The sequence below is a fragment of the Cannabis sativa genome, chromosome X, assembly GCF_029168945.1.
Source record: "Cannabis sativa cultivar Pink pepper isolate KNU-18-1 chromosome X, ASM2916894v1, whole genome shotgun sequence".
Classification (NCBI taxonomy): domain Eukaryota; kingdom Viridiplantae; phylum Streptophyta; class Magnoliopsida; order Rosales; family Cannabaceae; genus Cannabis; species Cannabis sativa.
In genome coordinates, this window is record NC_083610.1 from 63,874,615 (window position 1) to 63,935,379 (window position 60,765).

A 60,765-nucleotide genomic window follows, 5' to 3' on the forward strand; every position below is an offset into this window, starting at 1 on the left:
TCAGATAGCAATTTATAGAGGTTTTCCCCTTATTTGGCGGGTAATGATCTACTGCCCTTTCAATTGTATTCACTTTTAAGATAATAGCATGCAAATCATAGGTGAAAGCCTTATGATTTCTCGCTATGGCTCTCTTCAGTATAACAATTGTGGGAACAATGTGTTACAGATCAAGAATTGATGAGTTCTTGTGAAGGACTTAAGAATATGCTTTACTTAGTGTCTTCGAGGCATTAATAGAATGTGAGGATTGGGAGAGAGAGAGAGAGAGGCTTGCACGTGTGAAAGGCTTAAAAGAGCATGAGAGAAGACTTTTGTAGCTTGTGGAATGACTTAGGCCCTAAATGAATGATGGAATGCCCTTTATATAGTGTAGGGGTTAGAAAAGATCCTAATTCAAATAGGTAGAGATATCCCTTTAGAATAGAGATATTAACATCTTTTTATCTATTATTTAAGTTACAAAAAAGGATAACAAAATTCCTAGGAAATAGGAACAATATCTAGAGGAAAAATTCCTATTTTCGTGGGCTGTTAGGCCTGTCTCGCAAGTTGCTCTGCTGTTTGGAGTTTTGCACATAAGTTAGCTAGCCAGTCCTATTTCTTAGGGCCTGGCCAGCCTATGCTCTCTTATGGACGGCCAGGTATTGCTCCTACTACCTCGGTATGTGTCTGCCAGCTTTCTATGTCTATGTCAGCCTTTTTATGTGCCTACCATCCTTATTAGATTCTTTGTACATCTTTCCTTGCAAAGATCACGCTTCCTTGGTCGTACAGACCTTTCTTGGTCTGTCAGACACTTCTTCGGCCGACTAGCTTGTGCTCAAACCCTGGCTGGCCTACAAGCTTTCTCTGGCCGGTCTTCACACTTCCCTTGGTCGGCCAGACATGGTTGGTCAGGGTCTTAACGACCTGCTCAACTCCTTTCACTTATTGCTTAACAGTTTTACTTGATTGCTCTAGAACCCTTAACAGTTGACATGTTGTGTAAGGAGACTTCGTCCTCTTATTGACAAGTTGTATTCCATGTGTCCTTAGTCTTGACTATGTGGACATGCCAAGTCAAGTGTATAAAATTTAAAATAATATTTACAATCTCATCATAAATTCTATTATAAAAATTAATATATTATTATTATTCAAAATATCATTATTATTCTTCTTAATATATATATATATTCTTTTAATTTTTAAAAATCTATAAATTTCTTCTTTTAATTTTTAAAATATTATTATTATTTTTTTATACAATTTGAATTTAATTTATTGTTTAAAACTTTTTGAGAGATAAATTGTTCTAAAAACTTTGAGTATTTGTATTTATTCTTTTTAAAAAAAATATATATAAATACTATTATATTTTCTTTTATAGAGTTTTAAAATAAATATTTTTCTACTAAAATAATATTATTTATTTAATTAATTATATATAAGATTTTTATTTTAATCTTCAAAAATCAAAACACTTAAAATAAAGTTTAAACATATTACTAAGTGTACATGTTTTGTTGGTAATATTTATCTGGTATATATATCTATATAATTAGACTCAAGAAAGTAGGAAGAAACGCACACTTTTTTTTTTTTTAAATCACACCAAATATATTTATCCAATTACTAAAATCGAGATTAAAGCTTGGTAGCTACAAAAATATATAATACAACATCTAATGGAAGGGTGTTTCAGCATCACATACCTATTATTTTATAGATATTTTATAATTGGATAAATAATAAATTTTAATTGATGAGGATCCAAAAGTTAAATTTGAAAACATATGGTGAAAACAGAGTGAGTGAATGAATGAGCGAATAAAACAGAGTCAACGTGGATGTAAATAGAAAGAAGTATCCTAGTGTGGATTAGATAGATTATAGAGACAGCATTTTAAGACCAATAGGAAATAGCCAAGATTTAACGACAGCCACATGACTGACATAATAGAGAAGAGGCAGACAGGTAGTGAGATGAGATGGCAGCAACATCTTGGCCAAGTCTCACCTTCACAGGTTGTCTAAACAAACACGCTCCACCCTCTGTCTCATCCAGAATCAAGAATCTTCCTCTCCGCCCTGCCAAATCAAATTCCCTGATCATCAAGGCCTTCTTCCACGCCAGGCCCACCATCTTGGTCACTGAGAAGCTGGGCGAACCGGGCCTTCAACTGCTCAAGAGATTCGCCAACGTTGACTGCTCTTACAACTTGAGTCCCGAGGAGCTCTGCACCAAGATCTCTCTATGCGATGCCCTCATAGTCAGGAGTGGCACCACTGTAAGCCGCGAGGTTTTTGAGTCGTCCGGGGGTCGACTTAAGGTGGTGGGGCGAGCTGGTGTTGGTATTGACAATGTTGACTTGTCTGCCGCCACAGAACACGGCTGCCTTGTTGTCAATGCCCCTAACTCCAATACTATTGCTGCTGCCGAGCATGGGATGGCTCTGCTCATGGCCATGGCGCGTAACATTCCTCAGGCTAATGCTTCTATTAAACAAGGTTAGCTTTTGTTTCTTATTCTCAATAAAATGAACTTAAATATCATACATAAGGAACACTTCTGGGGAGGCCCGCTCATTCATATCATATGTTTTAATTTTATACCTTTAATTCTTTATTTATTTATTCTTTTTTTTTTTTTGTGTGTGATAATGCTCTTTAAATTTACTTTTATTTATAAATGAAAGGTGCTAGTTGAATTTTAAATTCTAATTGAATTGTAATTATGTACACTTGTGTATACATACCATATTTTCATTGGATTTGAAATTTTAATGTTATTTGTATATAAGTGTTTATAGCGGCAATCTTAATTGGCATTTAATGGTAAAATTTAATTAGCGTCTTAAATTTACAAACAAAAATAAACTTAAAAAGGTATGGCCATAAAATAAAATAAAATAAAAATCAGTATATAAAAATTAAAATATAAGTTTTGCTGTTATGTGTCACGGGCTCACCTTTTCAAGCAGCGGAACACCCGTGCAGCACCTTGACTTCTCTAAGCCAAGGTCAGCATTCCAACCATCTGAGTAACAATGGGTTCATTTTTCACGCCACCGTGTAACTCGTACACACTTTCGTCTCTCAAACAACTCCCGCCGAGTCATGCTCGCAAGCATCCATGAGTGCATCCATGCATCGAGGCTCTCAAGCCAAGATACTCGCACTGTCCATAGGTTCCCACTATAATAAGGCAAATTCCAACACTGATGCTCACCTTGTCACTCGTGACCAAGGTAGCATGTGTGGCAAGATGCCAACACCAAGTCAACGTATCAACGCTTCTATCATGCCCCATTCGATACTGTCCGAACAGTTTTCCTCATTGCCCAAGGACTCCCATACGTCCATGGACCAATCCTCAAGGCGCCATGCCTCCACGCATGTTGGCAGGCCCTCGAGACAAGCCACCAAACTAGTTACATACATTAGACCTCTGTCCCTTTCCGGCATGGTGCATCCGTCCCATGTGCGCATGCAAACTAGCCCACGAATGACTACCCGTGTCATCTCGTGTTGAGACTCATGGCCAAGATGCACCACAACGTCTCTTGGAGGTTTAGGCCACGTCCCATGCAAGCGGCATACCGGCAAGCCAATGGAAACGTACCCGTTAACCTTTGGCAGTTTCTTAAACGCACTACCGGGTTGGCCCGATAATGTCCATGAGTACTCCAACCCATGGAGACATGTGAGTCCCCTCGTTGTCCTCATATGCCCGTCCTATTAGTCCCACTGACTAGTAGTAGCTCACTTCAGCACTAAGGTGCCAGGAGGTGGTGGAGAGCTGACACCAGGGTACCCCCCCTTAAAGAGCATTCTGAGCTTTTAGCCTTCTACCAAGAACATACATGATTTTGGCTCTGTAGACATATGGCTGAACCATATACCAAATCACATAGTTTCGCCAATCCGATTACACCATTGTATTTGTAGACCTAAATAAATAACAAATACCAAGTCCTGTCCAGATCTAGACAATATTGAAGATATTTACGAAAATGTCACTGCCATACAAACTAAGCATCAGCATGCACACCACCATGCGCCACCACTTGACCACCACTTAACCAATTTATGAGCATCACCTAGCTTGTAACGTACCATCTTGGCACGCAAGTTACACTATATATAGTATTACATTATGCTTAAAGTAAATAAGTGATGTAAAATTAAAAACTAGCTTACTTAATAAAAAAAAAAAAGTACTCTAATGGTATGTAAAAAATTTAGGGGACTTATATTTTCAACTCAAAAATATATAAAACACCCCATATTTAAGTTTATCCTATTTTATTTTTTAAAAAAATATATATTTTTTATAAAAACATTCTAATTTTATTAGAAAATTAGTTCTGTAAGTTACACCCCTTATCTAGAATACACTCTACACCTCACATTTTTTTAAAATTATCTTATTCCTTCACCTCCTTCTTAATCTTCCTCTTTCTTAATTGAAAAATGTTTAACCTTCCTCCTAATATCTTCCTTTTTATTAACCCTTTTAGAAAAATGCATGTGAAAATGGAAAAAATGCACAATTATTTTTTTTGTCCCCTTACAACCAAAGAGATCTGAATTTGTTGAATTTTAGAAAATATTACACTCACCGGTAATTAGAGAAAAAGGAAAAAGTTGAGTATATAAACTCAATACATTAATATGCTTAATACACTAATAAAACAATGATAACATCACTCACTAAAACAATGATAATATCAGCTATGCATATTTATATACATAATCGTATACAGTAATAAATTTATTAATGAAATTTCAAGTTCCATCTATGAAATCTCTCTTTTCAGGGATTAAAGATTGATAGTGTAAATTTTGGACTAAAATTGGTTCAAAAAATAACTCGATGTTATATTTAGTCTAAATTTTATAATTTTACACAAATATATTAGAGGTAAATTAACTTTATTTTCGATAAAAAAAATATATAAAAAAGTCAACAAATACATTAAATTTTGATTAAAAGTATAAAAATCTAATTAAATATATAAATAAAATGTAAAAAATCATTAAAAATACTAATGACTGGCCAAAGAATAAATAAAAGAGTAACATTTACTATAGTATAAAATTTGACTCATGTTATATTTTGTGCTAAATTTAGCATAACTTTTAGCATGTGTCAAATTTAGACCACATTATATACCACCATTAGAGTTTAATTTTATGAACATGGACTGCAAAATATATGTACACTATTTTTATAGCACTCTATTTGAGATGCTCTAATGAATTTAAAAAATAAAGGTGTACTTGTTGAAAATAAATAATTTTATAAATAAATTAATTTTAAAGATATCTACTTTAATTATTTCACACAAAGATAAAAATATCTTAAAAATTTTGGGGTATACTTATAATACTAGGGGAGTAAATATAATTCAATTAATCCTTCAAAGGGCTCGCCCCTGTTCCTCTGTGTGAATTCCTTCACCTGCTCTGAATCCTTCACCCTTTTGGGTTATGCTCTCGCTCCGTCAAAGAGCCTTCTGGTGCATACTTCTAGAGCGCGACTGAGATAGACAACCTCTTGGAGAAAACAAAGAATCTGAACCTCATGGCAGAAGACGATTAGGAGATTGATGACTCAAGTGCGGCAGAGGTAGGGAAACTCTACTTCCTTGGCCGATTGTGTACCCAGTAGGAATTCTGTAAGTCCCTTCTTAAAACTATTTTCTGTTGAATTGGAAATTGACTAAGAAAGAATGGGATTTTAAGTTCAAAGAGAAAACAAACCAGGCGATATTCCTCGTACATTCTTTCAAGGACCCACAACAATTAGATCATGTGTTAGCTAAAATGTCGTGGGTCATTCAAAATGAGTTCTTGATTCTCAAACGGATGGAACGAATGTCAATATGTTGGGAATCTAAATTGGTGTTGTTCCTATTGGAAGGGCGAGTTTGGAACCTCCCTGTTCCCTCAATGATAAAGAATAATTTGGCTCGGTTACCAAGTATGGTAAGAATTTTTCGGTCAATGAACTTGATGTTCCTAAAATGGCCGACAGTGGATATTTTTTGTTCAAGGTCATGAGCTCCATTCGATCCAAGATTTGTCTCAAATTCTCGTTCCCTTTAATGGTGGTAAAATTTGGCTCTAATTTAAATGTAAATGATTACAATTTATGTGTTTTAATGGTGGGATGATGGGAAAAGAGGGTAAGCAATATTCGAAACAAGTGGCTATGGTTGAGAAAGAAGTGGGCAATTTGACTCAGGCATATGGGACTCAGCTAGAGATAGATCCTCTTCTCGATATACGGGGGATTAGTTCAGTAGGCGGCATTAGCGAACATCATTAAGTTCGCTACAGGGAAATGTGTCTGGGAAGGGAAAGACCTTGATAGTGGATACAAAGCTTCCAGGGAGAATCATTATCTCTTTGGGACTCTCAGTACAAGGGATGGGCATAAGATGGGAGATAAAGTGATGTTTCAAGAGGAATCTTCAGGGACTAAGGTCATCTCGATGACTTCCAGACAATTGATAGAGCTACCAAATTCTGAGTTTCCTGTGGAAGTGTCACGACCCGATCCCTAGGTCGTGGCAGATATGTAATATCCATAACTTGGGTGGTCAAATGTCACAGTTTGACCCTTGTAGGAAGATAAAGATTATAAATGATCCTTTTATTTATATCACAAAATACTAATTTAAAAGTAATGGATTAACTCCTATATTAATAAGAAAATATTAGTAACAAAATTAGGACCACTCATCAATATAAAAGAACAGTAATATCCCAACAGTTATATAATCACCAAATAGATAGATTTAATAAGTCAATAAAATACCAAAATAATACCTAGCATCCATCATTCCTCATTTCTAAGTAGTACATAGCTAATTTAAGTCATCCAGACCATCCATTTTAGCTTAAATACAAAATTAGTTTCATTAGAAGATTTAAGAGTAGAATAAGACTAAATTAATAAAGACTTCTTTTCGCAACGGTACCATCCTCATCCACTAGCATCAAACTGAGTTCCTGGAATAGGAGAAAATAGGGGGTGAGCTTATAAAGCCTAGTAGGAAAACAACTAATATCAAAGGACCCTTGGTTTAATAAAATTCCTGCATGGTTAGCTTTGTAAAAATAAAATATCTCATCACCAGTATCAAAATGTATAAACAAAGTAGAGAGACCACAAATAAAACGTCAAATGCATATCACACTGTCAACCAGACCCCTAGCTCTCAATACCAATCATAGAAAACGACATCCAAAACTTGGTAGTCGCATCTGATACCCACCATAATACCGGGGCTCAGATTTAATTCACTCCCTGTACAGATTCTATGTCTTTCACCTACAGGTGAGTGCACGCCTGATCTACCTATGATGACACAGACACTTGGTCATGAAACAACAATATGCACCGAACATGATCAACATGGCTCTCATCAGTATAACCAAAGCAGGCAAATGATAATCATAACAAAGAACATATTCCTTTTTATTTTCTAGAAAATTCGGCAGCATAACAACTGTATTTTGAATAAACCCAAAATTCATAACCTGCATAAATAATTGCACACAAAATATATTTGGCACTCAGTGCCCCAAAACAGTCCAGAAAAATATGCAGATTAAGTTTTCAATTTTTTAAACAATTTGTAAATCATAAAAATTAGAATATGTCCAATGTTATACAACACATATTAAAATCAAGTCCAATAATCAAGTTGAGTCCCTACCTCTCCCGAGTCGTTAAACTTTTTCCAAAAGACGATCTTAAGCTCTTAAGATCCGAGCTCCAATTGTTTAGTCCAATCTTACATATTACTCTCACCTATACCAACAAATGGTTAAATAATTATCATTATCGCATTCTACATTCAAAACCGAGTCTAACGACATATAATATGACTATATTTAAAATTTAAGGTTCGGAAACCTCACCTAAGCGGTCCACATTAACAATCGGTGGCGGTAAAAATCATTGTACAGGAAATGTCGCCGAAAATAAGGGTAGTGTATATCAAAACGACCACCTCGATGAGTAGATCACACCCATGCAAACCGTTTATCAAAACGGTACACGATGTCACTGGAAAGTCGCCGGAAAGGGGCGGAGCTATAAAAATGTCACCAGAAAAAGTAGCGAACCAGGAAAAATGGTTTAGTGTAGGTTGTTCTCCTCGACGAACTGAGTTTAGTGGTGAAAACGTCTCTTCAAACGGACGCTGGAGGTGACCGGAAAATCCGTTCAAAGTTTGAACTCCCAAACTTTGACTTGGGATGCCAAGCTAACGGCAGCGAGAGAAGCGGCGCAGCTTGAGGGGTGAGATCGTCGACACTTTGGCTTCCAATTTGTCCAGCGCGTGGGGCCGGGCGGTGGCCGGAGGTGGGTCGCCAGAGTGTGGTGGTGATGGTGGTTTGTGGGTTTTCTTGCTTTGTGTTTGAAGAAAGAGAAAAGGACAGATAGATAGAGAGAGAGAGAGTGAGAGAGAGAGAGAGAGGGGGACGAAGGGGTTCAGCTTTATTATATATATTAATTTTTTTTACATATATATTATTATATATATATGATGTGCCAAAGATAAAGGGTCATCCTAAACGAAAGCGATTTGTGGCTCAAAAAGGAGGGAAAAGACAACGAGCAGTTGGGGAACCTGTTTGTTTGTTTACGGCAGATAACGAAAAGGCTGAGGAGAGTGTGAACGGACAATATGTTTAGGGGGATGATTCTTGTTTCATGGATTTGAACTCTCTTGGTGATATGAAAGCGATAAACCTTGATGTGCAGAGTTGTTAGAGCAATGATTGCCCTTTTTTGGAATTCCCAAGAGTTGGGGAACCCTTGGACTATTCATTCCCTCCATTCCCTAGTGCGTGATTATTTTCTGAGTGTGATTTTCATCTCTAAAATGAAGGATTCTTCTTTTCATATGGAGTGGGTTTGAGTTCATCTTGTTTTTACTGGTTGCTTCTGCATGGATTTAGTTGGGAAAAGTGGTGGATTGGCATTACTTTTTCTTGGTCTAATCGATGTGCGGGTTTTGTCTTACAACCGTTGCCATATTGATTTGGTGGTGAGTAATGAGGATGGTCTTTCTTTGCGTTTCACAGGTTATTGTGGAAATCCCGATCTAAATCAGAGAATATGTTCGTGGAATATGTTCTGTCGACTGATAAAAAGTATGATGATCCTTAGATTTGTGGCGGGGACTTAACGACATTATCTGCCCTCATGAGAAGAAATGAGGGGGCAAAAACCTGGGTATTTAATGAGGAACTTCCAATAGGCTATCGATGACTGCGTCTTTCAGGAGATCCCATTTTCGGGCAACAAGTATACTTGGTACAATGGCAGATAAAGCAACCTTATCTTTGAAAGGCTTGACCAGTTCTTGGGTAATATGTGATGGCATAATATGTTTCTGGGAGCAAAAATGCAACATCTCCCGAGATGGAATTCAGATCATTGCCCCCTCTTATTGCAATTTACCTCGTTGAACAAAAGTATGACCTCAAAGATACCATGGAATGCTCGGTTTCATTACGAAAAAGCTTGGCATTAGAATGAGGAATGTCGAAAGCCGGTGGTTGAATGGAGAGCCTCTTTCCTAGAATAGTCAAGTTTTTAATAAGCTTAATAGATGTGGCCAATGTCTAGATAGTTGTAATAAAGTCCAATGAAAAGAGTCTCAAGCGCGCATTGCCTGCCTTAAAGATTAGGTTGTCGTCCTTTCCCTCTCCTCTTAGCCAGAAGATTGGAAAGCTCTTACTCAGGGGGAAAAACCTCTTAATAACCAACTTGTCGAAGAAGAGATCTTTTGGCGCCAGCAAAGTCGAGCCCTTTAGTGTAAAAGTGGAGATTGTAATACCTGTTACTTCCATCAGCAAGCTACAAAAGAAAAGTGGAAAAATGGTATTCAAGGCATTTGTTATGATAATTTAGTGTGGCATGACAGTCTCGAAATGGTAGAAGATATTTTTTACCAAGTACTTTCAATATCTATATACTTCTCATCATGGGGTAGTTATGGAGTTTAATCAACTTCATCGATTTGTCCCTTGTTGGGTGTCTTTTTCAGACAATGAGAAGCTTCTTGAGTCGTTTACTGCTAAAGATATTTAGCAAACCTTGCATCAAATGAATCCCCTAAAATCCCTCGGTGAGGATGGTCACCCCAGCCTTTTCTATCGGGCCCACTAGGATGTTGTGGGGCAAGACATTATTCAGATTTGTTTGGATATTCTAAATAATGATACCGACTGTAGGACTATAAACAAAATCCTTCTTTGTCTTATATCTAAGGAGGACAAGCCTACAAAGGTGACGAAATATAGACCCATAAACCTCTACAATGTGAGTTACAAGATGATTGCTAAAATGCATGTCTCGCTAATCATATAAAAGTCAGCCTCGATAAGGTTATTTTAGAAAATCAAAGTGCTTTCATTGGGATGGCTAATCCAAGATAATGCCATATAAGGCTTTAAAAGTCTTCATTGTTTGAAGAAAAGGTCATTTTCGAAATGGAACAAAAATGGCAATCAAGCTGGACATGTAAAAGGCCTACGATTGGGTGGAGTGGGATTTCCTTCCGACCATGATGCAGTGTTTGGGGTACAAAGCTCGCCGGATTCAAAAAATCATCAATTGCATCTATTTCATTTCCTTTTCGGTGCTCCGTAATAGGAGGGTGTGTAAGGAGTTTCTTCCCTAACGCGGCTTAAGACAAGGTGATCCCCTTTCTCCCTATCTTTTTTTGATTTGTTCGAAAGCTTTCTCTTGTCTAATTCAGGAAACGGAAAGGGTTGGTCTTATTCATGGGATTCTCTTTAGCCAAGATACTCTCAATTTGTCTCATTTAATTTTGGCAGATGATAGCCTTGTATTTCTCAATGCTTCTATGGAGGAAGGTACAATATTTCCCATATTTTGGAGGAATACATGATGCTCTCATGCTAGGAAATTAATATGGAGAAATCTGAAATTTGTATGGGGAAGAAAGTGTTGGAAGAGACCGTGGCTGTCCTTGTAATTCACCTTGGTGTTAAATTAGTTCACTATCAAACTAAATACCTTGGTATGTCGAATTTTGTGGGCAACAAAAAAAAATAAGTCTTTGAATGTATTCAACAAAAAGTGCATGATAAGCTCAAAAGGTGGAAAGCGAGTCTATTTTCTCAAGCTGTCCAAAAAGTGTTGATCAAATCCGTGGTTCAAGCTCTTCCTTGTTATATCATGAGTTTTTTCTTCCTTCCTAAAGGAACTACAAATGTGATTCACACAAGGGAGGCTTAGTTCTGTTGGAGTTCTTCTATTACCAAGAAAAAACTCTATTAGGGCACATGGGAGAAACTTTGTCTTCCAAAAAATACGGGTAGAATGGGGTTTCATAATATAGAGGACTTCAATCAAGCCCTATTAGCTAAACTTTGTTGGAAAGTGCTTACCATTCCCCATTCTTTGCTAGCTAGAATGCTCAAAGCCTACTATTTTGCTAACTCATCCATTATGCAAGCAAAACTCTCAAGTCAAAGTCCTATATTTGGCGTAGTATTATTTGGGGTCAGAATCTCTTGGCTCATGGAATTCAATGAAGAATAATATCAAGCCAGATTGTACGAATAAATGAATATATGCCTTATTCATATCTGTTCTCCCTTCAAACTTCTACTATTGTCCCTAAGAACTCAACGATTAATACTCCTCTTTAGGGAAATGGGAGCTGAAATGAACCATTAATACATAGACTTTTCCACCCAGATGATGTTAACGAGATTCTTAGGTTGGTGTCTAGTCAAACTCAACATGCCGATGACCAACTCTGGCACTTTACCCCCAAGGGAACTACACAATTAAGAGTGGCTACCTAACCTGAGTTATGCTTAACACTAAAGCTGAGTGTGGGTCATACCATGAAATTAAAAGGTGGTGGAAGTTTATTTGGGGTCTGGCTATTAGTCTAATGATCAAAAATTTCTCTCGGAGAATGTGCTTTAATTGGCTACATGTTAACTCAAACTTGAACCATCGAGAAAAGGACATTGAGAAGGCTTGTACCAAATGTGGGGCTATCAATGAAATAATTTGTCATGCCCTTTGGTTCTGCTCTGATATATGTTGGTTTTTAGAGTTTATATTAGAGTCACAGCAAAAGCATATAATTAGATTATAGGTTTTAAAAAAAATTATTAAATTTGATATGAACCTTAAACTCCGAATCTCAATACAATATAACATAAATTAAATCTAACTACTTGGAATAAGGATTTTACTTCTTGATGCCTATCAAAGAAACCTTGTATCTTTTCATATAATTTTTCGTTCATCCAATCTAAAGCTTTATGGGATTGATGAAGAATCCACACCAAATTTTCTAGATTACCCTCAACACTTAGGATAAGAGTGGACTTATAGATTTAACGAGATGAATAAACTTTTCTGATTACATTGTATTCTCAACTCATGAGACACTGTGATGGAGATTGGAACTAATATCAATTCTCTATGACGAGAGAGAGTGGTGTGTGAGGCTAAGAGAGAGAGAGAGAGAGAGAGAGAGAGAGAGAGAGAGAGAGAGAGAGAGAGAGAGAGAGAGAGAGAGAGAGAGAGAGAGAGATAGTAGGCATGAGAGTGAGAAACAAGTTTTTCATTTTCTTATTTTCCACTCCCAAAATTATATCTTAGAGTGTTATGTACTTTTACTCTTATACATATCATTATGTATATTTATTTCTTAATTATAAATTATATATATCATATATATATAAATATAAATATAATAATTGAAACTATTTAATCCTATAAAGTAAAAAGATAATATTATTTAATTTAAAATTTAAAATTTAAATTTAAAATAAATATCATATAACTAAATAACAGAATTCAATCATATCATTTTATTTTATATTATCTTTTAATTTAAATATATTATCCTATAATATATTTAATTCAAATAATTAAAAGATAATTATTATTTATTTTGATTTTATTTTATTAAATAAAATAATCAAAATAAATTAATTGAGCTTTTATATATCACCCTTCATGTGTGGGCTAAGCCCCACACGTATGGGCCATATTTTAAAGCCTGAAATTCATGTATTAATTTTTTCATAAATAAGATTTATTATTTATTTTACAACAAATAATAATTGACTAATTCTCATTAATCTCTTATTTTACTAGGATTAAAATAAATATTATTTTACACTAAAATAATATTTTTCTCTCTTTAAATATTATTTAAAAATATTATTATATTTAACTAGTTAAAATTATTTTATCAAATAAAACTAATTAGTTTAATATTATTTTAATTATTCAATTCATAATTAATATAATTATTCAAAATAATAATTTATACAAAATTATTATTTTGCCCATAAGAATTATTTCTCATAAAAATTAATTCTTTATCAATTCATTCTTCAAATTAAACATTCCCCTACACATTGTTCTATAAAGGTAATATGGCGACCATGTACCTATGTTTCAAACCTTTAAGAAATGCTTGATTATTATTGAACTCTTTAATAGAATAATCAAGTTTATTAATTCTATTATTACTCCATTATAAATATAGAATTGCATTCTTTGATAATATATAATTATATTTATAGAATTCTAACGTGTAGTCTATTGATATGATCAATATAAGTAGTTATCCCTTCAACTATAAATATAGAATTGTACTCTTTGACAATATATAATTATATTTATAAAATTCTTACTTATAGTCTATTGATATGATCAATATAAGTAGTTCTCCCTCCAATTATCAGTTCATAATTAGAGTTGGGCAAAATTATTGTTTTACTCTTCTAATTATCGCTTGAATTCCTTACGTACCATTCATTCAATGTGAACAATTAATCTATAATCCAATTGTAGATTTAGATCCAACTGTTAGCACTCCCAAAATAAACACTATAAGTGAACTAATATTCGATCATCTCAGAAAACTTGGATTCTATTATTGTATTACATGTTCCCATCCACTCATGTTGTCAAGCTCCCAAAACAGAAGTTGTAAGAATCATCTTCTCTGAGAAACTTTAACGAGTGAATTAAAGATCTCAATAAACACAAACAAGAGTTCATGTATACTCAAGATTCAAACAGATCTACTAATGATTATCGTTGTGATGTGAATAACTCTTTCATAATAAACGACATGTTGATGAAAGATGTTATTACATATCAGTCCAGTCATGTATAATTAAATTATACACAGTACTTTTACCACATTAATTAAATAATAATAATAAAAAGATTATATTGTATACATAATATACATATACATAAATATATAAGATGGCGGTGGGGTGGTAGTCTGACCAGCATGGCTAGTAGTGGAGAGGGATGAATGGCGGCTTAAAAGCCACCAGGGTCATCGGAGGAGGGATGGCGTAGAGCAACAACTCTGGGTTTGGCAAAATTAGGCCACTCAGACCCGTGTAACCACAAATGGAGCATTAAAATTCTAAGACCTTTCGGTCCCTTTTTTTTAGCACCATCATCGACCTTGGGACCCTATTTGGTCCGGTCGACCCAACTGGTTGGAGCCATGAGACCACAGAGGTCCCAGGGTGGCTGCTCAAAATCCCAAACTTGATCGGGTCTAGCTCCTTCGTGCTCCGTTCGTCTCCCATGGCGTGTTTGCATGGCCATGCACACGTCCATCTCGTGTGTATTCGATCCTCATGCCTTGCAGCTGCACTCATTAGGGTTGTGGCTCATCGTACGAGGTTCCAAACTTCATCTTAATGAGGTCAGGATTTACTCCTTACACCCAAGTTCACCCGTCAATGGAGGTTTTGAGGATTTTGAGAATTACAATATTTATAACAAAAATTTACAAATAAAATTTTGTATTACATTGAAAAAATCCTACACTAAAATTATGGTGTACATATTTTTCTAATAAAAAATATATAAAAATTTCTAACCCAAATTTGTCATAAAAAATAATGATTCACATTCATACAAAATAACTATCCATTCATAATATATCAACACATACATTAATGCATAATATCCAACATAGTATTTAATTTATGTAATTGTAGAGATGGCTCTAGCACTATTTGTTGGTTTTTAGAGTTCGTATCAATGTCGCAGCAGAAGCATATAATTCGATTATAGGTTTGAAAAAATTTGTTGAATTCGATATGAACTTTAAATCCTTGATTTCAACACAATAAGGATTTTACATCTTGATGCCTATCAAGGGATTCTTGTATCTTTTTCGTATAACTGTTCGTTAATTTATCCAATCCAATGCTTTATGAGCTTGATGAAAAATTCACACTAGATCTTTTAAATCAGCCTCAACACTTAGGATAAGGGTGAGCTTATAGATTTAATGAGATGAATAAACTTTTCTGATTACAATGTATTCTCAACTCATGATATTGTGATAGAGATTGGAAAAAAAAATACTAATTCTCTATGAAGAGAGACAGTGGTGTGTGAGACTAGGAGAGAGAGAGAGAGAGAGAGAGAGAGAGAGAGAGAGAGAGAGAGAGAGAGAGAGAGAGAGAGAGAGAGAGAGAGAGAGAGAGAGTGAGACACAAGTTTTTTATTATCTTATTTTTAAATCCCAAAATTATATCTCACAGTGTTACGTACTTTCACTCTTATATATAGCATTATATATATATTTATTTCTTAGTTATAAATTATATATATATATATATATCATATATAATAATAATTAAAATCTTTTAATCCTATAAAATGAGAAGATAGTATCATTTGAATTTAAAATTTAAAATTTAAATTCAAAATAAATATCATATAACTAAATAACAAAATTTACTTATATCCTTTTATTTTATATTATTTTTTGATTTAAATACCTTATCCTATAATATATTTAATTCAAATAATTAAATTATAATTATCATTTAATTTGATTTATCTTATTAAATCAAATAATCTAAATAAAATAATTAGACTTTTATATGTCACCGGCTAAGTCCTACACACGTGCGCCATATTTTAAAATTCAAAATTGATTTCTCATTTTTTGCATAAATAAGATTTATTATTTCTTTTACAACAAATAATAATAGACTAATTCTCATTAATCTCTTATTTCACTAGGATTAAAATAAATATTATTTTACACTAAATAATATTTTTCTCTCTTTAAATATTATTTAATAATAATATTATATTTAACTAGTTAATATAGTTTTATTAAAAAAAAAAAAACTAAATAGTTAAATATCATTTTAATTATTCAATTCATAGTTAATATAATAATTCTAAAAAATAATTTATACAAAATTACTATTTTCTATAAGAATTATTTCTCATAGAAATTAATTCTTTCTCAATTCATTCTTCAAATTAAACCTTTCCCTATACAATGTTGTATAGAGGTGATCTAGGGACCATGAACATATATTTCAAAGCTCCAATAAATACTTGATTATTATTGAACTCTTCAATAGAAAAATCTCATTTATTAATTCTATTATTACTCCACTTTATATATAGAATTGTACTCTTAATTATAGTTACAGAATTCTTACGTGTAGTCTATTGATATAATCAATATAAGTAGTCCGTCCTCGAATTATTAGTTCATAATTAGAGTTGGTTAAAAGTAATATTTTTCCCTTCTAATTATCTCTTGAATTCCTTATGTACCATTAATTCAATGTGAACAGTTAATCTATAATCCATTTATAGATTTAGATCCAACTGTTAGCACGCGTAAAATTAACACTATAAGAGAACTAATATTTCATCCTCTTTGAAAGCTTGGATTCTATTATTGTATTACATGTTTCCAGCCACTCATGTTATCAAGCTCTCAAAACAAAAGTTGTAAGAATCATCTTCTCTAAAAAAATTTAATGAGTGAATCAAAGAACTCAATAAATACAAATAGGAGTTCGTGTATACTCAAGATTTAGGCATATCTATTAATGATCATCATTGTTATATGAATAATTCTTTCACGATAAACAACATGTTGATGAAAGATGCTATTACATATCGGTTCAATCATGTATAATCAAATTATACACAGTAATTTTACCACATGTCTATCCACATGAATCATATGCACTAGATTATAGTGCATAGTAAACCGTACTAGGTTATTCCATATTAAAGATTCCATATTTTAATACACTACTGACTTATTTTATTCACATTGTATGATCTTAATTGTCTTGTACTACCTTACTACAACATACCATCTCTGTATGAAATATAGAATTTTTAGATATATATTAATTATACTTCTATAATTAACATATTTATTTATCTTATAATTGTATTTCATATATTCTTTAATATATTATCCATTAATTACTTGCTTTTAGGACATAAACCCTAACATTATAAAGGTGGTTTTGAAAAATGTTGGGTTGTACCATATGTTTATATGTTTCCTGATCAAAATTTAGAGCCCTGGGACATGTTTTTTTAAAAACCACCAACAAAAAGTTAGCTTTGATCTCTTTCTTATTTTCTCCTAGTTGGCTTGGTTTTGGAGTAACCGTAAATGTCTGCAACTGTCCATAGCTCCCACTCAGGGGTCGATTCAATGGGAAATGGGCTAAGTTGGTCAGCATCTTGTTCCCCTGACCATTGGTGCTCATACTGTAAACCATCTTCCAAGGGATATTGTCAAGTGGATGAATGGGACCCTACAACATTGTTACTCAGATGTGATGCCACAGTTGATGATTCTAAGTAGGGGTGCGGTCTCAAGGGTCTGGTTTGGGACAATTCTAGTCATGTGTTAGGAGCTAATGTGATTTATCGACATGGATGGGTTTCGGTTCCCTTTGCTGAGTATTTAGCCATTAAAGTTGGGCTTGAGTTGCTCTAACAATTGTAGGTCCAGAATTTCTCTATTGCAACAGATTGCAACCAAATCATTCCTCAAATGTGTCAGTCTTCTTCTAATAGAACTGATTGGAGCACTGTTTTGGAGGAGTTGACCTCTAAAGGTCTACTGTCCAATTGTTACAACATTTCCACACCTCAAAACGCTTCAATCAAGCTGCTCATTACCTGGCCCAGTTAGAAAAGAATAATAATTGTAATTATATTTGGGTTGAGGATGTTCCCTCTGTTGCTTCCTCTATTTTTGAAGATGATTAGCTGAACTTTGTTTGGTTATTTTGTTGGTAATAAAAAGTTTCATTTCAAAAAATAAATATAATTCAGGGCTCGTTTCGAATGTCGTATTAGATCGTATTGTATTGTATTGTATTGTATTGTATTGTATTGAATTGTATTTTATACAATATTTTTATGTAAAACTATATGTGGTATTAACTTTTATGGACACCTAAATATATAATATTTTAGTATAAATTAAAGTTTAACATAGTATTATATAAAAATATGATATATAATCCAATTCAATATAATACAATACGACCTAATACAACGTTCCAAATGAGCCCTTAATGTACTACAAATTTTAATATAAGGAGTGTACTTTTAATAATATTAGGGGTGTACAAATTTTGGTACAAAACATTTTTTTAGGAAAATGTCTTAACTACCAAATCCCAAGAGCAGCAAGCACTCTACTATGGTGGGGTGAGAATTTATTCAAATATAGCATCCGCTATTATTAAGTTCTGAATATAAATAGAATTCTTTGGCCACCAAATTACACTTTTTCCTGTTGTTTAAGCAAGTTTGGCCAAAGAATGGACAACACCATTACAAGATCTCTTACAATACACAAAAATAACATCTTCAAGCCTCTTATAAAAACTCAAAATATCATCTAAAACTAGACCCAAAGAAGTAATAATAGAATTATTATTTTTAAGTTTAAGCACAATATTCAAGTAGTCTGACTCAATAATAATGTTTCTATACCTAAAGGAGATGCATTGAATCAATGCGTTGCGGATAGCCAAAGCTTCAGCCACTTCAGGAACAAAACAACCATCCAAAAGCCAACTAGCTGAAGCTATATCACTTCCCAAATGATCACGAATCACTATACCCAAGCCACTACAATTTTCCAAAGATCTAATAGCAGCATCAGTATTGACTTTGAGAAAGCAAGTGGGGGAGGTTTCAATTTAAGCATCACCTGAAGAGGGGTTGTCCAAGGCACTGACCCGCCAACAGAGACATCCATTGCCAACTGGCCGTTAAGGGAGCCACCATCAAAACTTTTTTGTTATGAAACGTTCCAAGGTAATTGTGGGTCTAATGTATAGTGAGTACAGGAGACAATTTAACGTTATTATGGACCATTTTATTACATCTGAACTAAATCCTCTACTGAATCACCATAACCAATTCAATCACATGTTTTAAAAGGATATCAACAAACCTGTGAATGAAATGAAGAAAATCCACATAAACAAGTGGATCCCCCCTACACAAATTCACAAAGTTTCCCAAAATATGACAATGAAGAACACCCCAAAGAGCATGATGAATAGTTTCTTCTTCCAATCCACACAAAGGACATAACCCATCAGCTAACAGACCATGACGAGTTAGATTAATTTTAGTTGGAAGACAATCATAGGATGCTTGCCAAGCAAAAAGTCTAACCTTTGGAAGAAGATTAAGAGACCAAATATTTTTCCACCAACCAGAAAAACTACCAGACGGTGAAGCACGAGGAGCAACCATATTTTGAAGGCTAAGCCAATAACCATTCTTAATAGAATACCACACCGAATTCTCAAAATTGTAAATTATCTTATCTGACACATCAAATGAAGACCAAGGAATAGAAAGGATAACTTCCGCTTCATGAGGCAAAAAAATGGATCAAATTAATGCATTATTCCAACCACCCGAAGCATCTCTTAATACCAAAACTTTGCTAGATCCAGCAATCCAAACAAGAGACGACAAAACGAAAGACAAAACTGATGGAATCCAATTGTCAAAAAAAATAGCAATGTTTTTCCCATTCCCCACACGCCAACCTACCCTGGAGTCAAAAATTTCATTCCCCCATAAGATATTTTTCCACACAAAAGACCCTCTCTTTGATTTCTTAATCTCAGCAAAAGACCGCTTTCAAAAGTACAAGCCCTTTAACACACAGCCAACCAAAGAGTCGGGAACATTATAAATACGAGAAGCTTGTTTAGCCAAGAGAGCCTGATTAAATAAGCAAAGCCCCTGATCCCCATACCACCATCTTCCTTATGTAAGCAAAGTTTGTCCCAAGTGCACCAATATATCTTTTTTTTACATCATTTACACCCCACAAAAGCGAGCACACATATGATGAATATTTCTGATAAAGACTTTCGAAAGTTTAAAGAGATTCATAGTGTAAGTAGGGATCGATTAAATAATTGCTTTGATGAGGACCTCACGACCCGCCATAGAAAACAACTTGGATTTCCACCCATTAAACCTTTTCCAAATCCTGTCCCTAATGGCATCTAACAAACATGCCTTGCTATGCCACACAAAAAAAGGGAGGCCAAGATAAGTCTCATGGAATTCACCCCTTCACACCCAATAAATCCACCAATTTTTCTTTCTCAGAACTTAGCACATCGAGACTAAACAACACTGCAAACTTATCAAAATTTACTACCTGACTAGAGGCTGCGCCATACTAACTGAACAATTGTCAAAACCTCACACAACACACATCAGTATCCTTAAAAAGGAACAAACTATCATCAGCGAACAACAAAGGAGATATAGCAGGGCCACCACTACTACAAGGAAAACCTACAAAAATTTATTCTCAGAGTCTCTTCTTACCATAAAGTAAAAGAAAAGATAAGGGGACATTGGATCACTTTGTCTAAGTCTACGTTGAGGAGTGATAGAGCCAAGGACCTCACCATTCAACAAAATAGAGTACTCCACAGAAGAAATTTAGTCAAGAATATTTCAAATCCACACTCTATGAAACCCAAGCTCCGTCATAATTTGCTCCAAAAACACCACTCAACACGATCATAAGCTTTGGACATATCAAGCTTAATAGCACAGAAACTATCACCTCCCTATTTTTCTTCAAAGCATTGATACATTCAAAACCAATAAGTGCATTGTCGGTTATAAGATGACTCGGGAGAAAGGCACTTTGCTCATCTGAAATGATGTGACCCAACACCTCACGCAAGCAATTAGTCATAATCTTAGTGAAAATCTTGTAAAAGACATTACAAAGACTAATAGGTCAAAAGTCAACAGCACTACTTGGGTTGTCATTTTTAGGAATCAAACAAATAATAGTTTTGTTGATACCTTTCAAGCTAGAGACCCCATTAAGGAAAGCTAAAGCTGCCGAAATGATGTCTTGCCCAATAATACTCCAATATTTATGATAAAACCCCATTGTGAAACCATCCTCTCTTGGACTTTTAGAGGGATCCAATTGAAACAAAGCTTCTCTAAAATATCTTCCCCACAAAAATCCTGAATCAAATGAGCATTCATGTCCTCAAAAATCTTTCTAGGAACTGAGTTAATAATTTTAGCAAAAGCATCATCAGGGGGTCTGTTTGAGGTAAACAAATTGGAGAAGTACTCTTTAAAGATAGTTTCAATTTTACCTTGGCGTGTAACCTTAATACCCACGCTATTCTGAAACTTCAAGATCTTCTTCTTAGCCCGCCCACCCAAAGCACACTTGTGAAAATAGGCAGTATTTTTGTCCCCTAAATTAAGCCAATCATTTTTAGCTCGAGAAGCCCAATATTTTTCTTCTTTCTCCTGAAGAACATCAAGCTATTTTTCAATCTTACGTAACTTCTCACAACTAACACTATCAAGATTAGCATCTACAATCTCAAATTCTTTGAGGTTTTGATTAATGGCAATGCGGTGATGCTTATGAATTTTTTTGTTCCAATCATTCGGTTTACCTCCCACATCAAGGACATCAAGTTGAACATTACAAATAGAATTTGAATTTTTACATCTCCAATATTTACCTATGATATCCACACAATCTTCTTCATTAGCCCAAGCATTTTAAAAGTGGAAATGGGACCGTTATACATGGTCATTGTTGCCCCATACATTGAAAATACAAGAAAGCACAATGGGTCGATGATCCAAACCTTACAGAGACAAGTGAGAGACATGAGTATTGGGGTACAAATTAAGCCAAGAAGAGTTACACACAAACCTATCCAAACGTTCTTCCACAAAGTTAATATTATAATTTTTTTGTATCATTAATATACTACTCTTTTTTATTATATTTTATGTCATTTTAATTATTTAATTATTATATTTACTTATACCATTAACTTATAAAAAATTTTATTTATTTTTTATTGTTTTATCTAATTAAATAATAAAAAAAATTAATGGTAAAGTTATCTTTTATGTATTTTATAATTAATTAGTATTAAATTTTACATAAAGTTTTCTAATTGTGTATTGGAACACATTAGCAAAAATTGATACAAATTTATCATAGAATTTTTTTTTCACAAATATTGCACAATTTATACATTTCTTAATGGAGATGGCTTTATATAAAATTATTTTTTTTGTAGTAAAATATAGATATATTTACTAAATTAATTATATATTAAAAATATTTAATTTATCTAAACATATTACTTCTCAATTTTGTGAGAGTACTTTAACATTTATATTAATTTTTTTCTTAGTGGTTGTATCCTTAACTATTAAAAATAGCTTAATGGTTTTATTAATCTTTTTGACATAATTGTATTGTATAAATTGTAAGAGTTTAAATATTGAAGAGTTTGATATAAATTCATTATGTATTTTTTTCATATGTTTGTTAAAGAGTTTATGTTTAGTGTTCTGACTAAGAAAATTATTGTATAGACAAATAACTTGCGTTATACTAACTTGAGCTAATTACATTGATGTTCTGAAATTCTAATTCGAAATGAAGATTCCCATTGTAGGGGTTTTAAGTGCTAATTTTTGATAATATACCTTGTACAGGAAAGTGGCAGAGAAATAAGTATGTTGGAGTCTCCTTATTAGGAAAAAAACTTGCTATAATGGGATTTGGAAAAGTTGGATCAGAAGTAGCTCGGAGAGCAAAAGGGCTGGGAATGAATGTCATGGCACACGATCCCTATGCACCATTAGATCGTGCCCGTGCCATTGGTGTGAAGCTAGTGAGCTTTGAAGAAGCCATTTCGACTGCAGATTTTATATCCCTGCACATGCCTCTCACCCCTACTACCTCTAAGATGTTTAACAATGATTCTTTCTCCAAGATGAAAAAGGGAATTCGAATTATCAATGTTGCTCGTGGTGGTGTCATTGATGAGGCAGCTCTAGTTAGCGCCTTGGACTCTCAGATTGTTGCTCAGGTTCTTACTTATGTTTATAAGAACCACATTCACACTAATCAAATAGTTAATGAAAAACTTGAATACACTAGTTAAATATTCTTTTACTTCTCCTGGCAGGCCGCACTTGATGTATTCATGGAAGAGCCACCACCGAAGGACAGTAAGTTAGTACTGCATGAAAATGTGATTGTGACTCCTCATCTTGGTGCTAGTACTACTGAGGCCCAGGTGTTTGCATTCTCATAAGTAACATCAGACCTCTATATATAACATGAAATATGAATGCATATTTTATCATAAATTTCATTGTGAAATCTTCATATTCAGGAAGGTGTGGCCCTTGAAGTGGCAGAAGCTGTTCTTAGAGCTCTAAATGGAGAGCTTTCTTCTACTGTTGTGAATGCACCTATGCTCTCTGCTGAGGTAGTAATTGATATGCTAAGCATGGTGTGTTTTGTTTATGTACTTGTACTTGTACATGTGTATAGTCGTAAAGATCTTTCTTAGAAGTTTAATAAGTTGGCTTGATTAGTCAGACTTAGTGTGTATACTTTTTCTGTGATCACAGGTTTTATCAGAACTAGAACCATTTGTTGCCTTATCAGAAAAGCTAGGTAGACTGGCAGTTCAATTAGTGGCTGGTGGAAGTGACATGAAATTAGTAAAGCTAACTTATGGCTCAGCTAGAAATCCAAATGATCTGGACACAAGGGTGCTCCGTGCTATGGTGATAAAAGGTCTGATTGAGCCTATTTCTAGTGTTTCCGTAAATCTTATCAATTATAATTTCATTGCTAAACAGAGAGGATTGATAATAGCAGAAGAGAGAATAATTTTAAATGGTTCACCTGAGAATCCAATAGAGTTTATCCAACTTCAAATTGCCAACGTGGAATCAAATTTTGCCAGTTCTATTTCTGACTCTGGTGAGATCACAGTGGAGGGAAAACTCAAAGATGGGAAACCTCATTTGACCAAGGTAGGATCTTTTGAGGTTGATGTGAGCCTGGAAGGGTGTATCATACTTTGCAAGCAAGTTGACCAACCGGGATTGATTGGAAAAGTTGGAAGCATTTTGGGTCAAGAGAAAGTAAACGTGAATTTTATGACAGTTGGGAGGATTGCTCCCCGAAGACAAGCTGTGATGATCATTGGAGTGGATGAAGATCCAAGTAAAGAAGTACTGAAAAAAATTGGTGAGATATCAGCCATTGAAGAGTTTGTCTTCCTCAAGTTGTAATCATACTTTTTCTATACCTATTGTTCAAATAGAGAGTGTCACCTACCAAATCTCTTTGTTTTTTTTTCTTTTATTTTCTTTTTGGCATATTCATTTTATTGGATTAATTCTTAGTATATAGTGGCTCTAATGTTTATGAAATCTTGTGTTCTAATTAGGGGTGTTAATGTGACAAAAGGAAAGAAAAAAATGATTATATTCCTTAGGTGAATTAGTACACAATACATGCGTCAAATAACTCTTTGAATAAAGGAAACACAATTACTAGACACATGTCCTATCAAGAAAAGATGAAACACCATAAAATTAGGACAAAGCAAAATAACTACAAAACTTAAATTAATTACTATTTAACATCTCCCCTCAAACTCATGGGATTGGAAGCACTATGAGTTTGTTTCGTAACTCCTAAAATCGAGATGCCACAAGAGGTTTCGTCAAGAAATCAACAACTTGGTTCTTGGAGGGAATGAAGGATAAAGAGAGAGTGTCACAGTTTACTCGTTCTTGGACGAGGTGATAGTCAATCTCAAATGTTTAGTGCATGCATGAAGAACTAGGTTTGAAGCCAAGTAAATGGTGCTCATGTTGTCGCAATGGAGAGTTGGAGGAGCAAAAAGAGAAAAGCCAAGTTCCCTAAGGAGACAAAGAGACAGGATACTTTAGAGGTTCAGTTTTCCATGGCTCGATATTTAGATTCGGTACTAGAATGAGAGATCACTTTTTGTTTGGAGGAGGACTAAGAGATAAGGTTGACTCCTAAGAAAACATAATATGCATTAGTGCTACGACGATCATCAAGACATGAAGCCCAATTGACATCGGTGAAGCATGGGAGAAGAAGATTGGGATCAGGTTAAAGAAGAGTACCAAGATGAGCAATACCTTTGACGTACCAAAGAATAGATTGGCCGCCTGATGATGAACCGTTGTAAGGGCATGAAGAAATTGACACAGCTTGTTGACAGTTAATGCAATGTCAGGATCAATGAGGGTACAATATTGTAAGGCCCGAACGAGACTGCAGTATTCAGTAGCATTTTCAAGAGGATCTCCATCATAAAGCGATAGTGGGGTGAGAGATATTGGGGTGTTGATAGGTTTCGAGTCCAAAAGTGCAGTCTTGGTGGGAAAATCACGGATATATTTTGTTTGAGAAAGATGGAGACCCAAAGAGGACCAATGAACTTAGTGTTGGGCTTTATACCCTAAATAAAACTCTATTTCAATATAATCCCTATCATTTAAATATCAATAAAGAGACAGAAGTATTTTCATAACTTATTTAATGTGTCATTTGGTTCATGTTATCATTTATATGTTTATTTGATTTATAAATTCATCCTAAACCCTTATCACATTAATATTCTTGTTTATTGTGTCGTCAGCACAGTAGAAAGTAATTAAGATTGTGTGATTAAATTTATATTCTTAGATTTATCAATACACAGGGTTTAACTGATATGATAATCTACAACATAGTTTACTTGCACCTTGGATAAGTTCTATGTCCTTTCCAGGGCATTGGTTAAAGTAAAGCTTGGGTTGGATGCATGGAGTATGCATTGGAAGGGACCGATATTGAACTTGGTTTAGATATGATAAATTTACCGTAATATATATTCAATTCAATATCACCTAGTTGATCCTAGATCAAATGATCTTAATCCTGACATGGTTAGGTTCGATCTCAATAGTATTATACATGTTCTTTGATTTGTTAGTTAAGCCTATTTTTTGGTCACGGTGATACGTACATTTTGGGAACATGGTAGTGCAATTGAGTGGGAGTGCTAGTCATAAATATGGAATATATAGCTTCTATCTAGACATAGAAGTAAAATGATGATTTCCTTCGAGCTTGGCTAAACAGAGATGAATGGTTAAGTACTCATTTCAGTGATTATGTTAGTTCACTGAAATATCATTTATAGGTGGCTAAGTGTTTTAAGGATAAAATACATTGAAGGGTGCAACGGTAAATTAATCCCTATACAATGTAGATCATCTATAGAGGATCATTGATTATTGAGATTATAATAATGGATAATTAATAGCGTATCTATATCGTGGAACATATAGAGCATTCTATATAACTGAGAGTGCAATTCCAAGTTCTATGGTGGATGCAACGAGGAATTAATAAGTTAGTGAATTTATTTGGTAAATTCTAGATGTGCTTATTGGAAGCTCAGATATATAGACCCATGGTCCCCATACTAGTTGAGACAATACTACTTGTAAGACTCAATTAATTGATTTTAATTAATCAATTATAATTCTAAAATTAGACTATCTCTAGTTTATGAATTTTCACTAAGCAAGGGCTTATGTAACACCCTAACTAGCATAGGCGTATTACGTGATTTTTAAAGATACTGTGCAGCTCGTTGCTAATCAATGAGGTTTATGGAAAACGTGATTAATTAAAATTTTTGCTTTTTAATTAAACTTGTAAAATATTTATACAAAATACTCGGGATCCCGATTACAAAACCATTTGCAAAAGTTTACTGTCTATAAAAAATACTTGTCGCCTAGCGACTAATTACAAAAATAGTCTTGCTGTCCCGATGATCGTACGCTCCAGGCCTAACCCCCCCGACATGTACAATCTTCACCGGCTCACTCACGGTCCATCAGCCCTAGCCTTGCCCTTACCTACACATAAACATAGCACTGTGAGTCGACAGACTCAGTAAGAAAAGCATAATAATACTCATACATAAATCCCGGTCATGATCAGACGCCCATGCACGACCATAACCACTAGCGTCGTGTCCAACACGATGCGGAGTCTGAACGTTCATAGGGACGGTACTATTGACAAGTAACGGCTTCCTATGCTCGGTCGGGCGGGTCATACTCCATTCTTGGTCATACTCAGCCTGCCGATGTGTTACGGTATCGGCTATGCTCGGTCGGGCGGGTCATACTCCCGAGTGCTAGTCATACTCTGGCACATGCCGATGTGATACGTCAAATAGTACGGAACCACCAACCTAAGTATCGGCCTATACTCGCACAGCGGTCATACTACGAGTGCTAGTCATGCTACGCACATTGCCGATGTGATACAGTGTCAGCCTATACTAAATCATACTCGTCATACTCCAGCTGCTAGTCATACTCTAGCCTATACCGATGTGACACAATCGGATGGTTCGAAGCCAACATACATATCTAATGTAATCTAACAGGCTTCCTAACATGCACGCTAAACATGTAATCTATATATGCATACTGTTATACTAATCTTACCTCAATTCCGAATTCAGGTGTGCCGGTGAAACTGACTGGAACTATCTGCACGGCGGATTACAGGCTCCTAAACCATAAAAATCACAACACTATAAGTGATACGCTAAATCACTTCCCGGGGACTTAAACTAGGAACTAAAAGTTTCCCTATCGATAAAAAGCATGGCAATACCCCAAATAACATAAAAACGAGGAAAACTGGGTTTACGAAAATCACCCAAACCAATGAGACCGATTGTCAACGCAAGATTAGGTTAGGGAATTTTCAAAACCCATCCGGAATTAGGTTCTAAACGAGAATTTCAAAAATTCATAACTCAACCAAATCAAATCCAAATCACACAAAACCTTCCAGACCTGTTCTATATATCCCCTAGAACATTTCTAAAGCAACAAAACCGAGCTTCACACACAGAAACTCATTCCACCATTAAAGGTCAAAGATTGAGTTCTAGACTCAAAACTTGACTAAACAACATAACAAGCATCAAACCTAGATTAAAACTACCTAAACATGCATACTAGAGCTGCAGAAAACCAAAACAAACTCATGCAATAATCACAGCCACCAAAATCTCAATTTCACTTTGAAAAACCATAGCTTTTGCATAGAAAATCAATAACTCTAAACAACCTAACTATCAAGCACCACAAGTAGCTTAATTAACCTCAAATAAACATGCTTAAATCTCAGAAATAACATTAAGAATCCAGCAGCAAGAACAACTTAAAACTAAGCATGCAACCTACCATTTCTCTTCAAAAATTCAAGAAAACATAAAAGAAAGATGTAGAAAACATACCAACAACTTAATCTTGCTAAGGAGAGCTTGAAATTCAAGAGGAAAATCCCCTTTTCTTGCTGCTCAAGGGCTGAATAGAGAGAGGAAAAGAGAGAGAGGTTTGAGAGAAAAACTTGCTTTTCTTTTAATTTTTCCAACTTTGATTTTTGAATAAACAAAAGAATTAATATTATTTCCCTTATATTTCAGCCAACACTTAATAAATAAAACACATAATTCAACTAAATAAAGTCCACTAAAGGACAAAATATCAATGGGGCAAAAAGACTATTTTGCCCCTCCACACTAAAATAACATAAATAACACTAAAGGGGTATTTTGGGAAATTCTAAATTCCCGGCCATTCCTGACATTCCCAATGTCTAATAAACTGTCCCCATCTACTAACATACTAAGTTGTGATTTTACTGAGCCAAACACCGAGTTCCATGTTACCGGGCACCGGAAATGCAAAATTATGAAAACTACTAAATGACATAAAATGCATCTCAGAATTCAATAATAACAGTATAAATAATTATTTAAATAGCTATAAATAATTTCATAATTAAACATGATTAACTGCTAATTTTCAAATTAAACTAAGCGGTCTTTACAGCTTAATTGTGAAGAAAAGAGATTCTAGGGTTTATTTGTTAATTAAGAGACTTTGTTGAGTCTAATTAATAAATATGTTAAATGGAAATATTATTTAATAATTAATTTTAGTTATTAAATAATTAGAATTGACATTTAAGTGGTCAAATTTGAAAAAAGAAATTTTTACATCAAAAATATAAAATGCAATCTTTATTACACCAATACCACTACACACTTATATCAACTTTTTTACTCTTCTTCTTTATTTTATTACTCTTTTACCACATGCACACTCATTCAAAGCATCGGTTCACGTGCTAACCTATGACCCCTATCAATCAACCATCCATCATTTCTCTTTTTTTTTTTCTTTTTTTTTTCCATTTCTTTTCAATTTTTTTTTAAATAGTAACCTCCTTAGCTCAATATTTTCTTCTTCCCAATCCCAACTCTATTTTCCTCTTTTTTTTGTTCTTCAATTTTTTTTTTCAACTCCCATTAACTGAATCTCATAATCATTTTTCATCTTTTAATTTTTCTCTTAATCCATATATAGATATGGCTGTAACTTGTTCTTCATCAACTCCTTCCCCTATTCAAACAAAAAATTCTAAAATGAAGTTGAAATCTTTAGCTAATAGGAACAAGGGTAAACGAACTGTTGTTGAGGAGGATGACTCTGGTTTTGCTCCTCCATTGTCGAAACATGGGCGAGCTCCTCCAAAGAAGAAATCAAAGGTGGCTGCCCATGAAAAAATTCCTTAAGATGATGCTCAAAAAAATAATCAAGATGGAGTTGGTCTTCGGTATAAGGTTTGATTTTAGTTTCTTTTTGGTTTCGCCCCTATTTAAAATTTGTTTGTATTTGCCATTTGTGTGTCTTGTGTTTTTCGCTTGTACTATTCTAGGTTTTTCAATTTAGCATTTCGTTTGGTTTTGTTTGGTTTTTTAGGGCTTCTATTTTTTTAGTTTAATTTATTTGTTCTTTTTATGGGTTTTTCATTTTCGTTTGTTTAGTCTTAATTTCTGTTTCATTTTGTTGTCTTTTTTTTTTTTTTTCTGTTTTTGTTTTTCCAGATGTTTTATTGTTTTTCATTTTAGTTTCTTCATTTGATCTATTCTCAGTTTTGTATTAGTTTTTTCATAGTTTTTTAATAGTGTAAACACATTCTGTATGTGTTTTTTTAATATGTTTTTGTCTAGTTGTTTCCTGTCTATTTTTATATCATAAATGGGTAACAATTTGATTTATCATGGATGTTGATGTTCAAAGAGTTTTTCTGTATTTTAGTTTGTTTACAGTTGTTTTGTAGTTTTATTATGGTTTTGCTACTTGCATAATATATAAACTATCATCAAACGATAATCCAACTGTAAGGCAACCAAAACAAAAAATAAACAGCCTTATACGTAACTGGTTGTACCTTAATTCGATTTTACTCTTCTTATTCTATTTTCAAAAAATATATTTATATTGGAAACCAGTAATCAATCAAAATGCAACTGTATATAACGTAGATGTATTATTCATGAGGGTTTTTTAAAAAATTTCACATCATACATTGTTTTGGATTTGGTGGGAGCTCCAGATCTGTTTGTTACAGATCTACATTTCATGAATCTGGATTTCGATATTAGGAGGAGTTGTTTTGATCGAATAAAACAGAAAACAAATGTGTAATTTCAGTATCTTCACAGTTTTTCTGATTTTTTTCGTCATTTTCTGTTTAGATCATTGCAGGTCTTCTTTTCCAGTTGATTTCGCCAGAATTAATGGTTGTATTTTTCTCGTTTTGGTTTCATTTTAGTTGTTTTGCGGTTTTGAAACGATCGAGGTATGTTCATCTTCAACGTTCGCTCTGTACAGCTGAAGGCTTAGTGCATGTGGTATTTTTGTAAATATTTGTATGTGGACTGTATAAATGTTTAATGGGCCGGCCCATAGTATTTTTGTAATTTTTTTTCCTTTTTTGTATTTTTCTGTTATAAGATGAAAAATGAGAAAAATGGCAAAATTGCAAAGTGGGGCCCACAATCCTTGGCCGGCCACTTGGGAAGGGTTTTGCCACTTTATTTTTTCATTATTATAATGCTAATTAAAGTTAAACTAACCCTAAGTGGTTTCCTATAAATAGGTAGTGATGGCTAAAGGGAAAAGATGATGCATCTCATTCCTTCAGTAAAAATTTGAGCCTCTTCTCCTATACCAAAACCGAAACCCTACCTCTCTCTTCCTCTCCTCAAAACCGAAGCCACATAGTTAAAAGGGTGAGTGCCCACACACATCAAGTTTTACTCAATCATAGTGTGTAAGGCTATGAAGAATCCAGTTTCAAGAGAAGGAGATTCGGACTCAGATCTTGGTGATACCCTACTACAGAAAGGATACAAGGGTTAGAGATCTGAGTGGAAGGAGACATTATATTCTGCTACAACCACTGTAAGGTTCCTGATACTTTATATATGTTCATGTCATATCGTTTTAGAAGTTCATGTTTAGGATGTTAATAACATACTTGTGAGTAAATCTAGATCCTGGTAAAATAATTCCAACACTTGGATATCGAGAAAAAAGTGTAAAGGGCCAAGATCTCTAATGACAAATTGAGGATCCCATGATGATAATATCGTCCACATATATGAGCAGAATAATGATAGTAGTAGAAGATCGATAGATGAAGAGGGACGTGTCTGCTTTGAAAGTAATAAAACCCCAAGCCAAGAGAGTTGTATTCAACTTAAGAAACCATGCCCAAGGTGATTGTTTTAGACCATAAAGTGACTTAGACAACTTGTAAACACGATGAGGGTGGAGGGGATCAAAAAAGCCCTCATTTTGAGCCATGTAAACTGTTTCAGTGAGATCACCATGAGAAAATGCATTTTGGATGTCGAGTTGCTTAATAGTCAAGTCATAGGAGACCACCAAAGATAGAACCAAGAGAGTGGAGTTGGGTTTAATAACTGGACTTAAAGTCTCATTATAGTCAAGACCTTGAGTTTGGTGAAATTTCTTAGCAACAAGGCATGCCTTGTAGCGCTCCACAGTACCATCAGAATTTAGTTTGATACGGTACACCCATTTACATCCTATTACCTTGCAATTAGGAGGAGGTAGGACAAGAATCAAAGTATGTTTCTTAGACCAGGCAATGGTCTCAGTATAAATGGCAGAGTTCCACTTTGGATCGACACTAGCTTTCCAAAAACTAGACGGTTCAATAGGAATACCTGCAACCACACTATAAAACAAATAAGGTTTGCGTATACCCGATTTAGATCTAGTAATCATGGGATGTAAATTAAAATTGGCAGTGGCAGTGTGTGGGTCGGGCAAGTCAACCATCAATGGAATAGTGGGATGTGATAACGAAGTGGACGAAGAACTAGTAAAAGCGGTAGCAGGGGTCGGCGGTACAGTAAGAATAGGGGGAGATTAAAACTGAGAATAGGAAGGAGTATGTGTAGGGGAGAAAATAGTACCTTGAGAGGGAGATTGGTTTGAAGGTTGAGATATATGTGGAGTAGGAGAGGGAGGTGTGATATGCGGACTAGGACATGGAGGAGGAATAAAGAAGGGTAATGAGTGATAACAGATTGAGGTGTAGTGGGTGGTGGAAAGATAACAGAGGGACTAGTGAAGGGAAAATAAGACTCATTGAAAATAACATGACGAGGGACAAAAATGCGATCGGAGGATGGGTGAAGATAGAGGTAACCGTTGTGTCTTCTGCTGTAACAAAGGAAAGTACATAGCAAAGATCGAAACTCAAGTTTGTGACTATTGTAAGGGCAAAGAAATGGGAAACATTGGCATCCAAACACTCAAAGAAGAGAATAGTTAGGAGGCTTATGATATAGTAGTTGATAGGGGCTAGAATAGAGAAGAGCACAAGTAGGGAGTCGATTAATTAAGTAAATGGTTGTAGAGAAAGCATAAGGCAAAAAGTGTAAAGGCATATGAGCATGAGCTAAGAGACTGAGACTAGTTTTGATCACATGACGATTTTTGCATTCAACATGACCATTTTGTTGCGGCATGTGAGGGCATGAGAGATCATGACGAATGTCGTGTTGGGTAAAAAATGTGGAAAGGGTGCGGTATTCACCACCCCAGTCAGTGCGAACAGCTTGAATGTTGCTTTGAAATTGAGTGGAAACCAAATTTTTAAAAATGAGAAAGACTTGGAATGCTTCATCTTTGGTAGTAAGTAAGTAGAACCAAGAAAAATGAGTAAAATCATCAATAAATAATAAAAATTATTTAACATCAGTGATAGTCGTGACTGGGGCCGGATCCCAAATGTCTGAATATATTAATTTAAATGGCTTAGAAGCCCGAGATATAGAATTTGGAAAGACAAGTCTATGAGATTTGCCTAATTGACAAGCAGTACAAAATGTTAGGCTATCTCTTTTCGGAAAAGAAAAATTACAAAAAGATGAAACACAAGAAATAATGTCTTGAGACGGATGACCCAGGCGAGAATGCCAAACATCAATAAAGGATTTGGATAAAAATAGCAGTTGTTATGGGGGACACCAAGAAGCAAGCAAAGAAGGCGAGACTCAAACAATGCCTTGGTCAAGTAGGCCTTTGAGGAGGATTTTGTGGTTGTCTGTGTGTTTGACAAAGAAATAAGTAGGATGAAATTCTACATAGGCATTATTATCAAGACAGAGTTGAGAAACACTTAAGAGATTTTCAGACAAGTAGGAGAATGATAAATCTGACAAAGCTTGAGAACCGGGGAAGTAGAAGATGGTAAAAATACAGAACCCACATGAGAAATAGAAGCCAAATTACCATTGCCCATTGTAATTTAATCAGAACCATGGTACGAAGTGGTAGATTCCAAGAGATTCAAGTTCGGAGTGAAGTGATGGGAAATGCCCGAGTCCATATACCAAGTTGGATCATGAACCACATTGGAGGGTGAAGGAGTTGGTAACAGGGGAGGGTTGTGGGGAGGTTATTGCTGGGTGAAATAGGCATTGAACAAATAAGATGGTTGGTGTGGTTGATATTGAAGATTGGTGCGATAGTAGCAAGAAGGAGTTGTATGACCCACTCTGAACATATTTGGCATTTGGGTGGTCGAGAAGGTGGTCTAGGGGCAGAAGCAATCTGAGGGGTTGTGAGTAGGGTTGGCAGGGGTGGTGAAAGGAAGGGTGAGTGGGTGGGAGTTATTCGAGTAATTTAGGTAATTTAGGTTGGTGTAAGGATAATTTTTGTTAAGAGGTTTGGGAGAAAACTAAGAATTTGGAGATGGAGTTTTTGTGCGCTGTTTAGGGAAAGGTAAGTTGGCAAAGTTGGCTTGAAAGGAGCTGATGGAGGCGAATTTTGTTTGTCTTTCCAAGCAAGCTTCATCGCTCAGAAGAAGAGCATGAACTTCCTCAATCGTTGGTTTGATGGGACAAGCTAAAATTGGTGTTGCAAGCACATTGTACTATAGACCCAAACCATTTAGCAAATACACTAAATGTTCTTGGTAATAGATCGATTCACCAACAAACACATGGGTATTACATAGAGATTTGAGTTTCTGGATATAAGCGGACGCTGAGAGGCCTTCCTTTTTAAGATTCTACAGCATCGTCCAAAAGTCAGAGCTCCGAGCAAAGGAAGCAGCAGTGTAGGTGTGTTCTAGAGAAACCTAAATTTCTGTTGCTGTGGAGTAGTTCACAATTTATCCCAACATAGAATTGGAGAAAGAGGCATAAAGCCAACTCATGAGGAGTCTATTGTATCGATGCCACACCGTGAAATCAGTGTTAATTTGGGAGGAGTTCAAATCGACAAACTGAGGCGGGAAGATAATGGTGTCGTCGATGTATCCTTCAAGCCCATTTGTGATAATGATATTTTCCATTTACATTCTCCAAACTAGGTAATTTGATTCATCAAGCTTAACTGTGATTGTTTGATTGAGAGAGGGTATAGTTGAGGGTAGCAGAGGAGATGAGAGATGCAGAGGGAAAGAGGAAGAAGGTGTAGTAGTGGCGGTTGTGTTATTAGGGATATCTTGGTTTGTGATTATAGGGTTTAGATTAGGGTTTGGTGTGTTTACTTCATCAATTTGTGGGGTAGAACTCGTACTCAGTATTAATGCCATGGAGAGCTTGTCATTGCTATGATACCATGACAGAAGGAAAGCAAAAAAAGATTATTTTCCTTAGGTGAATTGGTACAAAGTACATGGGTTAAATAACCCTTTGAATAAAGGAAAAACAATTACAAGACACATGTCTTACAGAGAGAAGACCAAACACCATAAACTTAGGAAAAGCAAACAATTAAAAAAACTCAAATTAATTATTGGTTAACATTATGGGACCACATTCAATATTTTTAGGTCTATCCATATCCCATCAAATTACATATTAGATGTTAGATTTTACCACCCGATCTAATCTAATTAATTTTAGTCATCTGGTTGATCCAACATCCATAAATGTTGGATTAAATTGACTTTTCTATTGGATGTATTTCATGTATATCTACAGCATTTTTTCAGATTTATCAAATATTTTAGACCTGGTATAGTTTTAGGATTCATCTAATGTTTTAGATTAAGTAATTCCATCCAATTCAAAAAAAAAAGAATAAAATTTTAATCTTAATTTTTATATATACATATATATAAATATATATATAACACTTCTAATTGGGTATTACACATTGATGGTTACTAAAAGAGATTAACTATAACTATTAATTTTAAAAATATTAAACCATTAGATTTTGATCCAATGGCAAATAATGAAAGAGAAATTTGAGTTTCTATGCGAGGGATGACTCTGAGTTCATATGGTCGACTTTAACGAATAAATTGAAGAACATAAATAATACGATTGAACTAGAACCTAACCATCTCAGGATTGAGATCATTTGATCTAAGATCAACTAGGTGATATTGAATTAGATAGATATTACGATAAGTTTATTATATCTTATCCAAGTCCAATATCGGTCCATTTCGATGCATACTCCATACATCCAACCCAAGCTTACTTTAACCAATGCACTAGAAAGGGCATAGTACTTATCCAAGGTGCAAGTAAATTACATTGTAGATTATCCTATCAGTTAAACTTTGTGTACTGATAAATCATAAGAATACATTTAATCACACAATTTTGATTACTTTCTACTGTCTTGACATCACAATAAACAAGAATATCAATGTGTTAAGGATTTGAATGTATTTATAAATCAATCAAATGATCATGTAATAAACATGTGAACCAAATAACACATTAAACAAGTAATGAAATAAATCTGTTTTTTTATTGATAAATGAATGTAGAAGATTACATTAAATAGAATTTTAGGGCACAAAACTCAACAAACTCCTACTTGCACTAACATAAAATAATCAGTACATTTTAATTAATCATAGATTTTCTCTGTGCTTTTAAAATGTAGTGATTGTCAAAATCTTTGTAAATGGATCATGTAAGTTGTCTTCAATATCAACTTTCTCCACCAGTACGTCCCCTCTTGCCACATATTCTCTGGTGATGTGGTATTTCCTCTCAATGTATTTACTCCTCTTGTGGCTTCGAGGCTTTTTACTGTTGGCTATAACACTAGTGTTGCCACAAAGTAAAACTATTAGTTTTTCCATTCCAGGAACAACACCAAGTTGTGTGAAGAACTTTATTAGCCAGAATATTTTCTTAGCAGCCTCAGCGACAGCTATGTATTCGGTCTCCATGGTAGAGTCTGATATTGCAGATTGCTTGACACTTCTCCAAACAACTGCTCCACCCCCAAGAGTAAATACCATCCCAAATGTAGACTTTCTGTCATCAAGACAAGCCTGAAAATCTGAGTCGGTATAGCCTATGGGATTTAAAGCACTACCCTTGTAGACTAACAATTCCTACTGTTACCTGGGTTCATCTGATACCTGCTCACAATTCCTACTGCATAGCAAATGTCCGGTCTAGTGCATAACATAGCATACATTAGACTTCCAACTGCTGAAGTATAAGGAACCTTTCTCATGTCTTTTATCTCTTGGGGGTCATTGGGACACTATTCCTTAGATAGACGGATACCAGGACTAAAAGGCATAACTGCTCCTTTGGTGTCACTCATGAAAAATCGCTCTAGCACCTTATCAATGTAAGCTGCTTGCGAGAGAGCAAGTGATTTTTTCTTCTTGTTTCTAATAATTTGAATACCAAGAACATAACTAGCTTCACCCAAACTTTTATTTTGAACTGAGTGTTAAGCCATTTGTGAATGTCAGTCATTTTCTTGATATTGTTGCCAATAATCAAAATGGCATCAACATAAAGGATTAGGAATACTACCACTTGATTATCCTTGAGTTGGTAGTATTAAATTTATAAATATTAATGCTTAATAATTAATTAAAACATATATTTATTAATTTAAAAATTATATGCACACATAACACAAAAAAAAATTCAAAAAAATTAAAAAAATTTAAAAAAAAATTCATAACTATCTACCTAATTATCTATAACCTTAATTATAATTCTATATTAACTATTTTCAATTATTAATTGATAAAAAAATCATAAATATTATAAAATATATATTGTATTAACTCATTAAATATATTAATCTATACCTATTTATAAAACTTATACTTATTAAATGTATTAATCCATATAGATAGTGACTATTCAATGGTTACATTTTTATTGTAACCATATGGTTACATTTTTTTTTTACCTGTAATAGCAAGTTACTAATAGGTAGACATTCCTTTTTTAGAATTAATTAATTATAATTAACTATTTTCTTAAAATAATTAATTAAATATTTAACAAGACCTATTTTAGCAATTAATATTTATATTTAAATCCTTACTCTAATTATTTTAATAATTAAGTCATTTAATTATAATATTTACAATAAAATTTATTTTTTTACAAAAATTAAACTTTTTTTTACACGAATTAAAATTTTCTTCTTATAATAAATTTTTAAATAATTAATTATTTTTAAATAATATTTAATTATTTTGTTACAATTAGATGAACTAAGTATGAGGCCTCAAGCTAGTCAATCGATAACAAGTGTAGCCATTTTTTTTCTAAAAAATCCTTCAACTTATTTCACTTTTTACTTTTTAAATATTTAAATAAAAACATTAAATAATTAAGTGTAATAATTTAAAAATAAGATTACAAGTATAATAAAATTTAGATTATGAAACTATATGTGTATAATTTTAAATTATAAAAAGTTTTTCTATAAAATCTTAAATAATTTAAGTGCAAAAAAATAAATTGCTAAAAGATCCTTATATAGTAATAAATTGCAAAACATTAATTAATAATTATAATTAATTTAATTTTAAAATATAATTAATCTTAATTAAAGTTTTATAAGGAAATAAATTATTAGGTTACTTTCAGGTTACAAGTTATTTATTATTTATTTTTATTTAATTTTTAAATTAATCACAACCATTTAATAGTAGTCCAATGACTTAAAAAAATGTAACCATGATGGTTACAATAAAAATATAACCATTAAAACATCTTCTATATATCTATTTATCTATAAAATATTTTAAATTATTTTGTAGATTTATACTTATATCGTATAAACCATAAATATATTAATATATACATTCTCTCATACAAATATTTTTTAATTATGGACGATATCAACTGATTGAAGAAAAAAAATTCACTCTAATTGCCCAAGTAGAGTTCCAGACAATATAAGATTGGGGTTGAAGGGATTAACAGTTTTGTCGTTGCTCCAATTGGCTACATACTTTGGTTCTCTAACTGTAGTATCTTATATTAATCTCTCCATTATTCATCTATATATATAATATGCTTTACTTAGACATGTAGTATAGATTATTGAGTTTTGCTTATTTTAAGTAAATAGTATAAATTTCAACCCTTGATCAATCATTTAATTTGTGTCTTTGCTTTTTGTTTTCATCGAGAATGAATGTCTAAGCTTTGGTGTTAGGTGAGAATAATTGTAAAAAGAATTATTTTGTGTTGATAGACATAATCAAATCATTAATACTTATATATTTTTTTTTCGTATTTGTTACAACTTACGTGTAAAAATTGTAAACATATACATATATTGAGAATTCATCTCTTAAAATAATCTCACTTATATTTACTAAAGGTTTATTTTTTTTCTTTATATTCATTCGGATTGTTTATTCTTATAGGTAATAGTTATCAATTGATGTATTCATATTTACCAAAGATTTATTTTTTTTCTTTAAATTCATTAGGATTGTTTATTCATATAAGTAATAGTTATCAATTGATATATTATATTAATTTGTATCACTTTTTGTAAAAAAAGAAAAATAAATAATAAAAAATAGTAAAAAAATAATCAATCATACATGCATTACCATGTCTTTAAACTTCTTCTTCATCTATCATAAGACCATTTTATTAAATATTTTTATGATGAATTCTTTTCTTTAAAAAAGACTAACAGGGTTGCTAATTTTTGACAATTAATATTTTAATTACCTTTAATCCAATTTAAGCTCAATTAAATAGAAATTGTATTAATAAAATTTGACTAAAATTGTGTCTTATGATATTTTTTACCATTTTAATAAACAAATGGTCATTTTTATAGTTTCTTAAAACAAAGGGTCAAATTAAAATTTAGCTAATTTTTTTGTATTATCCCAAAACAAATGAACACTTTTTTATTTGGTAAATTTTATACTTAGTGTTTAATTCTTAAAATCACTCTAATATTATGTTTATAGTGTTACCGTACCTAATTATTATTTGAAAATTACTGAAAATTTGTACAAACTATTATTCTTTTTATTTATTTATTTTTCTTATATTTTAATAATTTATAATTATTAGTTAATTATGTTTAAAACCTTTCGTACGATTTTTTAATTTCAAATTTGAATTCTAATTTTTATTTTCTTATTATTATTCTATTTTTTTTCTCATTTATTATTATTAACTAAGTTTAAGATTTGCCCATATCAACCTTGGAGAGATGCACCTCTTGTTCCTTAAGGAAAGTGTGGAGAGTGACACAAGCCACAGATGAAGGCAACCTGATAAAATCAACATACTTCCCAATGTATTGGAGACTCGAACACCCCAAAAGAGCGTGGAAAGAAGTCTCAATCTCAATCCCACACATAGGACACAAGGAATCGGTCGGAACCTTATGAAACTTCAAATTATGAGAAGTGGGAAACCAATCGAGACAAGCTCCCCAAATAAAAATCTTAACCTTAGGAGGGATGGAAAGATTCCATAAATATTTCCACCAAGAAGAGGGACCTGAAGAAGATCCATCTTGACCTCTGTCTAATAAATGAATAGGATTCCAATATCCACTGTTAATTGTGTACCCACCAAAATTGTTAAGTCCTTTTTTGGCAATTTAGTTGTCAAAATATTTTTTAATTAATGTGCATTTTATTGAGCATTCAATTTATTTTTATCAACTCTGGACCCTTTTTCCAGGGGGAGTTGTGTTTGGTACTTGTGAACTTATTTGGATTAAAAGTTAGCATGTTGTTTTGTTGTTTTACAATTTCGAGTGTGTTACTCAGGGGGAGTAGTTATTTGGTTATGGCTAACTTTAATTTGCAGGTACTTTGTGTTAAAAAATATTTTGTTCATCTAAAGTGCCAAAGGGGGAGATTGTAAAGTCCTTTTTTTGGCAAGTTAGTTGACAAAATATTTTTTCTTTTATGGTAAGATTCTTGTGCATTCATAACCGATTTCTTACCTTGTTTATTCGGTTTGTAGTTGCTCTTTTCCTTGTTAGGAAAGTTGCACTTTTCAGCTGAACTTTCTTTTGTTTGGAAACTTCTTAAAAGAGAAGCAATTCTCTTTTGGAAAGTTGTCTTTTTTAGGGAAACTTTGATTATTGTCTTTTTCTTATTGATTTCGATTGTATCTTGATACAATCAGAATATCTAATCTGTTTTTGGCAGGAATCAAGCATTAATAGAGGATCGGACTGTTGGGTTTTATGCCCTAAATAAAACTCATTTCAATATAATCAGATTTACTTATTAATATAGATCAGAAATAACATTTAATGTTGCATGGTTCACATGATTTATTTCATGATTATATGTACATAATGTATGAATTCATCTGAAACCCTTTTCACATACTTGATCTTGTTTATTGTGCTGTCAACACTTTGGAAAGTAAACATGACTGTGTGAATAAAGTTTCCTAGATTTATCAGACACAGGGTTTTACTGATATGATAATCTACAACATAGTTTACTTGCATTTGGAGAAATGTTATGTTCTTTCCAGAGCATTGGTTAAAGTAAAGCTCAGGTTGGATGCATGGAGTATGCATCGGAAGGGACCGATATTAAACTTTGACTTAGATTTATTAGACTTACCGTAATATCTATTCAAGTCAATATCGCCTAGTTGATCCTAGATCAAATGATCTTAATCCTGTTATGATTAGGCTCAATCTCAAGAGGCTATTCGTGTTCTTTGATTTGTTAGTTAAGCCTACTTTTGGGTCAGGGTGATACGTACATTTTGGGAACACGGTAGTGCAATTGAGTGGGAGCGCTAACGTAAACATGGAATCTATAGCTTCTATCTGGCGAATAGTAAGCAAAGGATGATCTCCTTCGAGCTTGACCAAACGAAAATAAATGGTGGAGTACTCATTTCACATAAGCTGAAATATCATTTGTACGGGGTTAAGTGTTTTAAGGATAAAATACATTGTAGGGTGTAACGGTAATCTAATCCCTTTACAATGTAGATCATTCATATAGAGGATCATTGATCAAATTAGGATTATAACAATGGATAACTAATGATGTGTCTATATGGTGGAACATATAGAGCATTCTATATACTGAGAGTGCAATTCTAAGTTCTATGCGTGGATTCAACGAAGAATTAATAAGTCAGTGAATTTAGGTTATAAATTCTTGATCTGCTTATTGGAAGCTCGGTTATATAGACCCATGGTCCCCCCACTAGTTGAGATAATATTGCTTGTAAGACTCATATAATTGGTTTTGATTAATCAATTATAATTCTCAAATTAGACTATGTCTATTTGTGAATTTTTCACTAAGTAAGGGCGAAATTGTAAAGAAAGAGTTTTAGGGGCATATTTGTTACTTTGTATGGTTCAATTAATAAATATGATAAATGACAATATTATTTAATAATTATTTATAGTTATTAAATAGTTAGAATTGGCATTTAAATGGTTGAATTTGAAAATTGGCGTTTTTGAGAAAATCAGATGCAAAAGTGATAAAACTGCAAAATTGCAAAAAGTGAGGCCCAAATCCATATTGTATAGGGCCGGCCACTTTTATAGGGTTTTTCATCTGATATTTTCATTATTTTAATGCCAAATAATTCAAACCTAACCCTAGTGGAATGCTATAAATAGATAGTGAAGGCTTCAGGAAATTTACACTTAACTTTCTACTTTTTCCTTCAGAGAAAAACCTGAGCCTTCTCTCTCTAAACCCTAGCCGCCACTTCATACTCTTCTTCTTCCTTGAAATTTCGAAATCACTTAGTGTTAGAGTAGTGCCCACACACAGCAAGTGATACCTCAATCATAGTGAGGAAGGTCATGAAGAAAGACATTCAACAAGAAGGAGTTTCAGCACTAAAGAAGGAGTGAAAGAGATCCAGGTTCAGATCTTGATAATACTCTGCGACAGAAAGGATACAAGGGTTAGAGATCTGAACGGAAGGAGTCATTTAATTTCGCTGCACCCAATGTAAGGTTTCTAATACTTTATATGTGTTTATTTCATAATCGTTTTAGAAGTTCATATTTAGGGTGTTAATCAACATACTTGTGAGTAGATCTAAGATCCTGGTAAAATAATTTCTAACACGGACCCGATTATAGCAAGTTTCCCGTTTCTGATCTGATCTGCTGTGTCAGCATCCGCATCTGATGCTGCAGATCGTGTTTTCTTAGGAAAGTTTTTGTACAGCTGTAGATTCGATCTTGTGACTGTCTCTAAGGTTTCTATGTTCTATAAATAGAGCCTAGAGAGCAGCCATTCGAATCATCTCTTCCATTATTCATTTTTTGCATTTATCTTTTGAGAGAAGAGAGTTTTTCTTTGTTTTGTGAGAGCCTAGTTGTTCATCTAGGTTCTAGTTGTTTATTTCTGTTCTTACTCTGTCCTAGAGGTTGTGAAGAACTACTTGACTGAACAAGAGATTGGTCTTCGGGAGAAGACTTGATAAAGCCTTACTTTGGGAGGAAGTAAGCACTTGGTCTTTGGGAGAAGACTTGTTGAAGCCTTACTTCGGGAGGAAGTAAGCACTCACACTTCAAAGACGAAGGGAGTTCGGGCTTGAAGGTGTTTCAAGAAGTCAGATTCATAAAGTGGATTATAAAGGATTGCGGCAATACTTTAGAGGGAGTCTAAACTTGTTTAAGTCAATTGTCTTTGTAATTTTGATACTTTATTAATTGATTTCATTCTCTGGGCGTGGCCCCGTGGACTAGTAGTGTTTGGGAGAACACTGATACCACGTATAAATCTCTTGTGTCAAGTTATTTATTTTTGTGCAAATATTTTATATTCTGTCTATTCTGTTTTGTCACTACAAAACGAGTTTCTGCTGTAACAGAATTACTTTCTGCTTCAACAGACGCATACAGTTTTATATTTTCTTATGTATAACTGACATTTGTAAAAACACGGTTTTTCAAAAATTGTTGTAATGCCAGATTAATCTATCCAAAGGTTGGTCCTTCTGTGGCGCATTTGATATCATCGTAATAAATGGGTTCATAACCATAAGCTGCTCAATACTGAAGGGGTTATTAGGTGGTCTCTCTCTTCTGCCCAAAGTTTCTTTGAGGTGAATAAAAACCCAATATCTCCTTGATTGAGTCTCGCTCTATGGCTTCTATCCCTGCAGTCATCCCTTGGATTCTACCTTCTTTTGATCATGTCAAACTGAATGTGGATGGGGTATGGGACTGTTATTCATGATCATGTGGGTGTCTGCCTGGCTTCGGCAGTTACTCCTGACATTGGGAGTTTTACCCCTCCAATTGTTGAAGCTATCTCCATTTATCATGGGCTTCTTTTATGTCTTCGCATTGTCTATAAAGAGGTGAAAGTGGAAACGGACTGCTAAAGGGTGGCTTTGCTCCTTGAAAAGAATGAATTTTGCTTTGCAGGATTTGGAATGGTGTTGCAAGATATTTACAATGTTTGTCGTAACTTTTGTTATGTTTCTTTTAAATTTTATAATCGTTCTTCGAATTCCATTGCTCCTAATCATGCAAAGATGGCTCTCTCTAGTGACTTTGCGAGAGTTTAGTGGTCAGGTTTACCTGATTTTGTGTAAGTCTTCTTGACTTTTTTTGGCATTTGCCTAATGAAGATTTATATTTTCTTTCAACAAAAAAAAGCTAAGTTTAAGATTTCTTTTATAATTTTTAATTAGTTTTAAATTTGAATTCCCATTAGGTTAGATATTTTCTCATTTTTTGTTCTACTTTTCTAATTTATTGTTATTAATTAAGGTGGCGTTTGGTAACACTTTTTTAATTAATTTTCTGTTTTTAAAATTTAAAAAGTGAAAATATTTTTCAAAAACATGTTCTATAAAACTGTTTTCATTTTTCAATTTTTTAATTGAGAATCAAAATTTTTAAAATAAAAAAAATCACTTTAATTATTTTTTTAAATAGTTTTTTTTTCTTAATCAATATTTTGGACTTCGACCAGACTCGGGCCCAAATCTCCCCACGGCCTTGCGCTGAACCCAGCCTTTGACCCGAATCCGAATTCGACCCCAAACCTAGACCTAGCTTAAATAAAATTAAAAAATAAAAATGAAAATAAACTTTACAAAATACACTTTTGTTTTCCGTTTGTAAAATTAAAAAACAAAAGTGGTTACATAACGCATTTTTGTTTTTCAAAACTAAAATTTTTAAAAACAAAAACTTTACTTTCATTTTGTTATTAAAAAATTAGAAAACAAAAGTTTTACCAAACGACACTTAAGTTTATTGTTAATTTTAAAGTATTATTAAGAGTAATTTGCAGCATAAATACCTAAGTTATATGCCGAGTAGCAGATAAATACCTAAGTCGTATTTTTGGCGGTAAAAATACCTTCCGTCGCACTTCTAGAACTTCCGTAAGTACCCGACCGTTACGTGCCAAATTAGTATCTACGTGGCAACATCTCATTGGTCTAGATCATTTATTAATTATTTTTTATTTAAAAAAATCATTTAAATATTTAAAAATTAAATAAAAATTATTTGAAAATTAAAAAAATTACAAAATTATTAAACAAAATAAATAAACCCATATTATATAATTTTATTAATTATTAAAAACAAATCATTAAAGATAATGTTTAATTTAAAACATAAATCCCTACGTTTACATCTTTCTTATTTTTTTTTCTCTTTTCCCTATTCATCATCGTGTTCTTCCTTCTCACCGTCATCATCAGATCAACTCTATTACACCACAATCTAACCTCCCTCTTTTAATCTCTTTTTCTTCGTCATTTTTCTCTCTGTATCCAAATTATAACAAATTAAAAAAAAAACCCAAACAAAGAATGTGAATCGCTCGGTTGTTGCCTCTGAAACCCTAAGAATCTTTTTCGACACTATTGTTGTGCCGCAGGTGTGCTGGAGGAGCTTCGCTCTCCCATCGGCGCAAGAACACAAGGGGGCCAAAAGGTTGATGATCATCGCGGTTGTGTGCCTTTCTGGTTTCGTCAACTCGAGTTCAATCAACTCAAAAACAACCCCCGAATCGATTATCTGTTAGACTTTTATTTGGGCTTACATTATATTTTATTGGTTTTATTAAAACTTGGGTTGATGGGATAGTTCTTTGCTGTATTAGCCCATGTTGTTGGTGATCAATTGTTAATGGGCTTAGCATCTGTGAGTAAAGTCTAGGTGAAGCAGAAGTGTGGGCTTTTCTAGTTGACTGAAGCCTTTGATGAGCAGGCCCAGCCCAACTAGGGTTTTGTAGCTAAGTCCCCTCCCTAACTCTATAAATACATATTGTCTCATCACAATTGTATACCTTTTGATAATCAGATAAAAATAAACTGCTTCTGATTTAGAGATCTAGGGAGGAAGACTTAGTTGATAGTATTGCACTATCAAATTGGAGTAACTGCTGTGGATCAATCAGAGATAATTGCTATGGATCAATCAGGTACACATACCTAATTATTATATCTTATTATTGTGTTCTATGTTATATACAAATAGATCTTGGGTTAATTGTTAATTTATATAACATGTGGTATCAGATTACCTATTGTATATGATTTAGAACCTATAATTAGTATAATTAATTTGTATATGTTAATTATCCATAATTACATATTAATTTCGTTATTATTTTATGTTGAATTTTTTTGTTTCTAAATCTTAAAACTTTAAGGGTTTTGTTTATTATTAAATTCTCGTTATATTGATATATTATATGCATGAAATCATTGTGTATATTAAGAGAATTTTAATTTTAAAGTTTTAGGGTTTATATGATTATAATGTGAAATTATAATTGTGTATTTTGATTTTATCGTTTTTAATCTAAAATTGATTATAGATATCTCATTATTAATTGTTTATGAATGTTCTTAAATGATTAATTTTGTATTTTGATTAAGATTGATATTCCAAATCAATTTTTTTTATGTTCTTTATTTTTTGGATTGCTTTTCTTTAGATCTATTGTTTTTTAGCAATTAAGCCGAAATTAGACACTTAGATTGATTAGAAATTCCATCCCGACCAAAAACCATCCAAAATCCCCAATTTTTCGTCGTTTTTTGGCCGGAAAACACCACAGACCCGACTGGGCCGAACCGGGTCGCGTGACCCGCTTGCAGGAACCGGCTGGAGGAAGAAGAACCAGCCCAGCCGCGAAGCCCACTCGCGCAGGCGGCGCGTGGGGGCGCGTGGGGCCGGCTGGAATGTCGTTTTTCGACGTTTTTTTTTTCAGCGTTATTAGAATTTAATTTCTGATTTTTCTATGATTTTTAATTAATTTTTTGACTCCGTTTAATAATTATTATTATTTTAATGATAATTATGCAGTTAAAAAATTATTAAAAATAATTTTTGATGATTTTTCAAAATCCGTAAATCATAGAAAATTTTTGAGTTTCTTCTCGTCCCATATGACATAGTCACTCTCTTGTTTAATTTATCTTGACTATGTAATCTCCACCAATATTCTTTATTTCACATTTTTCCATTAATTGTTGTTCTAAAGTTATAAAACTTGATTATTTGATATAAAAATAATGTGTTATGGTGGACACTTTATTTTTTTTATTATCAATATAATAAAAGCAATTATATATCTCTTTTGGAAATTTGGTTGAAAATTATTAATTTTCAATGATTGTTTTATCACCAAATTTCACATGTTGAAGAAAATATTATATTTTTGGTTGACTATATGTGTAATTACTTGCCCAAAGGTAGTATTTACATATATTAGTTCACATTCCATGAAGTGAGTTAATATTAAATGTATATATTTTAATTATTTGCCCAAAGGTAATAATTTAAATATATAAATTTATTATTATTTTTTTTGCTTGAATTAATACATATTTTTAAGAAATTTATTTGCCCAAAGGTAATAAAATTCTTAAATGATATGTATTTTTTCTTTGTTGTTAACTTCATGAAGGTAAATCATGTGTGTGTTATATTCTCACCCCAAAGGGGAGTTTATAATGACCAGTTGATTCTACAATATTTTCTAATACATTGCTCATATTGCTTATTCAAGTTTTAATTTTTGAATTTTTTCAGTCTCCTTTTCTGTGAACAACAATAATGCTTCCATCCATATTTTGAATGCTTCCAACTACAAGACATGGAAACGAGATGTGGAATTTACTTTAGGCATAATGGATATGGACTTGTGCCTACGAGAAGAAAAACCTGCTGATCTTATCGACTCCATGTACCGCCGAGAGAACTCATCATGCACAATGGGAAAAGTCAAGTCGTCTTAGTCTTCTTACTATGAAAAGATCCATTCCTGAACATCTACTGAGTGGTTTGCCAGACACTACAAATGCCAAAGAGTTTTTCAATGCTGTAGAAAAATTATACGACACTGGTGAAAACGCTGAAGCTGGACATCTTATGGATGAAATGACAACCATTAAGTATGATGAATTAAAAGGAGTGCGAGATTTTATTCTGAAATTGGTGAATGTTCAGTCCAAGTTAAAAGATCATAATATTCCTCTTCCTGACTCTTTCATTATTCATCGAGCTCTTCATGCTCTTCCTGCCTCTTTCAGCCTAATCAAGACAAACTCTACAACACTTACAATCAAACATGGACTATCGCCGACCTAATTTCTCGGTGTGTAGTGAAGAAAGCAAGCTTAAAAGGGAGAAGAATGAATCTGCTAACTATGTTTCTCACCTCAAGCCCAACAAAGGAAAAGGAAAATTCAAGAATAAAAATGATGGTGCTACAAAACAGAATGGTAATGGTAAGGAGCATAAGAATAAACAGAAGAATAACAATGGAAAGTCCAAATACTCTAATGTGAAGTGTTACTTTTGTGAAAAATTGGGGCATCGAAGAACGGACTGTCACAAATTTAAGACTTGGTTAGAAAAGAAGCAAGCACAATCAGGTAATCCATTGGCATGTGTTTGTTTTGAATCTAATCTAGTTGATGTTCCTATTGATTCTTGGTGGTTAGACGGTTGGTGCTACCGTTCATGTTTCTGCTTCCTTACAGGGGCTAAGGGATCTCAGGAAGCCAAGTGAGAGGGAGTCCAAGCTTAAAGTGGGCAATGATGTTGGAGTTGACGTTATCTATGTTGGAACATTTATTCTTGAATTACGAGTCTCCCGTGATAAGATTATTCTGAACAATACTTTTTATGTTCCTACTTTTAAAAGGAATTTAGTTTCGCTTCCGCTTTTGGTTAAACAAGGATATTCTTTTCATTTTGCAAATGATAATGTTGACATTATGCTTGACTCTCGAATTATTGGAAATTGCTTTTATTCTGATGGTCTTTACAAGTTGTCATTGGCTCCTTTAGATTCCTCTTTTAATGTTGTGAATACTGTGGGTAAAAGACCTCATATTAAGGAAACATCCTTATTGTTATGGCACAAAAGATTGGGTCATATTTCCAGAGAAAGGGTTGATCGTTTAATTAAATCTGAAATACTTCCTCCTCTTGATGCTTCTGATTGGGATACTTGTGTTGATTGTACTCGTGGAAAATTGACTAAAACAAGAAAGAAGACTGCAAACCGCAGTCAATCTTTATTGGAAATTATCCACACAGACATCAGTGGTCCTTATTCCACCACGTTGTGCAGAAACAAGTATTTTATCACTTTTATCGATGATTTTTCTCGTTATGGATTCACCTATTTAATTAAAGAAAAATCTGACGCCCTTGATAAACTCAAAATTTTTCGAAATGAGGTTGAGAAACAATTAGGAAGAGTCATCAAAGTTGTTCATTCTGATCGTGGAGGAGAATATTATGGGCGTTATACAGAATCTGGACAACACATGGGGCTTTTTGCAGAGTACTTACAAGAAAATGGTATAGTTGCTCAATACACTATGCCTGGTTCACCTGAGCAAAATGGCGTTGCTGAAAGGAAAAATCGCACTCTCGTGGATATGGTTAGAAGTATGATGAGTAGAACAAATCTTCCAGAGTTTTTATGGGGTGAAGCACTTATGACTGCAACTTATATTTTAAATCGTGTTCCCAGTAAATCTGTTCCCAAGACCCCTTTTGAGTTATGGACTGGGCGGAAGCCTAGTCTTAATCATCTTCGAGTATGGGGTTGTCCAGCTGAAGTAAAGATTTATGATCCTAATTTGAAAAAGTTAGATCCGAGAACAAATCGCTGTTATTTCATTGGTTATCCAATGCGCTCAAAAGGCTATCGCTTTTACTGTCCCACTCGTGGTACGCGAATTGTTGAATCTCAGACTGCTAAATTTCTGGAATTTGATGTTGCTGAAAAAATTCCTTCAACATCTCTTGAAATGGGGGAGTCATCTAAAGGAATTTGTATTCCTATGTCATTTTCAAGAGATGATAATAGTAGTCTCCATCCTACTCCAGTTGGTAATGCTCCCATTGTTGATGAATATATTGCTCCCGATATCGAAGATGATGAAGGTCCTATTATTGATGAAGGGCCTATTAATGATGAAGCTCCTATTGTTAATGAGAATCCTGTTATTGAAGAAATTCCAGTTGTGGAAGATGTTATTCAAAACAATGATCAACAAAAAGAAGTTATTCCAGAAGTACCTCCTCTAAGAAGATCTCAGAGACAAAAGAAGTCAACAAAGTGTCATGATAATTTTGTTTATCTTGGAGAAGGAGAATATGATATTGATCATTTTGTGGATCCTGTCACTTTTAGTGAAGCACTTAATAGTCTACAATCTTCAAAATGGTTAGCAGCTACGGATGATGAGATCGACTCCATGAAGAAAAATGGTGTATGGGAGCTAGTTTTATTACCTGATGGTTTTAAACCAATAGGTTGTAAGTGGATTTTAAAGGCTAAAAGGGATAAAAAGGGACAGATTGAAAGGTTTAAAGCGCGTTTAGTGGGTAAAGGCTTTACTCAAAGAGAAGGTATTGATTACACTGAAACTTTCTCACCTGTTTCCACTAAAGATTCATTCAGAATTATTATGGCCTTAGTTGCGCATTTTGATTTAGAGTTGCATCAAATGGATGTTAAAACTGCTTTTCTGAATGGAGAATTGAATGAGGAAGTCTATATGTCTCAACCTGAAGGCTACAAGGAGAAAGGAAAAGAACACTTAGTTTGCAAGTTGAAACGATCCATTTATGGTCTCAAACAGGCATCTCGCCAGTGGTACTTGAAGTTTGACCAGGTTGTGACATCGTTTGGTTTCGTAGAGAACAAGTTTGATCAATGTATTTATATGAAGATCAGTGGGAGTCGTTATATTTTTCTTGTTCTTTATGTAGATGACATTTTACTTGCTGCAAACAGTGATTTGTCACTACTAAATGAGACCAAAAATTTTCTCGTCTTCCAATTTTGATATGAAAGATCTTGGAGAGGCATCCTATGTTTTGGGGATTGAGATCCATCGTGACAGGAATCGAAAAGTTCTTGGCTTATCTCAAGAAGCTTACATTAATCGTGTGCTCAAAAGGTTCAACATGGATTTGTGTAAAGCCGGTTCTGTTCCTATTCTGAAAGGGGACAAGTTCACTAAGCAGCAATGTCCTAAGAACGACTTGGAAAGAGGAGCAATGAAGAACATCCCTTATGCAAGTGTAGTAGGGAGTTTGATGTATGCTCAGGTTTGCACTCGACCTGACATAGCTTTCGTAGTAAATGTTCTTGGGAGATATTTATCTGATCCTGGCCTTGATCATTGGGTTGCAGCCAAGAAAGTTTTGAGATATTTGCAAAGAACGAAGAGTTTTATGCTTGTGTATAAGCAGGTTGACAATCTTCGAGTTGTTGGTTATTCAGATTCGGATTTTGGTGGTTGTGTAGATGATTTAAAGTCAACTTCTGGCTATATTTTCACCTTGGCAGGTGCTGCTATTTCTTGGAAGAGTGTCAAACAGACTTTGATCACATCATCTACTATGTATGCTGAGTTTGTTGCATGTTATGGGGCATCTTTGCAAGCTTTGTGGCTGAAGAATTTTATTTCGGAGATACGAGTGGTTGATTCTATTTCCACACCTATGCTAATCTATTGTGATAATAATGCTGCTGTTTTCTTTTCAAAGAATAACAAGATTAGTAGTGCTTCTAAACACATGGAAATAAAGTATCTCAGCGGCATCGTGAGACTTGGTCAAGAAAGGAGACATTGTCATTGAAAATTGCAAGACCGAGTCGATGTTAGCTGATCCTCTAACCAAAGGGTTAAGTGCCGTGCTGTTTAATAAACATGTTGTTAATATGGGCATTTTAGAATCTTTTGATCTTTTGGGTTAGTGGGAGTTTTGTTTTCTGTTTGTTTTTAGAAATTATTATTTATAATTTTCTGAATAAAGTTATGAACTACATTTTATGTTTCAATATTTTTTATTATTGAATGGATATGTTTTCAATTATGTTTTGTTATATTCTCGAGAATGATTGAATTGAAAGCATGTGGTTCATATTGTTGTGATCATTGTCTTTTAAATTTATTTGCTTATTGACAATGATATGTTGTTGGCTTAATTCTTTAAGCAAGTTTAGTGACACTTACTTATTTTAAGTGGTGTATGTTTAATTTCACTGGCTTATTTATTAAGCATCACGGTATCAGTGAAATTGAGGACTGATAAGGATATTATGTTATTTTAAATTGATCACATGTTGAACATAATTCCTTACCACACTACTAGACTTATTGACCATGTCGATTTAATACTTTGGTATTTGTGATTATGAATGTCTTTTGTTGAGCTAAAAACAATATGACTGTCATAGTTCATTATCAAAGGTTAAATTGGACCGGTATGTTGAGATGCTATCAGAGAACTATCATTTTTTTTTAAGTGGCCACAAATGTTTTCTTGTTGTTCAACCCATGAGTCGTTTTCAAATAAAATTATTTTGATATATAATATATATGTATTAAAATCAATGTAGCCCAAGTGGGAGAATGTTAGACTTTTATTTGGGCTTACATTATATTTTATTGGTTTTATTAAAACTTGGGTTGATTGGATAGTTCTTTGCTGTATTAGCCCATGTTGTTGGTGATCAATTGTTAATGGGCTTAGCATCTGTGAGTAAAGTCTAGGTGAAGCAGAAGTGTGGGCTTTTCTAGTTGACTGAAGCCTTTGATGAGCAGGCCCAGCCCAACTAGGGTTTTGTAGCTAAGTCCCCTCCCTAACTCTATAAATACATATTGTCTCATCACAATTGTATACCTTTTGATAATCAGATAAAAATAAACTGCTTCTGATTTAGAGATCTAGGGAGGAAGACTTAGTTGATAGTATTGCACTATCAAATTGGAGTAACTGCTGTGGATCAATCAGAGATAATTGCTATGGATCAATCAGGTACACATACCTAATTATTATATCTTATTATTGTGTTCTATGTTATATACAAATAGATCTTGGGTTAATTGTTAATTTATATAACATTATCTTCATAGTGCTGGGAATGACGGCGTTGCCCAGATCTCTGCTAAGACCCGATCTTCACCAGGTGTCCCACCAAAGCCTCTCCTAGATCTCCATCGAGATGCTACATTCGACTCTGAGAAGAGAGAAGTCGAGAAAGAGATGGAGAGAGAGTGAAAATGGGTTTGATGTATATGAATGTATACGAACATGTATTACTCTTATAAATGTATATGAGCATGGGTTTGATGAATTTTTTTTGCCCCTTTTTCTTTTGGTGTAACTAGTATTACTCTTATAAATGTATATGAACATGGGTTTGATGAATTTTTTTTCAAAGGTATGAACATGCTAGCAAGAAGAAGAAGAGCAGGAAGAAGTGGATGACGAAGAGGCATTTTGTTTTAGGGTTTATTTTAGTTTTTGGATTCTAATTAATGATTTTTTTTATTTTAATTTAATTAAAATATGAATATTAAATATTTATTATTTTATTTTGATTTTAAACTATTTTTTTGTTTTATTTTTAATATTTTAAATTGGTTTACAAATAAAAAATTAAATGATTTGGATTAATCACATAGTGAGACGTGGACACTAACCTGTCACATAACGGTTGGGTACCTACGGAAGTTCCAGAAGTGTGACGGAAGGTATTTTTACCTCCAAAAATACGACTTAAATATTTATCTGCTACTCCGCATAAAACTTATGTATTTATGCCGCAAATTACTCTATTATTAATTTAGTTCTTTTATAGAAAAAAAAAAAGTTGATGAATAAAATAAAAAGAGAGACAAAAATAAATATGTTATTATATTGTAGCAAAAACAAAAATAAGTATGATATTATATTGTAGCAAATAAGAAAATATTAATAATATCGTCGACTAAAAAATGTTAGATACGATACCATACATTTTAAATTTATGATTTGTTAACTAATATCTAACACTATTTAAATTATAATTTATTAATTAGTGACTATAAAAATTAAAAGTATAAAAATATATATTTATACTATAAGAAAATTATTGTTAAAAAATTACTACACATATGATATAACTATATATATAAATATTTAAAAAAAAAATAAGTAAGATACGGTGATGTTATCAGTTTGAATGTAATGACGACTACAAGTAAAATACGGTGATGACATAAATTTTGAATGTAGTAATGATTACAAGTGAGATACGGTGATAATTTATAAGCAAGTGTTTATCAATTCTTGTTTGATTTTCTTTTTAAATTTCTTTAGTGTCCTCTAAATTTATTAATTATTTAATATTTTATTCTTTATAACTTCTAAGAATTAATAATATATTATTGGAAATAAAATAATATATAGTTTTTTTTATAGAGATTCAAAAATAAGTATATAAGTTAAATAAGGCTTATACATTAATAATAACATAATATAAATTAATAGATTATTGATATATTGATAATATTTTTTACTTATTATCTTTTATTTAATTTTTATTAATATTGTGAGTAAAAAATTTATACAACCGCTCGCGAAGCGCGGTTTATTTTCTAGTTTTATATAGAATAGATATTTAAAAAAATTATATATGCAACTAATATTTTAATGCAAAAAAAAAATTAAAAATATAATATATGTGATATAAATATATTTCAAAACTTAATAGATTTAATTTATATTCTATTATTATATGGAAAAAATTAATTTAAAATAAAATTAATCATTTCGTTTTATATATAATTTTTGTTCTTCTTTTAAATTTGTTATTTTATTTATTTTAATTTATTGTTGAAGATATAAAAGAACAATATTTATTTTGTTTGGTTGTTAGTTCTTTAAAAAAAATATTTTTTAATATATATTAAATAACTTAATATTAAAAAAGTAACCAATTCAAAATAACTGATGCAGTCTGTATCTGTACTTTTGCGAATTGAATTGGATTAGATTTGAGTTATTGTGTGGATTAGATTGGATCTAAAGCACTTAGTGCAGATAGCTTTATATGTTCTCTTCTTAATTTTCTCCTTTTTCTTATTTTTTATTCAATTTATAACTATTAATTTACTAATTAATGAAAAAAAAACATATCTATATTTGGAACACTTCTTAATGGGTATTACCCATGAATGGTTACTACACAAATTTAACTACAAATATTAATTTTAAAAATATCAAACTATCAAATTTTGATCTAATATAATGAAATCACAAATTTGAATTTCTATGCTTAATTTAACTACTTAATCAAAAAAATATCAAAAAATATCTCTTTTTACACTATATCAAAAATATGTTCATAAAAAAATATTTAACTCAAACTCAACTTTTTTTCTTCTTATTTTTCTTGCTAAAAAACTTTTTTTTTAATTTTTTTTTACCGATGGAACAATCTCGGCCCATATGATATAAAAATGAGAGATTTTTTTAATTAGGTAGAAAAATTAAGCATAAAAACTCAAAATTTTCTAATTTTACCCATTCATGGGTAATACCCATTAAGAGTGTACCCATCTATATTTATATACTTAAATAAAGTTGAAAGAAAAAGAAAATGAAATTGGGTACACTCTTAATGGGTATTACCCATGAATGGGTAATATTAAGAAAATTTAAGTTTTATGCTTAATTTTTGTATTTAATTAAAAAAATCTCTCACTTTTACATTATATGGACCGAGATTGTTCTATTAATTGAAAAAAAAAATAATAAATTCTTTGACAAAAAAAAAGATAAAAAAAAATGAGTTTGACTTAAATATTTTTTATATAACTACATTTTTTATATAGTGTAAAATGAGGTACTTTTTGATATTTTTTTTAATTAAGTAGCTAAATTAAACATATAAATTCAAATTTCTATTTTATTATTTGCCATCGAATCAAAATCTAATGGTTTAATATTTTTAAAATTAATATTTATAGTTAGATTTATTTAGTATCTATCAATAGGTAATACCCATTGAAAAGTGTTCCATCTATATATGTACTTAAATAAAGAAAGTTAAGGAAAAAAAAATTGAATTCGTGTATACTCAATTCCTAAAAAAAGTTATATCTATATTTTTTTTTAATTTAACAAAATAATAAAAAAAAAAAAAGTAGATATTTGTTAGAACACATATTTAGAAATATTTGAAAGATATTCCTAACTAATTAATAAATAATATAAATTTATTCTTTTAATCACTAAATTATATTATAATTACTCATCAATTATTAAATTTTATTTTTTATCGAACAATAATTTATTTTATTTGTGTTTATGCTATTGATCTAGCATTCTATGGTAAATTATCCATCAAATATTATATTTTTCTTAATTTTTATTATATCATACTTTGTATAATATTCTGTTAAATTTAAAGCTACGAACTCTTTTTTTTTCTCCATCTTCGTACACAATTTTGACTACTTTTAGTTGATTAAAAATTTCACGATTCATATGTATACATATATACATATGTATATTTATAAAAATAATTATTATGAGTTATATATTAATTCTTTTTATTTGGTAGATGTTGAAAGTACACTATTTATAGTTTATGAATAAAAATTTTATTTATACTAATATATATATATATATATTAAAAAAATTGGTTCGAACGATTTTATTTATTTACTTTCTTCTATTGAATTTGATAATATTTGGTCTATAATAGCAACGACTATGAATATAGTGGCAGTTATAAGTAAGATATGGTGATGATAGTGACTTCGAATGTAGTAGCGATTACAAGTGAGAAACGGTAATACAAATGGCTTTGAATGTAGTGGCGACAATAAGTGATAAACTGTAAATATAATAATTTTAGTTTGTTTATGTATCTTAACTATCAAAAATAAATATTTAACACACCGCACAAAGGGAGGCTAAAAAAATATGCGACAATTATCAATCTATATATATTCTTATTTTTTAAAAAAATTATATATATTCTTATTTTTTTAAAAAAAATTATATATACTCTTATTTTAAATACGCTTATAACTTTCTTATTTTTTTATTATATTAAAATTTTATAAATATTAATATTGTTGAATTGAAAGAGAAAAAATATATGTCAATTTTTAAATATATATATCATTCACCTACAATTTATATACATATATATAAAGGAAAAATATGAGGCAGTGACATGATATTCTAAAATCACTCAAAAACTATTTTTCTCTTCTCTTCTTAATTCTCTCAATTTTAATATTTTATTAAAGCATAAATCTATAAATTGGTATTTTAATATTTTTTTTAATAATTTTTCTATAAAAAGTATAAATCTACAAATTGATATTTTAATATTATTTTAATAATTTTTCTATAAAAATATATATATTTTAAAAAAAGTTAGAAAATAAAAAATAAATTCCAAAAAAAAATATTAAAACTTAAATCAAATATAATTAATCGTAAATTTTATTTATATACATACATAAAATATTAATCAATATATATACCTTAACGTTTTTGGCTTTTTTTAGAAAAAATATATAAAAATGATGATTTTAATATGTAAATTTTTGGCGTTTTTAAAAAAAGAAAAATATAAAATTAATAATAATAATAATAATAATAATAATAATAATAATAATAATAATAATAATAATAATAATAATAATAAAAGAATTAGGTATACGTGATACTTAAAATAATATTTCAATTACTTTTTACCACGTTTAAATTTTTTATTAAAAAATATTAATTAATTTCTAACAAAAGCCTACTTTACGTCTTTTTTTGAAATGATAATTTTTATGTCAAGCATCATATAATTACAACTAAAGGGCATTGCTATTAGGCACCAATGGTGCCCAATACCTTTCATAGATGGCACCCTACGATTGGTTAGCGATAATTCCTAAATTTTTTTTTTTAAGTTATATGGGACATGCTACTTAATTACCAATAGTGGTATGATACCAAGGAGGGTTGCCTTTTAGCATTTCTTATAACTAAAGTACCACATTTTATATATATATTTTTTTTTTAATTAAGATATTTAAAAAAATAATTATCACTTTTATAAAACATATTAATTAATAATAACAGAACAAACTAATGAATTTTCCCTAATGTCTTAAAAATGTTAATAAAATATTTAAAATTCGAGATGAAATCTAAGATTAAGATATAGATTTGGGAAATACAATAGTGACGACTGTTGGGATTTTATGCCCTAATTAAAACTCATTTCAATCTAATCTGATTTGTTATCAATAAAAGATTAGAAGTCATCTATGTTTACATGTAGTTTTCATGATTATGGTTTAATATATATACAAAATCTGTTAAGTCCGGACATATAGTCATTGCAATTACAGTGATGTCAACACAGTGGAATGTAATTGTGATTATATGCTTCGAAAGACAAAGTCCCTGTTTCATCAGTGCATTGGATTTACACTGATGTGATAATCAGCGATGAAGTGTACTTACACTTTGCATAAGTGTTATGATGTTCCTTCAAGAACATTGGCAAAGTATACTAGTTTCGAATGTATGGAGTATACATTGGACTGGACCGATATTGATCTTGGTTAAGATATTATAATCTTACCGTTGTATCTTTCTAAGTCAATATCACTAGTTGATCTTAGATCAAAATATCTTAATCCTTATATGCTTAGGTTCAATCTCAGGAGTGTTATTCATGTTCTTTGATTTGTTAGTTAAACCTACTTTATGGTCAGGGTGATACATACATTTTGAGAACATGATAGTGTGATTGAGTGGGAGCGCTAAACATAGATATGGAATCTATAGCTTCTTTTAGGACAAAGAAGTGAAACAATGATTTGTTGGGTTTTATGCCCTAAATAAAACTCATTTCAATATAATCAGATTTACTTATTAATATAGATCAGAAATAACATTTAATGTTGCATGGTTCACATGATTTATTTCATGATTATATGTATATAATGTATAAATTCATCTGAAACCCTTTTCACATACTTGATCCTGTTTATTGTGTCGTCAACACATTGGAAAGTAAACATGACTATGTGAATAAAGTTTCCTAGATTTATCAGACATAGGGTTTTACTGATATGATAATCTACAACAAGAGTTTACTTGTATTTGGAGAAATACTATGTTCTTTCCAGAGCATTGGTTAAAGTAAAGCTCAGGTTGGATGCATGGAGTATGCATCGGAAGGGACCGATATTGAACTTTGACTTAGATTTATTAAACTTACCGTAATATCTATTCAAGTCAATATCGCCTAGTTGATCCTAGATCAAATGTTCTTAATCCTGTTATGATTAGGCTCAATCTTGAAAGGCTATTCGTGTTCTTTGATTTGTTAGTTAAGCCTACTTTTAGGTCAGGGTGATACGTACATTTTGGGAACACGGTAGTGCAATTGAGTGGGAGCGCTAGCATAAACATGGAATCTATAGCTTCTATCTGGCGAATAGTAAGCAAAGGATGATCTCCTTCGAGCTTGACCAAACGAACATAAATGGTGGAGTACTCATTTCACATAAGCTGAAATATCATTTATACGGGGTCAAGTGTTTTAAGGAATAAATACATTGTAGGGTGTAACGGTAATTTAATCCCTTTACAAAGGTAGATCATTCATATAGAGGATCATTGATCAAATTAGGATTATAACAATGGATAACTAATGATGTGTCTATATGGTGGAACATATAGAGCATTCTATATACTGAGAGTGCAATTCTAAGTTCTATGCGTGGATTCAACGAAGAATTAATAAGTTAGTGAATTTTAGTGCTAAATTCTTGATCTACTTATTGGAAGCTCGGTTATATAGACCCATGGTCCCCCCACTAGTTGAGATAATATTGCTTGTAAGACTCATGTAATTGGTTTTGATTAATCAATTATAATTCTCAAATTAGACTATGTCTATTTGTGAATTTTTCACTAAGTAAGGGCGAAATTGTAAAGAAAGAGTTTATAGGGGCATATTTGTTAATTATGATACTTTGTATGGTTCAATTAATAAATATGATAAATGACAATATTATTTAATAATTATTTATAGTTATTAAATAGTTAGAATTGGCATTTAAATGGTTGAATTAGGAAATTGGTATTTTTGAGAAAATCAGATACAAAAGGTGTTAAAATTGCAAAATTGCAAAAAGCAAGGCCCAATCCACTAAGTGTAGGGCCAGCCACTTTTGTAGGAAATTTAAACTGATTTTTTTCATTATTTTAATGCCAAATAATTCAAACCTAACCCTAGTGGAATGCTATAAATAGATAGTGAAGGCTTCAGGAAATTTACACTTAAATTTTCTATTTTTCCTTCAGAGAAAAACCTGAGCCTTCTCTCTCCCTATCTTTAGCTGTCACTTCTTCTCTTCCCTCTTGAGAATTTCGAAATCCTTAGTGATTACAGTAGTGCCCACACACATCAAGTGATACCTCAATCATAGTGAGGAAGATCGTGAAGAAAGATCATCAGCAAAGGAGTTTCAGCATCAAAGATTCAGAGAAAGAGATCCAGG

At 32.5% G+C, this 60,765-nt stretch overlaps 1 protein-coding gene and 1 long non-coding RNA gene across 2 annotated transcripts; both read left to right on the forward strand.

The window, feature by feature from the left end:
• Window positions 1-1,581: 1,581 nt before the first annotated feature.
• On the forward strand, window positions 1,582-24,637 carry LOC115711146 (D-3-phosphoglycerate dehydrogenase 3, chloroplastic). Its single transcript, XM_030639483.2, has 5 exons — window positions 1,582-2,493; window positions 22,898-23,274; window positions 23,374-23,484; window positions 23,584-23,679; window positions 23,825-24,637. The coding sequence occupies exons 1-5, from the start codon at window positions 1,974-1,976 to the stop codon at window positions 24,494-24,496; spliced, it is 1,776 nt and encodes a 591-aa protein (XP_030495343.1). The 5' UTR covers window positions 1,582-1,973; the 3' UTR covers window positions 24,497-24,637.
• Window positions 24,638-28,088: 3,451 nt separating this feature from the next.
• LOC133032636 (uncharacterized) lies at window positions 28,089-31,114 on the forward strand. Its single transcript, XR_009685227.1, has 2 exons — window positions 28,089-29,952; window positions 30,948-31,114. It is a non-coding gene; the product is annotated as an uncharacterized LOC133032636 (long non-coding RNA).
• The last annotated feature ends 29,651 nt before the right edge of the window (window positions 31,115-60,765 follow it).

Bases quoted from the DNA above. Each gene is read 5' to 3' on its own strand.
- LOC115711146 (XM_030639483.2), top strand. From the start codon at position 1,974: ATGGCAGCAACATCTTGGCCAAGTCTCACCTTCACAGGTTGTCTAAAC. The intron at 23,485-23,583 runs GTGTTTGCATTC...CTTCATATTCAG, and splicing joins CTAGTACTACTGAGGCCCAG to GAAGGTGTGGCCCTTGAAGT. The intron at 23,680-23,824 runs GTAGTAATTGAT...CTGTGATCACAG, and splicing joins CACCTATGCTCTCTGCTGAG to GTTTTATCAGAACTAGAACC.